The 72,089-nt window shown below is 38.7% G+C and overlaps 5 protein-coding genes across 9 annotated transcripts in view; 3 read left to right on the forward strand and 2 right to left on the reverse strand.

The window, feature by feature from the left end:
• LOC131436804 (multiple inositol polyphosphate phosphatase 1) overlaps window positions 1-16,601 on the forward strand; it is a 16,879-nt gene extending 278 nt beyond the window's left edge. Inside the window, exons 1-5 of one of the 2 annotated variants that reach the window (XM_058605726.1) lie at window positions 1-84; window positions 8,309-8,523; window positions 8,586-8,680; window positions 15,286-15,522; window positions 15,583-16,601. The exon at window positions 1-84 is cut by the window's left edge and continues 278 nt beyond it. In XM_058605726.1, the coding sequence (XP_058461709.1) occupies window positions 8,331-8,523; window positions 8,586-8,680; window positions 15,286-15,522; window positions 15,583-16,521 (1,464 nt within the window). In that variant the 5' untranslated portion in view covers window positions 1-84; window positions 8,309-8,330 and the 3' untranslated portion in view covers window positions 16,522-16,601. Of the gene's footprint in view, window positions 85-8,029; window positions 8,211-8,308; window positions 8,524-8,585; window positions 8,681-15,285; window positions 15,523-15,582 lie in introns of those variants that run through there. The other variant, XM_058605727.1, reaches the window with a different exon arrangement.
• On the forward strand, window positions 5,925-6,623 carry LOC131434177 (uncharacterized protein K02A2.6-like). The gene has a single exon (XM_058600831.1). It carries the CDS (start codon window positions 5,925-5,927, stop codon window positions 6,621-6,623), a length of 699 nt encoding a protein of 232 aa, XP_058456814.1.
• Window positions 16,602-21,436: 4,835 nt separating the features above from the next.
• On the reverse strand, window positions 21,437-23,228 carry LOC131437894 (mitochondrial carrier homolog 2). The gene is made up of 5 exons (XM_058607548.1): window positions 22,897-23,228; window positions 22,750-22,834; window positions 22,103-22,688; window positions 21,943-22,053; window positions 21,437-21,889 (listed from the first exon to the last, which is right to left on the reverse strand). Exons 1-5 carry the CDS (start codon window positions 23,023-23,025, stop codon window positions 21,814-21,816), a joined length of 987 nt encoding a protein of 328 aa, XP_058463531.1. The 5' UTR covers window positions 23,026-23,228; the 3' UTR covers window positions 21,437-21,813.
• An 8,287-nt stretch (window positions 23,229-31,515) lies between these two features.
• LOC131435242 (trafficking protein particle complex subunit 8) lies at window positions 31,516-47,199 on the reverse strand. Its single transcript, XM_058602917.1, has 8 exons — window positions 47,079-47,199; window positions 46,704-47,006; window positions 46,191-46,644; window positions 43,638-46,139; window positions 32,384-32,601; window positions 31,908-32,322; window positions 31,708-31,848; window positions 31,516-31,655 (listed from the first exon to the last, which is right to left on the reverse strand). Exons 2-8 carry the CDS (start codon window positions 46,867-46,869, stop codon window positions 31,589-31,591), a joined length of 3,963 nt encoding a protein of 1,320 aa, XP_058458900.1. The 5' UTR covers window positions 46,870-47,006; window positions 47,079-47,199; the 3' UTR covers window positions 31,516-31,588.
• Window positions 35,956-48,528, forward strand: LOC131435243 (uncharacterized). Of its 4 annotated transcripts, XM_058602919.1 has the most exons (3): window positions 35,957-36,793; window positions 47,242-47,484; window positions 47,548-48,528. In XM_058602919.1, the coding sequence occupies exon 3, from the start codon at window positions 47,550-47,552 to the stop codon at window positions 48,300-48,302; it is 753 nt and encodes a 250-aa protein (XP_058458902.1). In that variant the 5' UTR covers window positions 35,957-36,793; window positions 47,242-47,484; window positions 47,548-47,549; the 3' UTR covers window positions 48,303-48,528. The 4 variants fall into 4 exon arrangements, with proteins under 4 accessions (XP_058458905.1, XP_058458902.1, XP_058458904.1 ...); XM_058602922.1 differs by lacking the exon at window positions 47,242-47,484 and having other exon boundaries at window positions 35,956-36,793; XM_058602921.1 differs by lacking the exon at window positions 35,957-36,793 and having other exon boundaries at window positions 47,208-47,488.
• Window positions 48,529-72,089: the final 23,561 nt, after the last annotated feature.

The raw sequence follows: 72,089 nt of genomic DNA on the forward strand, positions 1-72,089 counted from the left end.
TATCAAAGTACAAAACCGATGAAAGCTTTGCTATAGAAAGGGTTTTTCTTTTAAAGTCATCAACTGTAAGCCTGACGATAGCAGGTAAGTGAAAAAAAAAATCAAGTGAATATTCTGGTTATTGAGCTGTGCGTGGAGTGATCGCCACTGTCGTAGATAAAACACTGCTCATGCCATGACAGAGAAACGTGCTGTGATTAGATCATCGAACTTACACAAATCAATAGGCACATGCTCATGATGGGCGCAATATTTCTCCATGTTCATGGGCGTTGTTGCACTACACTTTTGAAGACGATCATTTTTTGATGCCTTATCTGATCGATTTGAATGACTAATTTTCTGTTTATAAATAATTTGTATCTGAATTTGGTTCTAAATAAACTGAATTATTTAACAATATACAAAGTTAAACGTAGTATTGGCCCTACATTCCATGCGAAACTTGGCCTTCTCCATGATCAGTTTTCGTAACTGATTCCTTACTTGCACAGGAAATTTATAAATTGAATTCCACCTAAGACCAGCGTCATATATTATGAACTACTGACAAATATAAGCGTCAATCACTTCAAGTAGGGGATTATTAATAATCGAGTGTTCATGAGACATAGTATGTTTTATCAGTCGTAGATTTGTGTTTCAGCATGGGGCAGGCGTGCAACCTCAGTGGATAGATTTTTAAATTGAAGGAGTTATATAGCTTCCGGCTCGCGAAAAAAAAGCATATATCTTTTGATAAATGTTTTAAATTGTGAAAATGTTTTTGTTTCAATCAAAAAGTATCTGCTCTCCATCTAGCAGTGAGGTGATACCTTTTTTTTTTATCAATCAGCATGTGTTTTTTGCATGAATATTTTTCGGTGTTTCAGTTTTCATGACATTATTCTAATGTCAGTCGTTTTAAGTGGCAATTTGAGATTTTAATCACTCATTATTCTGTAAAATCGAAACTGCAAATCGGATCGAATTTGAATCTAAAAATGTAACAATCGATTAAACATTCCATGATAAGTCGAAGTAATTTTCACTTTAGAGTTTAGTGTAATTTAAGGTACTTCCAGAGCCGATATTCAGGAACCAGCATAACCCAAACCGATTCGTATGGCCATATGACGAATAAATTGCAATATTTTTGAGTCCAACTTTGAAGCTTTTCGGGATTGTCATCTTCTATATCGCTTTGAATTTTAAAAATTCATCCACCTACAATTCGAGAATCGGAAGTCAGAATTGGATTAAATTGGATTTATTTTAATTTGAACTTTTGTTTCTGAAATTCGATTAGGCTTTTTTTGAGAAAACGATTGAGCTTTGAGAAACGGAATTCTAAAATCGGTATGGCCGAAGTCAGATAAATTCACCTGAGTAGCTGTATAGTTTATATTTGTTTCAAAATGTTTGAAAATCAATGTAGACATCTTTGTGGAATCGTAGTGCGAATTAAATTTTTGGGTGCCTTCCGAAACGGAAACTGAACACAACCAAAAATGAAATAAGTTTATTTGGTTATCGACCATCCAAATCTGCTAACTCGATAAACCTGATTAGTTTATGTGAAATAGACATTTTTATACTAATCACCCTGTATCTCCAAAACCGGAAGTTGGATCTGACTGAAAAACATGATGTTTTATAGAATCTTAGAACTTTTCATTTGAATCTTAGATGATTCTTAGATTTCATTTGAATCTTAGATCGGTTCAGCCATCTACGATAAAAATGAGTTACACAGTTTTAATTTCGTTTCACATATCATCCTGTAGTTCCGAAAACAGAGGTCGGAACCAAACATAATTCAGGAACCTTGTTTGGGAGTATACGACTTTTCATATGAATCTGAGTGTGTAGAAAACGGTTGAGTCATCTCCGAAAAAAATTGAGTGAAATTATTTGTCATACACCCATTTACTTACCTTACCTAACAGCTATAGGCCAGGGGTGTCCTTTGCTGTATACGTCTCCACATAACTCGGTTCATGGCTGCTCGTCGCCAGCCACTCAAGGCACGGATGCTTCTGAGATCACCCTCCACTTAATCGATCCACCTTGCTCGCTGCGCTCCTCTTCTTCTTGTACCAGTCGGATTAGATTCAAGAACCATTTTCACTGGGCTGTCGTCCGACATCCTTATGACATGCCCAGCCCATCATAGACGTCCGATTTTAGCTGTCCGTACGATGGGTGGTTCTCCTAGCAGCTGTTGCAATTCGTGATTCATACGCCGTCTCCACGTTCCGTCTTCCATCTGCACTCCGCCATAGATCAGTACCTTTCTTTCGAAAGCACTGAGGGCGCGTTGGTCCTCTGCCAGCATAGTCCAGGTCTCGTGGTCATAGAGAACAACCGGTCTAATGAGCGTTTTGTAGATGGTCAATTTCGTGCGGTGGTGTACTTTTCTCGATCGGAGAGTTTTTCTGAGTCCAAAGTACGCAATATTCCCTGCCAAAATACGTCTATGAATTTCTCTGCTGGTGTCATTATCGGCGGTCACCAGTGAGCCCACATACACGAACTCGTCAACCATCTCGATATCGTCACCGTCTATCAATATTCGTGGGGGGAGGCGTAGTGTTTCTTCTCTAGAGCCTCTTCCTCTCATGTATTTTGTTTTCGACGCATTTATGGCCAATCCGATACGCCTAGCTTCAGCTTTCAGTCCAATGTAGGTTTCCGTCATCTTCTCAAGGTTACGTGTCAGAATATCAATATCGTCAGCGAAGCCAAAAAGTTGTACGGACTTTCGGAAGATCGTGCCACTCGTGTCGATCCTCGCTCTTCGAATCACACCTTCCAGGGCAATATTGAACAAAACGTAGCCGGGACTCGAGAGCGTCCCAGATACTCGGACGTAGCACATCACTCTATCCATCGTTGCTTTGACCAATCGCGTCAGTTTATGCGGGAAACCGTATTCGTGCATTATCTGCCATAGCTGTTCTCGATCGATTGTGTCGTATGTCGCTTTGAAGTCAATGAATAGGTGATGCGTGGGTACGTTGTATTCACGACACTTCTGGATTACTTGTCTTATCGCGAATATGTGATCCGTAGTGGTGCGGGCTCCAGTAAATCCCGCTTGGTACGGCCCTACGAATTCCTTGGTGATAGACGACGGCAAAGGATTTGGGAGAGTACCTTGTAGGCGACGTTCAGCAATGTGATTGCGCGGTAATTGCAACAGTCGATCTTATCGTCCTTTTTGTAGACGGGACATACCACTCCAGCCATCCATTCATACCACTCCATCCATCCATTCTCCTCCATGTTTGAGCAGCTCGCCTGGCAACTGGTCATTGCCCGCGGCTTTGTTGTTCCTCAGCTTGCCGATCTCCTCACTTATCTCCGACAGGGGCTGGGAATCTGTCGTCGGCTGAGCGTGCACCCAGATTGATTCCTGTACCTTTCTCTGTATCTTGTACTTCGCCATTCAAATGCTCGTCATAGTACTGCTTCCCCCTGTCGATTACCTCACGTTCGTTCATGAGAAGGTTACCACTGGTATCTTTGCACATTTCGGCCTGTGGCGTGTAGCCTCTACGTGAGCGGTTCACCTTCTCATAGAACTTCCGTGTGTCATTTGCGCGGTACAGCTGTATGATCGCTTCGCGATCATTGTCTTCCTGGTGGCGCCTTTTCTTCCGGAAAACCGTGTTCTGTTCCGCGCCTGTCTGTATCGTTCCTCGTTCGCTCTAGTGCGGTGTTGCAGCATCCTCGCCCTTGCTGCATTCTTCTCTTCGACCAACTACTGACATTCGCCGTCAAACCAGTCATTTCCTCGATTCGATAACCTCGTACCTACCCCGGTAACCAATAAGCACATACTAATGCCGCAATATGACAGCAAATAATCGCTAATTGGCATTTCAATCGCACTTGAGACTGAATTAAGGCCGACTTTGGCAAAATATACGGCTATTCATACATAATGCTTATTTATGGCTGGTGTGCATTCTGAAAGCTGAATTCTAATTGATTTACAACAGATGAGCTTTCAGATAGCAGATATAGAGCTTTAAGCATTTTTGGTGCCCATAAAAGGCTAATTTAATGCCATTATTAGTGCTTACTGGTTACCTGGGTAGTACGGTTGAAGCAGTGCTACTCACGGCGGATCTTATATTCCTCCAGCCGTCTTCAAGAGTCGCCGCGCCAAGCTGCTCTTCCGTTGGTAGCACTTGCTCCAGTTGTTGCGCGCATTCCTCTGCAGTACGGACGCTACGTAGCTGCTGGAGATTGAATCCCGGCGTTCCTGTGCGACGTATATTGTGCACCGTCGATAGTTTTGAGCGCATACAAACCGCGACAAGGTAGTGGTCAGAATCAATATTGGCACTGCGGTAAGTGCGGACATTGATGACGTCGGAGAAGAATCGCCCGTCGATGAGAATGTGGTCGATTTGGTTTTCCGTATGTTGATCAGGTGATCTCCAGGTGACTTTGTGGATATCTTTGCGGGGGAAGAAGGCGCTTCGAACTACCATTCCTCGGGAGGCTGCAAAGTTTACGCATCGTTGACCATTGTCGTTCGTAACCGCGTGCAGGCTCTCCAGCCCGATCACGGGCCTGTACAGGGTCCGGCACTCGAAGTGTAACCAAGTTCAGACCTTCGAGCCTGGCGTCAAGGTAAATGCGACATATTATCGGGAAAGTATTCTGGAGGTTGCTTTGAAGCCGTGGGCAGACAAACATTTCGGTGGCAGACCATGGACGTTTCATCAGGACTCGGCACCGTCTCACAAAGCTCGAGTGAACCAAGAATGGCTGAAAAACAACGTTCCGAACTTCATCACGTCCACACAATGGCTCTCGAACTCACCAGATGCGAATCCAATGGATTATTCTCTTTGGGCCATTTTGGAGAGCAAAGTCCGAACTAAAAGATACACCAGTCTCGAGGCGCTGAAAAAAGTTATTGTCCGCGAGTGGGCCAAAATACACCTGCAAGTCACATTCGGGCAGCTTGCGATTCGTTTTTTGACCGTCTCAAGGCCATAGTCAAGGCAAAAGGTGGTCATATCGAGTAAAAGTGAATTGATTCTGAATTTTGTATTATTTTTACACATTTTGTAATTTGAATTAAGTAAAAGTAATTTTCCAAACTGAATTTATGGCCTTTTTAATTGGTTACACTTCGAGTGCCGGACCCTGAACATTGCCTCTCGGCCTACCTGAGCATTCATGTCGCCGATGACGAGTTTTACATTCCGCCGTGGACAGCTGTCGTAGGTTTGTTCCAGCTGCGCGTAGAATGCTTCCTTCTCGTTATCGGGTCTCGTCTCATGTCACACTTCAAACTGCCTTCCTGCTCCAAGAATCTTTCCACTGCAGCTCAACCAACAGACGAGAATCGCTCAGCGTAGTTGACGGTTGTGTAACGTTTGGCGACAGAGTCATAGTTCCTGAGATGTTCCGACGAAGGATTCTGCAACAGTTTCATCGAGGTCATTCCGGAATGGTACGCATGAAGGCAATAGCTAGAAGCTTTGTTTATTGGCCCGGTATCGACAATGAGATTGAAGACTTCTTCAAACACTGCACGCCATGTTTATTAGCAGCCAAGACTCCTACAAAGACGACATTAGAGTCGTGGCCGATTCCTGCCAAACCCTGGTCCAGTGTCCAGGTCTCGTAGATGGTACCTATTTTTAATAATAGTTGATCCCTTCTCTAAGTGGCCTGGAATACATCCATCAAAATCGACGACAACACAAACCACCATCGAACTACTGATTCAAACTTTTGCAACATTCGGCAACCCAGAAGTAATAGTGTCCGACAATGGAACTCAATTTTCCAGCCACGATTTTCAAGATTTTTGTACAGCTCAAGGAATTCGTTATATTCGTATCGCTCCGTACCATCCGCAATCCAACGGTTTAGCCGAAAGATTGGTGGATACTTTGAAGAGAAGCCTTCGAAAAATGCGTACGGGAGGAGATTCATTCGAAGGAGCGCTGTACACCTTCTTGAATGTTTACCACTCTACTCCAACCAGTGACTTGAACGGCAAAGCTCCCGCTGAATTGATGTTCGGCAGACCAATACGTACCGTATCGTCATTGCTCAAACCGACTGAACGTTCCACTGACTCCACATTCAGAAACAGGAAGAATCAGAACAACTCATTCAACAAAAAGCACGGCACAGTCAAAAGGGCATTTCAGCACGGAGATACCGTCTACGTAAAGGTACATCGAGCGAATTCATGGCAGTGGCAACCTGTAACCGTGATCGAGAAAATCGGAACCGTGAACTACAATGTCTTCCTGGAGGATCAACATCGCCTGATACGGTCACATGCAAACCAACTCAACGCTCGAGTTCCTGAACCCAGTACAGTAGGTAATCCAACACCGCTTTCAGTATTTTTCGATGGTTTCGGATTAACGGCTCCAAAAGCTCTCAATGTTCCTGTTGACAACCCAGACCCACAGGTATTCGAAGAACCCGTGTTGGATGAGTCCAATGAAGCTAGCCTGACAAATGATTCTTCAGAAGATGAAGTTGTGGGGAATGAAGAATGCGAACCTGTACAATCAACAACACCAATCCTAGAGAGAGGTCGACGAATGATTCAACTTCCAGCCCGGTTCAAGCCCTACTGGATGATGAAACCTTGAAGAGGGAAATGTTGGATCATTGCAACCAACGATCATATAACAGCTGACATGAATCTTATTTTATTCATTCTTTGATTGACTTCCAATAAAGTAACAGCTAGAAGTATTCAATCCGAAGTTTCATTCCGGGAGTTTCCGGATACAACAATAACTATTACTAACCATATTACTCCACCACCACTATATTGCTGAATAAATTTTTTTTAAACATCATCGAGAAGAATGTTCGCTGGTGAACTTTTCACAACTGATTTTTCACAATGTGAGATCAGTTTCGCGTTTGCAAAAAAAATCAGTAGTGAACTTTTCTTCAGTGAGCTCTCTGATCGATGATTTTTTATTTGAAAATTACTTTTCAGTCGCGATTTTCAAAATTTTGATTGTTTTCCCAACAATTAATTAACATTTCGAGAAACCATATACATACGTACACTGGATTTTGCGTTCACTTTTCGGAATGATTTCTTAGTTCTTCTTTACAAGAAAAGCAAAACCGTAATGGGAATGAATAACATTGCACAGAGTATGCGGTAATACAGAATCAAAACAATAAGTGCGGTGCTCAAAGTGGCAGTATTTGGAAGTGCTAAAACAGCCATGCGATGATTATTTCTATGAGCGCACTTCTGAAAATAACATTATCAAACCGGTTTCTCGCGGTTTGGGTTGTCTATGAAAATAAAGAATGTGAACGACAACCGCCAGTCCGGATAGATCATATGTGGTGGAATTTTTCTCCAACTGATCGTTTTATGGTTCGAATGGCACGATTTCGTGACCCCAACTTTATAGAAGAAAGTACCAAAATTGTAGAGCAAATTGGTTAGGCAATGAAACTCTAATTGCCGATAGGGTAAATGTTCGAGAGAATAGAAGAGGCTATGGCATTGTTTGATGTTTAATTGAATGAAACCGTAATTGCCGCATGATTCGATTACTCTAGCGTATCTGGTATAAGAAAATTAATGCATTCACTGTTACTGGATGAACATGTGTAGATCTGTAACATAGAGAATGATATTTCCAAATTCAATCCATGATTCGCATTCATACATATTTTCAATTACAATTACAGTTCCAATCATCGAAAATTTTAAATTTTCAGTTTTTTTTCAGTAGAATTATTGCTTTTTATGTCGATAATATTTCACAGCTTTATCTGCGTTTGGTTCTTAGTTACGAGAAAGCCACATCTAAATCATTAGGTGGATAAAAAAACATTTAACTATCAACCTTTGCTGTTGATCTACGTCTCCTAGGTGATACCAGCACATTAAAACAGGTTGTTGGTTTGGGCGTGGAGCATTGATGAATGTATCGGAGTTTGAATAGAAAGATCTTTGCGTGTGTAGCGAAAGAGCCGGCAAACGATCGTGATGCTATATTACATCTGTATGCACTCGGCATGTTCAGTGTGAGTTTTGTCATCGTTGCGATCGTACTTTACGCGTTCCTCAGCTACGATAACAAAGTATTATATTGTATTTAACTAGTAATTAGCAAATGGGTTTATACTAATCATTGACGTGACTTGATTTCGCATTTTTTTTGACATCAAACCGAGTGCTAGCATAGTAGTTATTTGCGGTAGGTTAAAAGTTAACAAAAGAAAACATACAGCTTTAGGCAGAAAAAATATCTTACGTCCGATAATCTACTTTAAAATTTCTATATTCCTCCCTTAGATTGTAACCCAGCTCCCACGAAATGTCACGAAGGTACTGTGCTGTTGCATGGCTTATCCTGTGTGTCGTTTATCTAACCAAAGCGCAACAGAGATGCTGTGAAACTTACTGCTACAGTCAGGACAGCGATCGATCTCAATCGAAACATTTTGCGACGAAATCCGCGTACGAAGTAATCCGCGCACCAATATCCAGCCGGGAGCATATCGTACCAAGTAAGCGCAACCTAAATTATAGCAATACTGACAATACTTAATGAAATGTTTTTTTTTAACAGATTGCATCCCGTCCAAACTCTGGCAACTGAGTCGACATGGGACGAGACTGCCTGGCAAAAAGGATATCGAATTCATGTCACAAGCGTTGAACAGTGTAAGTAGGATCCGTTAATCGTTTTACTTCTGATTTTCCGAATCATTTAAATATGGTGCAAAATTTTCAACCAAATTTGTGAAATGGATAAGTTGTTCTTCACCTCGAACTCAAACATCATGTTTCCTTTGTCGCCACTTGGAAAATAGTTGAGTAATTTCGTTTCGTGGATGACGATATTCAGAAAAACTTTCTTATTGTCATTATCAGCCATTTTTACTCCGTTGTTCCTATGGGATTCTATAATTAGTTGATTTTTGAAGACTTACACACTTCAATTGGATTACTGATCTCAGCTGTTCATACATCGGTAGTTGATTTTTCAGTAAGAATAACATTTCATCAAATGTTTATTTACACTGATATATAAGTAGAATGATAATGTTCGGTGGTTCGGCTGTTCTAAACTCGTTAAAAGATGAAAAATTACCGAATGAAGTTTAGTGTGTACATCCACTCGACATTGATAATAAATTTATTTACATATCTCGATTGTGTAGTTATCTTTGGAAAGTTCAGAAGTTTGCTAGAATTTATGGGGGGCTTATCAAAAAAGTGATTTATAAGAAGCCGGCTTTCATGAACCTATATTCCCATAAAAGATAAGTTAGTTTGAGATGCTTGATCGTCATTGGCTGCTAAGTAATTTCACTATGATCAACAATTCAGTCTTGAAATTTCAAAACTAGGTTATATTGCCAATTTTTCATTTATATTACCTGGATTACCCGTGATATTCTCACAGGGCCGCAACACCGGACTGCTTCAGCACGGTTACACATTGAAAGCCTTACCGGAAGTGAGTAAAGGTATCGATTGTTCGTTTTCCACTACTCAATGCTTCAATTTTGTCTTGGGTCTCCTTTTCTAAATTTACCCTGTGGAAGAGGGTAGAACTTAATCGTAAATATTTCGAGTAGTACTTAACCCAACAACATAATTTTTTCTCCATGCTGTCGAAAATATGACCAGCATATTTAATTTATTTTCAGTATTATGAAACAATATAGTTTTCTAAAATGTTTAGTATCAACGTGTATCAAAGAGAAAAACGCATGACTTTTGCTTGTCTTTCTCGTACTCGGACGACATTGCATTTTCGTTTCACTTATTGAGTAAGTACACTGAAGTCTTTTTTTATGCGAGTTTACGTACCACATAAAAAACCGCATAACTGAAAATTCGCATAAAAAAACAGATATACAACTCAAACGATACAACCGTATCCACCAGGATTTTTCTACATTGAAATCTTTGACATTTTCAGCGAAGGTGAAAAGATGAAAACGCTCGGCTAACTACAGGCGACTTTGTTTTGTCAAATTGGATTCGACAACCGTCACTGAATCAATTTTGGTAGCCGTCTGGTGGCCATGGCCGCCCAGGTAGCCAAAACACTATGCGGGTAAATTGCGGGAGAAATTACGGGGTTAGCGTGTTTATCAATGTTCAGGAGAGATTGTGCGTAATCAGGGATGTCAGGTTCACAGATTAATCTGTGTTTCACAGATTTTGAGTTTTGTGCACAGATTTTAAAACTGACACAGATTTTCACAGATTTCTGAAAATGATCACAGATTTTCACAGATTCTTGAATAAATCACAGATTTTTACAGATTTTGGAAATAGAGTACAGTTTAGCACCAAAAAGTACAGAGCGGTTGAGGAAAAAGGTACAGAGCGTGCAGAGCGTGTTGGTAGTGAGACCTGTTTTTTTTTGCTCATCAAATTGATTTTGAACTGCTATTGGGGTACGGAAAACGGTCACAGATTTTCACAGACAGGTTTTGGGTTTCAACACAGATTTTTGAAAAAATGACCTGGCATCTCTGTACGTAATACGGTGAGATTATTTCGGATAAAATATTACTTTATTTGTCCGTGTTGATTCAGAGCTTAGAGAGATATTTACTTAACTAATATAATATATTACTGGTTTGTAAGAAATGATTTACCAATTATTGACACTAAAACGCATAGAAATACACGAAAATGTATAGAGGTCTGGTCAGACTCATCAGTCAGACCGAAAGTGTAAAAATGTCTGTTAGACGGAGGGTTTTTTTTATTCAATAATAAGCAATAATAATTTTAAGCACACTGCTTAAGCCAACCCATACACAACCTGACAGAAATGAGCCTGTTTCATATGTGTTCTACTGGATTCAGGACGGCGCTAGTGTACCTAAACAATACGGGTTCGATGAATTACGAAACAAAAAGTTTACAAGAGAAACCAATACTTCATTACGTTATTTACGGTTACTGTGTATGGTTCCAGCAATATAAAGGGTGATTTTTTAAGAGCTTGAGAACTTTTTTAAACAATAAAACGCATAAAATTTGCAAAATCTCATCGGTTCTTTATTTTAAACGTTAGATTGGTACATGACATTTACTTTTTGAAGATAATTTCATTTAAATGTTGACCACGGCTGCGTCTTAGGTGGTCCATTCGGAAAATCCGCTTTTTTATCGACAAATTTTGTTCAGCGATGAGGCTTATTTCTGGTTGAATGGCTACGTAAATAAGCAAAATTGCCGCATTTGGAGTGAAGAGCAACCCGAAGCCGTTCAAGAACTGCCCATGCATCCCGAAAAATGCACTGTTTGGTGTGGTTTGTACGCTGGTGGAATCATTGGACCGTATTTTTTCAAAGATGCTGTTGGACGCAACGTTACAGTGAATGGCGATCGCTATCGTTCGATGCTAACAAACTTTTTGTTGCCAAAAATGGAAGAACTGAACTTGGTTGACATGTGGTTTCAACAAGATGGCGCTACATGCCACACAGCTCGCGATTCTATGGCCATTTTGAGGGAAAACTTCGGAGAACAATTCATCTCAAGAAATGGACTGGTAAGTTGGCCACCAAGATCATGCGATTTGACGCCTTTAGACTATTTTTTGTGGGGCTACGTCAAGTCTAAAGTCTACAGAAATAAGCCAGTAACTATTCCAGCTTTGGAAGACAACATTTCCGAAGAAATTCGGGCTATTCCGGCCGAAATGCTCGAAAAAGTTGCCCAAAATTGGACTTTCCGAATGGACCACCTAAGACGCAGCCGCGGTCAACATTTAAATGAAATTATCTTCAAAAAGTAAATGTCATGTACCAATCTAACGTTTAAAATAAAGAACCGATGAGATTTTGCAAATTTTATGCGTTTTATTGTTTAAAAAAGTTCTCAAGCTCTTAAAAAATCACCCTTTATTTAAAAAGAGCGTAATTTTCATATTGTGACTCAGGCAAGAACTCATGAATGAAATTAAAATATTGCGTTTTCTGCTAACTACGCTGCATAGCAACAAAATCATCCATAACACCCGTCATAAATCTACAAACATGCGTATTTTGTATTTTTTCTATCTTTTAATTCACTCTGCCCAACGTTTTCTCTTTGTTCTGAAAAGATAACTATTAACAGTAACCGCAGATTGTCGAAAAACAGATACGTTATTTCCAAATGTTATTCCATTTACGACGCCATTGTGAAACCAGAGAACCAAAACTTTTACTTATATTCTCGATGTATGGGAGCTGTCAAGCTCAGGCTGGCTTAAGCTCTAAAATGCCAAGGGTATTTTCTAATCTTAATTAACGACTAATTTAAAACTAGAATAGTATCATTAGACGGTCCGTGTGGGTCCGCGGGAAACACCCCCAGGCTACGAAGGCCCGGCGGGTGGCCCGCATGCTGGTTTTCGACTGGTGCGGTCTTCCGTGGGCGTTGATGGTGATGTTACGGAAGAGAATGAAAAAAAAGTAAATATTGTGGAAACGGGGTAAAAAGGGGATGTGGGAACAAAATGTCTGAAAACTAATTAGTTGCCATCGAAATGGTGAAGAGACAAGGGAGGGGAAACGAAAAAGTTAGTGACAAAAAAAGATCTTGTTAGTTCCAATGAAGATGGTGGACAGAGACGGGGAAAAACGGAGGGTTAATATAAGTATTATCCTGAGATCTACGTCTCTATGTTCAGTACATACATAGAGACACACGCAGACAGTTGCTCAATTCGTCAAGCTGAAACGATTGGCATTCGATAGAGTAACAGAGGCATTTTGGCCACTGTGTATATACCCCCCAAACAAACTTTTTGGATTTAACCGTTGTTAAGTAACCCATGTGGCATCAATTTGAAGTTAATCAGATTAAATTACCCATTACGGATGGATTTTTCAAAGATATTACAACATTTGATAAATATTTTTTACAAAAAATAATTGATTAAAATATAGAAGTCAGTTGATATACCTTATGATAAAAAAAACCGGAATTTTCATTTTAAAATTCCTGCGCTTGTCCAATCGGTAAACTTTTATTCTCTCAACGTTGGCAACACTTTTATACACATTCTGTCAAATTTTGACGCATATCGTACGATTAGTTTTTGTTTGGCGTCTATACAAAGAAGTTGAAAAAATTCTCGTGTGGCGATTTTTAAAATGGATGAAAATTTAGAACAACGTGCGTGCATCGAATTTTGTGTTGCAAATGGATTTAAGTGTTCCGAAACGTGTCTAGGAAAAACACAGGCATACGAGTGGTATAAACGCTTCAAAGGTGGTCGTACAAGCTTGGATCATGATGAGCCTGGCCGCCCAACAACATCTGTTACTGAAAAAAAAATTGAATCGGCGAAGCAAATCGTGTTGCAAAATCGTTCTGTACCGATTAGAGAGATTGATGTGTTGTTGGGCATCTCTTATGGATCAGCCGAACACATTTTAACTGATGTTTTGGGTTTGAAACGTGGTGCCAAAAAAGCTGAATTTCATTCAAAAACAGCGTCGTGTTGGTGTGGCCAAAGAAATGATTTCCAACGCAGATGGTGACCCCAAATTCATCGAATGCATCATAACTGGTGATGAGGTGTGGATCTATGAATATGACGACAATCGACCGAATGACGCTTCGAAGGCTAGCCGTTGTTCTAAATTTTCATCCATTATAAAAATCGCCACACGAAAATTTTTCAACTTCTTTGTATAGACGATAAACAAAAACTAATCGTACGATATGCGTCAAAATTTGACAGAATGTGTATAAAAGTGATGCCAACGTTGAGAGAATAAAAGTTTACCGATTGGACAAGCGCGGGAATTTTAAAATGAAAATTCCGGTTCTTTTTTGATCATAAGGTATGTGGATGACGAAAAATTAAGAGGAGGATTTGATTATCGTAAACATTTTTCAAAAGATAAAAAACGACGTGTTTTGTGTATGTAATGTAGTGAGTCAATAATTACGATAGCGCTTGATCCAATCCTGGAAAACATTTTTTATATTCAGTTTTCGATATGGCCATCAGATCCATCTGCGATTTTTTCATAATCCCATCTCGGGTGCTGAAACGTGTTCCACGGAGCGGTTTCTTGAGTAGACCGAATAGGAAAAAGTCGTTATAGGGAGCAAGATCCACGAGTTGTTTGCCCACAAATCTGGTCTTTTTTGATGAATTGCTTCACGCAAACGTCTCATAACGTCCAAATACAACTCCTAATAGTCAGTTTGCGATCTACGGTCATACATTTTTTGATTTTGTTGATGTTTTCGTCGGTTTTCGATGTCGATGGCCTACCGCTTTTCTCTTCATCATTCACAGACTCACGGCCACTTTTGAAACGTTCGTTCCACTGATAAACGAATGTTTTCTTCAGAGTATTGTTGCCGAAACACATTTTTAACGTTGTACCGTTGAAACCGTTTTTAACGCAAAATTAAATGCAAACTCGTTGTTGCAAGTTCATGTTTTTTTGAAAATTGTACCACATTGAGGACACGCACAATCGCAGCTGTACTCAATACAGCGTAACTTTAACAAATGGTATCAAGCGGAAAATTTGGTAGAATATCAATGACAGATGTGGGGACATGAAAAAATCTAATCGGGTGACTGAGAGCGCCACATGGTGGTGATTCAGGGTAGTATGTGGGATCAAGGAATCAAGGATGTTTTTTGTGGTGTGATCCACAGCAGATTGCGTGGAACTTTAGCGTCTCTTAAACAATTTCTGTCTTTGGTTCCATCTCAACCTCAAACCTTTGGAACAATAGTATCTTGAATCTCAACTCTCCTTTAGACATCATGAGACTCATATAAAAGCTCGTCAAAGAGTTTAATGATCCGTACTGTTTACAATCATTTTACTATTCGCTAGTTCGGTCTATCCTCAAAACCTGAGTACATATTTGGTGCCCATATGCGAGGGGAAAATACAAATTATTAGTATTTGTAATCTAATGTATTTAACAGTGTGTACGATCATTTTGACTTCTCTGTTTGGAGTGTCGTTTTAAAAAATAGACTTAAAAGAATTGGATAGATAATAAACTTTTTATAGTTAACCATTTTTGAAACACTTGTATGTCATTATATTAGTCATGTTCAAGATTGTGAAAATGAATTTATATTAGCGTGTATGTTTGTGAAAAAGTAGAAAAAATTATGAGTTCTTACGCGCATTTGAAGATGGTTGATTTTCAAACGGGCTTTAACCATCCTACCAAAACTTCATGAAGTCCAACAGATGGCCAGATGAAAAATAAATAAACAAATGATAAAATTTCTACTATTTTTTGACATTCATCACTTACAGTTACGAGACTCAATTCTGGATAATTACGAATCTCGGCGGACAGCTCCCGATTCTGGACGAATGTGTTCCGATGATCTGGAATTGTTGCGGGAATGGCGTTGGGATAGTAATATCACTGTCAACTACGAATCCTTCTTGACGACGCAAGGATGGAATGAGCTCAAATTCTTAGCCAAACGAGAGCAAGACCGTTTCTACGAAGTGATGTCCAGTCAATATTCGAAGGAACATTATTTGGTAAGATATGAAGATATTTCGATCCATACGATTGACAATTGACCATCATTGACATTGCAGTTCCGTTACACAAAAACTCAACGAACAGAGGCCAGCTTCAAGGCGTTTGTGGAAGGTTTGTTCGGCGACAATGCGTACAGTAATATAAATGTTGAGCCATCACCGAACGACGACACCCTGCTGAAACCGTATGATTTTTGCCCGGCATACGATGCCAACAAGGACAAAAACAAGCAACCAGGTTCCGAATATAGCAAATTTCTCGAATCAAGTTTGTTCACGATAACCTTAGCTGACATTTCCACTCGTTTGGGATTCCGGTACAATCTCAGTGTTGACCAGGTGGAGGCGATGTGGGATGCCTGTAGGTACGAGCAAGCGTGGCATTTACAGCAGCTCAGTCCTTGGTGCAGTGTGTTCACCAAAGAACAGGTCAACGTGCTAGAGTACAAGGAAGATCTCAAGTACTACTATCAAAACAGCTACGGTTACAGTAAAAGCGCAGATTTGGCATGTTACGCAGTTTCCGATATGGTGAAACACTTAGGCCGAACGGACAACCCGCAGGTTGTGGCCTACTTTACGCATGAATCGGAAATTCAGATATTTCTCGCTGCATTGGGTGCTCTGAAAGATACGGATGCTCTGCGCGCGGACAATTACTACGCCTTGCGGAATCGACGGTTCCGGTCCAGTGTACTAACGCCTTTCGCAGCTAACGTAGTCGCTGTTAAATATCAATGTGCAGATCCAGTGGAACCTGTTAAGGCTATTTTCTTCCTGAACGAAAAAGCTCTTATGTTCGATTGGTGTAACGTTGGGCTGTGTAATTGGTCCGACGTGGTTCGACAGTTCAAGCGATACAGTGAGGGAGATTGTGCCAAACTTTATTGTGGAGGAAGTACAGCTTCGGACAAACATCTGCCATCGTTCACAGTGAGCATTATGGTGGCCGTGATCGTAGCGTTAGTAGCGAAACAACGAATAACTATTTTTTAAGACGAATTCAGATCTTTACTCTAGATATAGGTTATTGTACTGATGAGAAACAATAAAAGGCTATATTTTTCTTCACCAAATTATTTCACCCAAAAAAAGGCTGGAAAAAATCTTGTTTATGTACTTGGCAATGGCATAAATTAGAAGGAACAACAAACTGAGACACAAATGAGTTTCTATCCGGATGTGAGTTTCGGATTCAGAGTTATGAATCGATGCGTGTGAAAATAATCTCTCGAACAATGACGAAAACAACTTCATAATTACTTTACACGTAATCAACTCGATCCGCAAGTCTTCCCAGCCACATTGATTCCCTATAACTTGTTTAAAAAACCTCGATTGGCAATCACGTACCCAGAGGTATTTGCAGTCACGTGGCCCCTCAGAAACAGAAATGAAAAAAAAGTTTGACAAATATTATGGGACTGTTGATCCAGTAGATTACACCATGAGATAGAGGTTTCGAGAGTTACGGTAAAATAAATGAGAGTAATAATAATGCATAAAATACATAAAATAGCAATTTAGTTTTTGAAGCTATATACGAAGTTTTTTGAGGCCTATATGAGTCAACGCCTGAGTAAGGGTACTTGGAATTTTTTCCGATTATAGAGGTTTTAACCTTAAGGTCTGAGGACAGAGGACCACGTGTTGAGTTTTAAGTCAACCACGTGGCTCGCTCTATTCCCTTTGCGCATCGTATTTCTCTTGTACTCTCTCGTATATGAGCAAAGTGTACCGAATTGCCAGTATACATTTTATTATTTTGATGCGAAGTTTTATCATATTATTCTATCGTATGGGTTGGACATTACTAATGAACAATGAAAAAATATTCAACTTTCACAAAGATTGAATGTCTGTGTGTTTGGCAGCCTTGTCGAGCCAATATTATTTCTCTCTCCTTTTTCAGAATGCTATCAGGAAACCAAAGCGAAAAAAAGTGGTGGATGCATTGAAACTGACTTTGTTTCACAGAAAAATACAAGATTTTATTTTTATCGCGATAACATATATGTTTTTATGTATCAGGTGTGCAACTTTGCTTCCCCCGTTTTCCGATAGGTGGCTGTACCGGCTGAGGCTGGGTAAAATACATAGATTATAATGCCTTTAAAGTGAATTGCCTAACGAATTGTCATCGCCGTTTCAGTGACAGTTGTTCTTGTTTTCGTATTATTCACGCTTGAAAATGTCTGTTTATGTGCCCAATTCTCGCCATTTGCGGGAAGTTTTACTTTTCTGTTACAATTAAAAAAATGCAACTGAAGCGCATCGAATGCTCTCAGAAACTTACGACTGATCTGAGTAAAAGAACGTGTCGGGAGTGGTTTCAACGTTTTAAAAATGATGATTTCGATGTCGAAGACAAACATGATGGTGGAAGAGAAAAAACCTTCAAAGATGAATAACAATTTACTACGAGCTCTTAAAACCGGGTGAAACTATCACAGCAGATCGCTACCGAACGCAACTAATGCGCCTTAGTCGCGCGCTAAAAGAAAAGCGGCCAAGATCAAGAGCGACATGGAAAAATCATCCTCCAACACGACAATGCTCGGCCTCACGTCGCAAAAGTGGTCAAAAAGTACCTGGAAACGCTGAAATGGGAAGTCTTGCCCCACCCGCCGTATCACCCAGATGTCGCCCCTTCTGACTTCAACCTATTCCGTTCGATGGCATACGGCCTGGCAGATCAACATTTTCAATCCTTCGAAGAGTTGGAAAAATGGATTGCTTCATGGATAGCGTCAAAAAAGGACTCCTGTTTTCGAGCCGGGATCCGAAAATTTCCGGAAATATGGGAGAAAGTTGTCGCTAGCGACGGACAATACTTTGAATAATACATATGTAAGCACTTTTTCGCAATAAACCTTTAAATTTTGGAAAAAAAAACGGCGGAAGCAAAGTTGTACACCTAATACTAATCGCATCTAAACTAAATTATCTAGGCTTTGTCACGGTAGATTTATGATACAAGCCTTCAAAGCCGAGATATTCGATGAACAAGTAGAGTTATGCGTTTCCGAGCGTTCCAATTTTCAGCAGCTCTTCAGTCAGAAAAAAATACAACACGACCGCTAAACTCAATGAATCATTTTTGAAAATTTCACAGAATATTCTCAACTAAATTTCGAAAACATTGTCAGGTGGGTTTTTCTATATTCTGCACCGTTTCCAAGAAAATTTAATTTGAAACGGGAAAATAGCAAAAAACCTACCACTTTACGGTACTGTGCCTTTTCGGGCTAGAAAAACTTTTTGACCCTATGTGCGGGGTGGAGAATCAAATCGGGTGGGTTGAGTGAAAGGTGGTTATCGTTCCCAATATCGAAAAATGTTCCATTTAACGAAGCGTTTCACTCGATATTATCGTGAGATGAGAAGCGTTACGTTAAGTTAAAGAAGCTAGAAAGCGTTGCATACGATAATTTTCTTAATTTGATGGTGAGTTATTTTGTGGAAATTATGAATGTTAAATACCGAGTTACTATGCGTTGCATTGAGGAAGTAATGTAATGTCCGTTTTGTAAGTTATAGATGATACGAAACGTTACATGTGTTACTTTTTCGTGAGTTATAAGCGTTACTTTCGTGTAAGTTAAAGGCGTTACGAAGCTTTACATGTGTTATTTTTTTCTAAGTTATAGGCGTTACGGAGCGTTGCAAAGCGTTACTTTTTTGTAACTTTAAGGCTTTACGAAGCGTTACTTTTTTGTTAAAGTTGAAGGCGTTGGGAAGCGTTACTTTTTTGTAAGGTACAGGCGTTACGAAGTGTTACATGCGTTACATTTTTGTAAGTTAAAGGTGCTACGAAGCGTTACATGCTTTATTTTTCTGTAAGTTACAGGCGCAGCGGAGCGTTAAAAAGTGTTACTTATTTGAAAGTTAAAGGCGTTACATGTGTTACCTTTTTGTATGTTATAGGCGTTACGAAGCATTACTTTTTTGTGAGTTATGACGTTACGAAGTGTTACTTTTTTGTGAGTTATAGGCGTTACGGAGTGTTACAAGCCTTACTTTTCTGTAAGTTATAGGCGTTACGAAGCGTTACAAAGCGTTACTTTTTTGTACATTAAAGGCGAAAGAGTAAACAAAAAATTAACATTACACAAGGGGTGTACCGATAGTAAATAGTTTGCGCAGTTCAATATACGTGGAACTAGTGCCCCACGAAAATTTATTTTTAGAAGAATTTACTGATAGTGTCATGTCTGTAAGTTTGTGGTTATACTCCCCTAGAGTAGCATTTCGGAAGCGTCTACTACCATCACCGAACTCATGACTGGTCAGAGATGTCTATCTCCTCTGTGTGACGAAGAGCAAGCAAAATTTCTCCCCTCGCACTGACAACTTCAACGAGAGCTCTTCTCTTTCACATTTATACACCACTGTTGTATAAAGTGTGCATGCATCATGAGTGCGTTTGTTTGTTTCCCCTTAACCTCTTCCACTGAATCGCACCAAAGTGCTAGAGCATTAGCTAATAAATTCTCTGAGGTGGATGCAGATACTTTCACAGAGGTGTACACGCCGGTGAGCACTCTGCTGTATGGTTTGCGTAGAAAAAGCGTGGACACGCAAAATCAGCAAAATAAAACAATTTATCGTAAAATTTTCGGTTTTCCTTGCAAATTTTTCATAGCAAGGCCAGATCTACAGCTGCTTTAACCACAAGCACACACTCAAATGCTGTCTATTCGACACTGAGAAGAAGTGCGCTTTCCTCTTTGTGCGGTGCTTCGTTTTTTGCATCCTCGGTGTGGACAAGAATCCTGCTCCAGCGTGTATCACTCTGGTGAAATGCCATCTCTGTGACTGGTACAATAACGACGGTGGATGTCAGCGAAGAGTGATTGGGAGGATTAGGAGGAGTGGTAGGAAGACTTTCTTAGAGCTCCGGATCCTCCGGCCTGAGTATTCCGGATCCGAGACTGCTGCAACGATGGTTGAGGAGTGTCACTGTCTAAAGGGATACACCTTTCGATAGATGCTAAGTACACCTTTTTCCGAAGAATGTTCTCCAAAATTTCCAACGAATTCTCTGAAAAAATCTTCTGGTCACATTAAAGCGTCGAACGTTTGTCCCTTCCGTTTGTTAGGATCTTGTTCAATTCGAGATGTGTCATTTTTGACACATCCGCCTCCTTTGGAACTAAGCGTACCACATCAATAGCATTAGTCACGTTTATACAACGAGCCACAATTTTCTTACATGCTTAACAATTCCCAATGGTTTAAAACTTGATAAACAAAGCCAGAATTTCCTTAACGAAGGAAGAGTGAAGCGAGCTGATGTTACTTAAATCGATAGACTGTTCCATATTCGGCGGCTACTTGCACAGCTTGCCTCTGTACTGAAATTTCGGTCGGTTCTTTACATCGCATTTGGGGTTGTACCGGGAAGATTAAAATTCTTGTTTGCCGATAAGTTTACGAAGAAGACCAAGATTTGGCAAGCGGTTTGCAGTTATGGCCCGAGAGAAAAAACATTGGTCACATTCTCGAAGATGGCATATTAAGTTTGCAACGCAAAATGCTCAAATAGCATGTACTGGAGTGGTATGCTGCTCGGGATTTCGACCATTCAAGAACATCCTGCAAATTTGGACAAAATGGAATAAATTTACGCAGATTCGATCCATTAGGAGGAAGGACTGCGAAGGTTAAAATGCTGTAATACTGAACTTTTATTAAAAGTACTGAGAAGAAACTATTAGTGGACTTTCTAAATCTTCTGAATTACGAATTACAGGTCTTTTTGTGCATACCACTAATAAAGGTAGTCAGTTTCTATGCGCAAGGTTGCGAGGTTGAAATGCTAGCAGGCTGCATGGAATGATGCTTATGTATTCCTAGACATTGACCATTAAGCCAACGATATTTGTACAAAATGATTTAAATAAAGTCCTTTATAATTTTGCAAATTTCTATATTTACATGTGACAAATGCAGAGAACAATCACAACACCGTTGATGGCAAAAAAATAATTATGAGGTTTTATTCGTCGGAACAAGAAGCAAAATAGAACGAAAACTCCGCTCTTTAACGAACGTTTCCAAAAGTTGGGCTTAGCCGAAATTCATCGTATTTCTTTAGTTCGCACACGTTTCTGTGTTCTAGGTAAATAGTTTTTTAGATGATTTCGTTCGTACTAATCACGTCTTATTTTGGTCATTTCTATATAGATTATAACAAGTGAATGAATAAAACAATAATTACATAACAGACTTGCGGAACGGCAAAATTGTCGAAGCTTCCTTCTCGAACTATATAGGCTTGACGTTTTAATATATTTTCAATGTTGGATATGGTGCAAATGAGTCATTGGATGATGAAAGCTTCGATGGGCGCGATGCATATCTGGAACAAAAACGTGATGTCGAAATACGGCTCATAACAATTTGAAAACATACCTAAAGAAAAGTGAATTTCCTCGCTTATGATCACCAGAAGCCCTTAGCTTAGCGTAGCAATCACGCCAGTCACGGTACGGTTCCATGTTCGGGAAATTACCAGCCTTCAGTCTGAAATAAAGATGCTTAGACTATATCGACTCATTCAGACTTTTATTACCTTGAACCATTGACTATCATGCAAGTTGAAACGACATGGTACGGGTAGAACATGCTCGAAGCGACGAACTGCGAGATCGTTGAAAAATAAACGCGCCCTTCCTGTTCTCGAATTATGTACCTGCTTGCTAGATAAGTTGCTGAGCTCGAAATGATGAGACAGCCCAGATCGCAAAGCAGCCTTGGTATGAACCCGGCAAAAAATCCAAATAGTCCATCTTGGGACCAGATTTCTTTGATTGATTGCCACAAGCCAGAATATACTTTTTCGCGACCAACGAACTGTGCCATCATACGGATGGAAATCACATGGAACGGTTGTGATATTACAACACCGGCCGTATGTACTACAAGATTGCGCCTTAGTTGTATTTTAAATTGTTCGTCTAGTTGTTCGGCATCATTCTCCTGACTGACGGATCCTTCATTTTTGTTCTTATGTTTACTGTCGGGATTTTTATATGATTCCAGTCCTAGCTGATCTGCTACTATTTCACTGTAGTGTGCGCTAAGTAAATTGCCTAGAATTTTGGCACTCAGCCCCCGAAAACAACCGAAGAAGCCATCTACGTGTTTAATATGAGCAGCTGTAAATGATCATAGTTATAAAGCCATCAGGCAGCTTAGACTTTAACCAGCAGCAATTACCGTATTGAAACACATTGGGAAGAATCAGTGTTGGCTTGCCAAACAAAGTCCGTCCGGGTACAGCAGCAATCGGTTCAAATCCAATCTGGAAACCAGTGACAATGTTTTGTGTACATACCGGAAAACATAGTACCAAAGTAATTCTACCTGAATCAACACCTTTGAGTATTCGAACGGATGAAGTGCCGTTGTCACTCCAAGCCGCAATCCGAATCGGACCCACTCGCCTACTTCATACTCATTACCGTTGTCATCTCGTTCTAACATTGTCGGCATTTTACTTTTAGGAATAATTTCACTACCAGCACGCAAAATCCTGCTATTTCAATGAACAAAAATTGCAGTTATCAACAATTATTCTGAAAGTGTGAAACTATATATTCGGCAACTTATTCCCAAAATTTTCATCAGGCGATCACTGCGATATCAGTCCAGCTTTTTCAGTTTAATCTGTCGATTTTCTGCTGTCAAATGTGTATGTGATAAAAAAAATACACAGTTTGATAAAATGAACCAAAGTAAAGTATTGTGCAACAATTTTTGTGCGTTAAAAATGTAGTGAAAAAGTGGAGATTCCGTTATGTATATTTAGAAACAATAATCAAATTGTCATGATATACCATTTGTGATCTATGAATTGATCGATAGTGTGTGTTTTATCAGTCAAATATTAACTTTGAATTGGAAGTTCGGATGATTCGCTGATTACGTTTAGAGTTATTCATATCACGCGAAAAAGTTTTCTTATTATCTGGGGTTAAAATTAATACACGATTAGGCATAGTTCACTTTTGACCATTGAATCATCCGGTATTCATTTTCAAAGTAGATTCAGACAAACAGCTTATTAGTTGTTATCACAAAACGTGAGAAACAATTTGTTTATTTTTTTGTTTTACTATTAAAAGTAAAAAATAACCCAAAACTGGGTTGTTTTAGTTTGCTACATATATATATATATTTTTTGCGGATTCCTATCAATACTCCACAAGTAAATACATCAACAGGCGGGATTAATTCCCAGTCTTAAAAATTACGGAGGTTGTTTAGAGCAAATTCAGCAGCTGCAAGATTCATATGGGTGGTCTATAATGTGAATGAAACTGAAACAAACGTATCCCCAGCAATCCGTTTTAGTTTTATTTATTCGACCAGTTCTAGTGTCAAATTTAAAACTGGTATACATTGCCGTTCTATTTTTTCTATATTTGAAACACAGATAAAACGCTGCTGGGGCTGCCAGTTTATTTTGTTATAATTTCTAGATTTAAATTTTAAAACTGACATAAATTATGCATCTAGAACTAGAACACTCCTGAATATGCCCTTAGCGTTTTAATAATTTCCAATTAAAATAGCTGTCAACATACACTTAAAAGTGAAATTATTGCGACCAATAAGCCATCTATCAACATTCATTTCGAAGACAAATTATGAAAAATTCGGTAATCGCCTAGAGTTAGTCGAAACAGTACACGAAAAATTAAACTTTTATCTATCATCTGGTGTAAACTGTGAACTTTTAGTATAGTGGTTCGCTTGCTAGTCTTCTTCAAAATGAACTATGAAAAGAGGCTTAATAGTCGTTATCATAAAAATGCAGCAATTCTCGCATTTTTTATGATTCCAGCCAATAGACCACGGAACATTTTAACGTCGGGTACGTGAGCAATATTCGGCTAATAATATTGATAAATTAATCTTGACGTCGACCGAAGTTGATTGATCGTCTGAATCGAGTTTAATGCATGCGTTTCTTGATGAAAACAAACCAATCTCAATTGCATTTGTGGTTGTAAGTGAGCTGACAGAATACTCAATTCATGTTATGTCCGCGTAATTACACACCTATTTTTGTTCTTTGTTATGAATAACTCTCATAGAGCAACGATTTCATCCGTAATTTTTCTTCAGTGCCGATTTTGACAAATGTATGAAACACAAGCGGCGAAATTTTAATCGGAATTCATTGTTGAACATGAATTCACGTTCATTGAGAATTGTGCCTGAAATTCCAAGTATACTTTTGTCGTGAATACGACTTACTTTACCATGGGGTGCCTTTTCAAAATTAGCCATATGGAAGAATGGGCAGAACTTAATCGTGAATATCTCGACTTGGCAGCAACATAATTATTTCATCAACATAATTATTTCATCATTTCATCAAAAATATGATCAGGAATTTAGGATAAGTTAGTTTTCTGAAAATTTAAAAACAACGCTGAAAACTCTTTACTTTTGCTTGGGTTTTTCGCGCAAGGACGACGATTTTGAGGTAGTCAGGCACATATCTTCAACTGAACGTTATAAAAGGGAAACCGTGGTCGAAAATCGATCAGTATTCGTCATCTAACACTCGATGTGGATAGACGAATAACCTACTACGATTAATTTCGATTTTGTTTTATTTTTTATTCGCAGTTGTCTACCTACCCAAGCTATGGGTAAAAACCGCCATAGATCCGAGAAGGATCCAAAGGATGCTAAGCGTCCGAAGCCAAGTGATGTACAGGTAAACGACCGTTTGCTGAGTAAAAACCAATATGCTGATCTGCCAGTAGATGTCGAAGAGGAACTGCAGAAGAAGGAAAAAATGCCGCCTTTCTACCTGAAGGGCTTCCCACCAACTCTACGCTCGGATTTCAACACACTGATCAGCAAAGGACTACAGGCAACAATCCGTTTATGTACTGAAGGCTACAAAATAACTGTTCCGGCTTTGAACCACTACAAAGGAGTGGAATGCTATCTGAAGCAGACAAAAGCGGAATACTTCACACACGATATTGCCGCCAACAAACCTATGAAGGTTGTACTTCGAGGACTACCCGACATGATGGAAGCCGAACTAAAGCAGGCACTGTCGGAGGCTGGACTAAAGCCTTTGATGGTATTTAAAATGAAGCGACATAATACGGACAAAAAGTTTAGAGATCAACTGTACCTGATTCATCTGGAGAAGGGCTCCATCACCATGAGTCAACTGAAAACGATTAAATCGTTATTTCACATAATCATCGAATGGCAAAAATATAAACCGGTACATCGGGATGTCACACAGTGCACGAACTGTTTGAACTACGGCCATGGAGCGAGGAATTGCCACATGAAAAGTCGGTGCGGGAAATGTGCCGAACCACACAATACCAACGATTGCCTACTAGATGACATCGCTGTCAAATGTGTGAACTGTGATGGCGACCATCCATCTACTAGCAAATCGTGTCCCAAACGTGCTGAGTTCACAAAAATTCGACAACAGGCGTCCCGCAAACAATCAACGCGCAAGAATGTTCCACAGAAGGATGAAATTAATTTCCCACGGCTCCCACCGAAGAGGGATATTCCGAATTTGCCGCCACTTCCTCGCAGCAATCCAAAAGATTCAGCCGCTGGATCACAAAAAGAATCTTCCTCAAAAATCCCTCCTGGATGGGGCAATAATCAACCACAAGCAAAGGATGACTCTGGTGATTTATTTTCTGCTGAACAACTGATCGTCATTTTTGAAACAATGACAACAAAACTACGAAACTGCAGAACGCGGTTAGATCAAATCAATGCCTTAGGCAAATTCATCATCGAATATGCAATATAATGAGTTGGTTATAGTAAATTGGAATGCTTGCTCACTCAGGAGCAAAACTGCTGAATTGTCCGACTTTCTTCAAGAGAAGAATGCCGATATTGCTATTTTAACTGAAACTCATCTTAAACCTGAAATTTCTATTTTTATTTCCAATTACAGGATTCACAGGCTCGACAGGGCAACTACCAGAGGAGGGGGAGTTGCCATTGCCATTAAACGATACATTCAGCACAGGCTTCTGTCAGCCTTTAAATTGCAACTCATAGAAGCCATCGGAATTGAGATTACAACGACGATGGGACCCATCATCATCATTGCAGCGTACTGCCCCAAACAAACCAATCTTCGAGATGGTACGTGTGCATCATTGAAGCGAGATCTGGCTATGCTCACTCGACGACAGAACAAATTCATCATTGCTGGGGACCTGAACGCACGGCACGAGCTGTGGGGAAACAGAAAACAGAATCGAAACGGATTCGTACTTGCCGAAGATTACGAAGCTGGACAATACAACATCTTCGCTCCGGATCAACCAACGCGACTTTCCAGATCGGGAGTTCATTCCATTTTGGATATATTCATCAGCAACATCGCCATAGACAGCTCTCCGGTTGTCTTCTACGAGCTCTCTTCTGACCACTTTCCAGTAATATTGACGTTGGGATCTTCACCAGAAACAGTGCCTATTCAACCACGGAGGAACTATTATCGCACCGATTGGGTCCAATTTCAACAAATCACCGACCAACTTATTAATATCAATGTTCCACTAGATTCCCCGATGGAAATCGATGCGGCCCTATCTTCCTTCCAGCATTCAATCACAGTCGCTCGTGATAGGACGGTTCCAGTACAACATATGCCGAGTTCCTCTCTTCAAATCGACAGTGTCACCAAGAAACTCATCCGACTTCGGAATATCTACCGGAGGCAGTATCAACGAACTGGCATCCTAGATAGGAAGACTACTTATAACAACTTAACTAGGATAATCCAGGAAAGGATATCTGAGCTTCGCAACAGGAACTTCCAGCAAAAGCTTCGAGAAATTCTCCCACATTCAAAGCCCTTTTGGTCCTTAACGAAGGTGCTTAAGAAAAAACCGAAGCCTATTCCTCCTTTGCTGCCACCCCAGGACGCAGCTGAAGGAATACCTTTAATCACACCAGTAGAGAAGGCAAATGCGCTAGGCCAGCAGTTTGTGTGTTCTCACAATTTAGGACTCAACATTGTTAGTCCATATGAAAGAGCCGTTGCTGATAGCGTAGCTGAGGTTGACCAATCAGACAGCTTGGTTCCTGAGGAAAGTAGAGTCACTGCGAATGAGCTGATGGCTTTTGTGAAAAAATCCAAAAATATGAAGGCCCCAGGTTTCGACAACTCATTCAACATTGAGCTGAAACATTTGAGTATTCGCTCATTTGTCTTCTTAGCTAAACTTTTTAACAAGTGCTGGGAGCTTGGTTACTTCCCTTCAATGTGGAAGTTAGCTAAAGTTATCCCAGTTTTGAAACCGGGGAAAGATCCTTCCTTTTCCAAGAGCTATCGGTCCATCAGCTTACTCTCTGCCCTATCCAAGCTGTTTGAAAAGTCAATACAAAGGCGAATTCTTGCTTTTGCAGATGAACAGGATATATTTCTGGAAGAACAGTTTGGGTTCCGGAAAGGAAGATCCACCATCCACCAGCTCACAAGGGTTAACAACGTCATCCAGCAAAACAAATCAGTGTCCAAAACGACTGCCATGGCAATATTGGATATTGAAAAGGCATTCGATAATGTGTGGCACGATGGACTGGTGTTTAAACTGCATCGGTATAATTTTCCCATGTATCTTATTAAAATTATCAAAAATTATCTTGCAGATAGAGCATTCCAGGTTTCTCTGAATAATGCACTTTCAGAAAGATTTACTATTCCTGCTGGTGTACCTCAGGGAAGTATCCTAGGTCCCATTCTATACAACATTTTCACATCAGACATCCCACCTCTTCCAGGTGGTGGTGTTCTGTCACAATTTGCTGATGATACTGCCATTCTTTACAAAGGCCGTGTCATTAATGCTCTGAAAAATAAACTACAGACAGGTCTGGACGCTTTAACGGAATATTTTACAAGCTGGAAAATTGTGATCAATTCAGCAAAAACTCAGGTCATCTTGTTTCCACATTCAAGATCTCCAAAACCTATTCCATCAGACGAATGCAGAATACGATTCGGTGATGAGGTCATTCAATGGTCCGATGAAGTTATCTATCTAGGACTCACCTTTGACAGACATCTGATATTCAGGTCACATGTTGACAAAATCGTTCAAAAATGCAGCATACTTATTAGGTCTCTGTATCCGCTGATTTGTAGAACATCTAAACTATGCCTGAAGAATCAGATGGCTGTCTATAAACAAATCATCTACCCCGCAATTGAATACGCAGTCCCTGTTTGGCGGGGTTGTGCACGAACACACAAACTTAGGCTTCAACGCATTCAAAGTAAGATCTTAAAGATGATTCTAAATCTACCCCCTTGGACAAGGACTAGTGAAGTACATGAGATTGCTTCACTGGATATACTAGAACAAAAATTCGAACAATACTGCACGAAATTTGAAGAGAGGTGCTCAATCTCTGAAATACAAATAATTCAAAATTTGTACGTATTAGGTTAGGGATAGTTATAAGTAGGTAGACATTTTATAAATAATTAAAATAAATATTATGATTAAACATTAGTATGTAAAACAAGAGTAACTAAAACACCTAATATTAATAACGAATCGTATGAACAACAAAGATGAAAGGCCAAAGGGTCAAAACACTTGTACTGTAAAATGTTGATGTAATACACAAAAATAAGATTAATAAACAGATATTTATGCAAAAAAAAAAATGAAAATCGATCAGTTCTTCTTGTGTGTTGAATGGAAGCAGTTGTCAGGGCGAGAAGACGCATTCAAACAGCGGCTTCGGAGAGCGCACCTTCTGCGTGATTAAAAACCTCAAACGCTCAGGTCGTAGTTCTCATTTGCCTTCCGGTCGTCAAGACGAGAAGACGCATTAAACCAGTTTCGGATCATTTGGCACTGCGTGCGGATGTGTCGGTTTGTACGCAAAGCTAGTTTCAATTCAAGCAAGAACGATTGCATCAGCTGCTGGTGCTTTGCATTGGAAAGAAAGAAAACAAGAAACGAAAAGTGGACATTATATAAATACAGTCGTTCTAATGGCTCTAAATGTTATCTAAAGAACTATTAAGATTACTTCTTTGAAATTCGAAGGTAGAAATCATCAGTTTAGTGAAAATCCAAAATAATTTGATTTGGTTCGTGCACTTTTCGCTGTGCGAAAATCGTTCGAGATAAATGTTCCGAACTGTACTAAATATCGTAGAGAATTCCACAATTTGGTCCTTCTAAAAGTCAGAAATGAATCCTGTACAGCATCTTGATAGTTTCTTTCAATGAAATATGCAAATCCGAAATGAAATAATCGACGTCAAAAATCGTTGAAAGTTTTAGTAGTGAAAAAGGGGAAAGTTTTGCAATTCACACAATCGATCAACTATCAATTCGAATTCGAAAGTGTAAAGAAATCGTGTCAGTTTTATTCGTATTCACAACATCCAGTTATGTCTCTGACATTACACAACCGTACTTTTTTATCCCATTTTGGTTATATTCGGAATCCATTCAGAACTGATCATGTAGTTGTGAGAATGCAGTGAGGAATACGTACGATGGGTGAATGAAATATAAGACTATTTCTTTTATTTATTTGTTCGATATGACATGGCACCGTGAACATAGTTTCAACTAGACATAATCACTTTCATTCGTGTTTATGTCCGTATCGACCATACGACGAACGGATACTTTCGAACGAATACGAATAAACCATTCTTGTTTTCACTCGAATGAATTCGAACGCGACTCGTTTGCCAAAAAAAATATTTAGATTTCAGAAAACTTCTTCAAATAAATGCCATGATGAAATCACTCCAATTCTTGTAATTAACCATATGCGAAACGCTAGAATGTATGCCAATTTAGTTTTGAACGATACGTGTATTCGAACATTCACCCCTATTCTGTACGTCGATCGATTCGAAATATTCCGATCGAATGTGCAATTTCCATTCTGCATTGCGTTCTAGTTGGGTCATTCGTTCGAGTTGTTCAATTTTTTACTCGATCGACTTGCGTACGTTCTAATTTGTTTATGCAAGTGTGACGGTTTCGTTTACTAAGAAATGAATAATATAAAAAGAAAAAGAACGTGTAAGTAGTGTTGACAGCTTTGAAGGGTAGTGTTTCAAGTGTTCCCGAACGAGGGTCGATCGAATCATATAAGTCGAACGGAATAAAGAATGCAATATTCGAACTCGAACGAAAGTGTAGATTCGTTCGTATCACAAATCCGTCGGATTGCATAATCGGGGTGATTATTCGTACGAACAAAAAGTCCCATTCTCGTTAACAGACGAATAGACGAAATGCCGTGGTTTGGATTCGTCGGTTTAATGTTGCGAATCCATTGAAAACAGTTTAAACGATTTCCAACATATTTTGTTTCGAATGTAAAGATGACTTGTAATCAAATGATAATTTTTTTTAAATTAAACATTTAGAAAGCATAGCAGTCATAGTAAAAAGCTTGTTTTTTTTCTGGTGAGCTTTCGAATATATGCGCGGTTCCAAGTTTCACGCTTTATGGAAAATATGCCATGGGTAAACATGCTTTATTTTATTTTGAATGCCTGATTTCACCAATGTAATAAATATGTTAACTATCGAAAACATGACATGAAAAAATATTTTTCGCAAATTCTACTAATCGAAATTCATCGTTTTTTTTTTACTTTGCTTTTTTACTTATGTTTAATTTGAGAATTTCATTTAACGACTTGAAAAAAATTGATCCTGAGTACGATATTTATTTATTATGTAGCGTTCGTCATGTTGATGTTTGGTATTTTCCTTTAAAAATACTACCTGTGCTGCCGATTCTTCTTTTGTACAGAAATCGCGTTCATACACATTCAAGTGAAAACAAGAATGAAATAGCGGCAACGAAAATTTGCGAAATTTCCCAAAAACGAGTGCACGCGTGAGAAGTCGTGAGGTATGAATGAATTGTCCAGAAACAAAAAGAAGAAAAAAAACTATTTCAAGCTTGAAATTTTTACCATAACTATTTTATTTTAGGAGATAAAATAAAGATACAACATAAGCTAACAACTTAAATCCTATGCTTTTATTACTTGCTCAATTGAATGCACATTCTCCTCCAGGAAGCATCGCTGCGCTACAAAACTGCAAAAAATATTAGACTAAAATAAATCTGAAAAATGTCTTACTAGCTTACTTGTTGTTGAAGGCCCATCCATCATCCTTCTCAGGATCCGGCTTCGGAAAAATTTGATCCAAATTATCGTAGATACTATAAACGACTTCATTGTGTGTAAAGGTAACTTGTTGATGTTTCTCAGAAGGCGGACAAAAAACACTGTAAAATGAAAAATAGTTACAAAATAGTGTTAACGCAACACACTTCGGTAAAATTACGAATCGTATAAAATTCTCAATTGCACAAAGTGCTGTCCATAAGCCAGTCGGGACGATCCGTTATCGTTGATCTGAGCACTCCAGTTCACACACACTGTCATGTGTCGATCCAAATTGGAAATGATTTGGTTGAACTCCTCGTTGTTGGTGCTTTCATACACTCTTATATATTTAGTCTCGTTTTTCATTAAAAAGCTTCCTGTCGAATAAAAACTCGGCAAGCACTGAATCATTTCCTCGCTCGGGGCACGTATCGAAATAGTAGACAGTTTGTCGCTTATGTACTCTCGCACATCGCCCACAAATTTGACTTCGTCTGGTCGTTTCTGCAGGTTGCACCGAAGACTAAGCGTTTCGTTCGTTTTCAGCCCAACGTTTTCTATGAGGTGCTTCTGGTAGCCACGATTTTTTATATCTGAAAACAAAACCAACTTTCAGCTTTTAACTATTGAACTATTAATGCTAATATGCCATACAAATAATTTTCCGTGGATTCAACTGATATCTGGAACAGAATAGGACGATTTCGTTGATCGATATCTCGGTCATAAGCGCATGGTGAACTTGATTTAAATTTTTCACGTTTAGATCGATTCCCAACTCATTGGTTATAGGATTACTGATGTTACAGTTAGCATCCAATAACAGTGACTCGTTGACATTAAAATTCCATGTATGCCTCACTAAGCGATGCCTGTGAATGAATAATTTTTAAAGAGAAAATAAGACATATTAAATAATTATTCACATTTTTTGGACAGAGCGTAATGGTTATTAGCAAAATGAAATGTAAATGAATAAGAATCGGGCTTCGATAGAATAACTCATTTTAGATATCTGAACCGTTCAATGATGATATGAAACACCCCAAACTCCATTATTAATGAACTAGATTTTGCTCAATTCAGAATGAGTGGGAACTCACAGAAAAAGTTTTTCGGAAAAAAGATACGCTCAGAGGCAGGACTCGAATCTGCGTTCTAATGCATTCCGTACATACGCATTCTACCATTTCCGTTGCCCTGGTATTATATTTGTTTTGTGGAATTTGACCCTTTGTTTCAACAAATTTTGCAGCCAATTCTAAGCGTACAGAACCAGTACAATCCTACTGACATTTTCGCTTGAGAAAACTAAAACTGACCCAGAGTAGTTTCATCAAACAAATACTTTTCACGAGACTGTGTTGGTTTCGCACTTAGCAACGGGGAGTTGAGCAAACCTTATATAAAAACCAGGTTCGAAACTGATTCGATTTTCAGTTCAACCTAGGACAGGACCTGACTATTGTTAATCCACTTTTATGTAGCATTTACACTTCTGCTGGCTGCCAGTATGCTGGTGTCAGTGTACTGCTCTCTTAGGAAAAAAACGTTCAACGGTGGCCCTTCGTTGGTCCAATACGTTCAATCATTGGACCACCGTTGAACGTTTTTTCCTAAGGCAGTACACTGACACCAGCATGCTGGCAGCCAGCAGAAGTGTAAACGGGCCATTAGGACCAATTTCGGACCAGCTCGTGATTGGTTGAAATTGACATAAGCAAGTACAAGTTGTTGAAATCAATATTACTGCAGGGTGGTAAAAAAAGTGTTGTCAGTATCGTCGGTAACAATGTAGCTTGATATTGGATATTTTATTTTTCGGGTCATCTTTTCAAAATTATTAATTTCAATAGGATTTAAGTTCAATTTGATTTTAATTCCTGTCAATGCGGAAAGTATACGAGTACATTTAACAATCACTGGATGATACAAAGAGAAAGCCTGAAATCACGAAGTGTGATATGGACGAGAATATTGATTATGTTGGTTGAGAATAGCACCGAATCTTTGGATACTTCTGTATGTTATTATTTTTCTCAAATAGAATATGTCGAATACTTTAGTTAATAAAGCTGCAAAAATTAATTACCCAAAATTGAGTGTTTTAGAAAAATTTTATCAAGCTGTTTCAACTAAACGTTTTCTTCAAAACAAACATCTGATCAAAATGAATCCAGAGCTATATTTTTGACCGATATAACATTTGTCTAAGTGTTTTCAAATGATAAATAATTGCATGTTATAAGGGGTGAAAGGGGGCATTTATTATTTACAGCAGGGAGCAACCAGAATAAGAAGAGAATTTTTCTGGAAAAAGAAGCCAGTTGTCTGGTCCTGTCCTAGAGTTCAACAACGTTGAAACTAGATTCGAAACTAGCTGCAAACAAACGGTTTGACAGCAGTTAGGGTGGAAACTTGGTTAGGTTTGGCATCAAGCGAAAACGACATAAGAATCCTTTCAGGTCGGGTCTCGAACACATGACAACTGGCTTCCTTGTAATGTTTAGTAAGTTTAGTTTAGGCTGGGTGTGAATCATCTGTCATTGCTTCGTTTGTAACGAAGAAAAGCCATCGGCATATGGCATCAAACGTTCTGTGATAAAAATCGATCGGTAACTCATCATATCCCGAGGCGAGGTTTTGTTTCTGGACGTACGATTGACGGTTTTAATTTCCATTGGATTCATCTGTTTAGAATATCCTTATCTTGCATTAGAAACCTTCTCCTACAACCTGCCTTGGTGCTTCTGTCGTATATAGGTTCTGTTTGACGGTTTCTCACGGCAGTCTTGCTTTTGATTGCTTAGCTCGCCCTTTTTGGTCTGGTTAATACGGATGAAATTTCGTGCATGTTTTCTCTGCATTGTAAGAATTTTTACTTTGACACGACTGATTGTCACCAACAAAGCTGGATTTTATAAATGTGCACGATAAGCGCCGCGTGGTTGAGTCTCAAGAAGTTGGTCGTTGGGCATTGAATATCCGTAAAGCAGTAAATATTAATGATTTGTTTTCGCGCATCTCGCTGACTATTCCATCCAGCCAGAAAAGCAGTACTGGACACCGCGTTTGGAATTCCTCTATGGTATCTGAAGTGCGGTCATAGTGACCAGTAACCTGATCTAATTATTACTTATAATTTTATCATGTGTTTATTACTCTGGGTAGCCGGCTGCAGATAATTCGTTGCAATTATATATCGTTTTGTATTAATGTGTGCTCCCTACTAGAATACGAAATTTCTTCCGCAACTCGTAAAACTCCGTACATTTTTTCCTGTGGTATCCTGAATTATGTGATATCCATCATTGAGTATGATTGGATGAGCATGTAGCAGGGAGTGAGTGCGGAATGACGGTGGCATGCGTTGTGTCAGAGGCCGCGAACGAGTGTATAGAATATAAGTGGATATCTGCGGAAAGGAGAATATCACATTGGCGATCCTGCTATGATAAACTGAACTGGGGAATCTTTAATTCATTTTCATCGTAAGTATGATTAAGACGATTTACAGACGACAAGAAAGCCGAAAAAAAGAAAGAACGATGGTAAGCTTTTTTTTTCGAGTGTTGCCAGAAGTGCGCAATGAGTGAGCCTAGTTCAGCTCATGGAAAATAAAAAAAAAATAATCAGCAAAAAAAAATAAAAACGATAAGAGATGTACCGGGTTAAGCAAATAGCCAACATGGAGTACATTGCACCGAGTAAAGCTCATGGTCAATGTTGAATAGTAAACAAAAAAAACAGATTGTTGCGTCGGGTTAAGTCCATGGCCAACACGAAGCACATTGCACCGAGTTAAGCTCATGGTCAATGTTTGGAAATTAATAGAATCATAGTTGCGTCGGGTTAAGCCCATGACCAACATAAAGTTCACTGAACCGAGTTTAGCTCATGGTCAATATTAAAAGTAAAAAAAAGAAAGCAAGAATAACTGTTGCGTCGGGTTAAGCCCATGACCAACATGAAGTATATTGCACCGAGTTAAGCTCATGGTCAATATTGAATAATTATAAGAGAAACTGTTGCGTCGGGTAGAGCCCATGGCCAACATGCAGTTCATTGCACCGAGTTAAGCTCATGGTCAATATTGGAAAATTCAAATCACAAAGAATTGAGTTCAGCTCATAGTTCAGAAACATGCGAAACAGAACAAAAGCAAAAAAAACTGTCAACACTGCTTTGTAAAACATATGGTTGATTGAATGTGAACGAGATATAAATAGTAGCAGCTGATGTCCTATGGATAACTTTCAGTACCGAAAAACACAGATGTTTATTCCGTATACAAAGAAAGTAGTATAAACTGCTTCCGTATACGTTACATACACGTAAAATTTATAAATTGATTAGAATATGACAACATGTGGCATTTTGTGCAAGAGTGATTTGGTTTTCGAATCATGGCCGTGCTAGTGTTCAGTTATGTGAGTGTCTAGCGTTATAGAGTGCCACAGATCGCAGATTATTTTATTCATGTGAAGAGTTTGCAATTTACTACAGAGAGCGTACGCAAGAATGAATATAATTTGGGTGTCGAGTTTTCTACATACATTTTTGGATTGTCTTTTTTTCTGGTAAAGTAGAAAGGAGTTGAAGGATTGAAGTATAAATGGAGGCAGATGTTGAAGACTAGCCTTGACAGTTTATAAGACAGATAACCGCGGTTAGCCTCAATCAAAACCACGCTCAGATCCCTGTAGGTAGACTGCAAATATATCTCGGTAATTACAATTGTTGACTCGTAACCGAATTTTCGAAGTGAGCACACGCGTTTTTTTAACAATCGACATCGGTAAGACGAAGGTGCCTATCACAGCAGAGGCTGTAGTATAGGCATTAAATAAAAGTGATAAAAGTAGCATCCCCGCAAGTGAGTTCTGTCTGTGCACCGGTTTTGTATCGGTATCGACAGTAGACGCTATTGTGCTATCCTCGGGCAGCAGTTATTTCTATTGTTTGCTACCCGCATCGCAGCAGCCAAATCCTGAGTCAAGGTCACGCTGAAGCACAACGAAGGAGTGAAGGAGCAACTCACCTAACAGCTTACCGTGACATACTGTTAAGTATTTTCTCAAACTTTTTCTTTCAACTTTTACTATTCATATATTTTCTTTTCATTTTATTTCTTTCTTTCTCATTTCAAGTGCGGGAGACTTCTTTACTCCCGCACTTTAAATATGAATATTGATGACAGTGGGGGTGTCTCGGAGGAGGGCGAAGCTGAACGAATGAACGAAGAACATTTAGAGGCTGAGTTTGCTTCCGAGATGCCATCTACCCCTCCTATACCATCTCCCCCTCCGATACCATCTCCCCCTCCGATACCATCTCCCTCTCCGATGCCATCTCCCTCTCCGATGCCTCCATCTCCCTCTAAGATATTGCCTGCTCGCCAAAAAGTTTACCAAGACGATGGCTCGGGGGGTCCGTGGGTGGTATACTTCCGGCCCAAATTAAAGTCTCTCAGAGTTTTAAATATTGCTCGGGACCTGGAAAAACATTACTCGACAATAAAAACAATAGATAAGGTTTCGCCAAACAAGTTACGCGTTGTTGTGTCCGACCTGAAGCAAGCAAACGAGATTGCTACCAGCGAGTTGTTCACGAAGGAGTACCGCGTGTACGTCCCGTCTCATGTGGTGGAGATCGACGGTGTGGTCCGTGACGAAAGTCTGACAATCGAAGATCTGATGAAGGACGGGGTAGGCCGTTTCAAAAACCCCGACCTTCAACCAGTGAAAATTTTGAAGTGCAAGCAATTGCACTCCAAATCGATAGATGGTAAATTTTACCAATCGGACTCATTTCGCGTGACTTTTGCCGGATCTGCACTTCCAAATTATTTGGTAGTGAGTGGAGTTCGTCTACCTGTTCGGCTGTATGTACCGCGGGTAATGCATTGTACAAGTTGCAAACAGCTAGGTCATACGGCAACCTATTGTTGCAACAAACTGCGATGCGGCAAATGCGGAGAGGCCCATGAGGACGATCTCTGCAGAAGAGCAGTGGAAAAGTGTTGCTACTGCGGGGAGAATCCTCATGATCTTTCGGTGTGCCCTACGTACATACAGCGTGCGGAGAAATTGAAGCGATCCGTGAAAGAACGTTCCAAACGTTCTTATGCGGAAATCTTAAAAAGAACCACTCTATCGACCCCTGAGAACCCGTTTGCAATCTTGCCAGTTGAAGAGGATACCTCTGACGACCCAGACGAAGGACCTTCCTACACACAGGTTGAAGGAAGCAGGAAAAGACAAAATCTGGCTTCTCCCAAGCTTCCTCGTTAAGGCCTCAGACTGTCCTCTTCGTCACAAAAGAACCAAACGGAAACAAAAAGTGCTGACTCAAAACCGAAGCAAACACCTCCTGGGTTCAAAAAACTTAGGGATGATAAGGAGTACCCAGCACTTCCTGGGGCATCAAAAAACCCGAATGACCCCAAAGCACAACCAGAAAATCCAACAAACGCTGGATTATTGAGATTTTCTGATATCGTGGACTGGATATTAACAGCCTTCAATATTACTGATCCTCTGAAAAGCTTCCTAACTGCTCTACTGCCAACAGTAAGGACATTTTTAAAACAGTTGACTGAACAATGGCCCCTCCTTGCAGCGATCGTATCTTTTGATGGATAATTTACCACTGAGAATCGAAGATATGATCATTGTGCTTCAGTGGAATTGCAGAAGTATCATCCCAAAACTTGATTCTTTCAAACACTTAATACATACTCATAATTGCGATGTATTCTCCTTGAGTGAAACTTGGCTTACTTCTAACATCAACCTCGACTTCCATAATTTTAACATAATCCGCTTGGACCGAGAAGACTCTTATGGAGGGGTACTTTTAGGGATTAAAAAGTGCTATTCATTTTATCGTATTAACCTCCCCTCGACACCGGGAATTGAAGTTGTTGCTTGCCAAATTAATATTAAAGGCAAAGATCTATGTATAGCTTCTATCTACATTCCTCCCAGAGTCTCGATAGGACATCGTCGGCTTGCAGACATCATAGAACTTCTTCCTTCACCGCGGCTGGTTTTAGGGGACTTTAACTCGCATGGTACAGGATGGGGCTGCTTATATGATGATAATCGTTCTTCGTTAATCCAAGATCTGTGTGACAACTTCAATTTGACAATTCTAAACACGGGAGAAATGACACGGAACCCTAGACCGCCAGCACAACCAAGTGCGCTGGATTTATCCCTTTGCTCGACTTCGCTACAGTTAGATTGCAAGTGGAAGGTAATCTGTGATCCTCACGGCAGCGATCACTTGCCGATCATAGTTTCTATCACCAACCGTGGAAGACCATCGGAAACAATCAATGTTTCGTACGATTTCACACGAAACATTGATTGGAAACGTTACGCGAGCTCGATATCTGAGAAACTAGAAACATCACAGGAGCTTCCTCCGGAGGAAGAGTATACATTTTTGGCTGGCTTGATTCTTGACACCGCAATTCAAGCTCAGACGAAACGAGTACCTAGCGCGCAAACTAGTATGCGTTCTCCCAACCCATGGTGGGACAAAGAGTGCTCAGAGCTGAAAACGAAAAAAGCTTCAGCCTTCATCTCGTTTAGAAGGAACGGAACTCCAGATAATTATCGGAAATACGCGGCGTTAGAATTTCAAATGAAAAGTCTGATTAAAGCTAAGAAACGCGGTTACTGGCGAAGGTTTGTTGACGGATTAACGAGAGAAACAGCAATGAGCACTCTTTGGAATACGGCCCGTCGCATGCGCAATCGAAATCACGCGAACGAAAGCGAGGAATATTCTAACCGCTGGATATTTGATTTCGCTAAGAAAGTATGTCCTGATTCTGTTCCGGAACAGAAGATATCCCGCGTCGCGACATTGAATACAAACGAAACACCGTTTTCGATGGTAGAGTTCTCACTTGCGCTCTTGTCGTGTAACAATAGAGCCCCGGGGTTAGACAGAATTAAATTCAACTTGTTGAAAAATCTGCCAAAAGGCGCTTGTTGAATTTATTCAACAAGTTCCTCGAGGGTAATATTGTCCCACACGAATGGAGAGAAGTGAGAGTTATTACTATTCAAAAACCTGGAAAACCAGCCTCCGATCACAATTCGTATCGGCCGATTGCTATGCTTTCCTGTATTCGGAAATTGTTGGAGAAAATGATTCTCTTCCGTCTAGACAATTAGGTTGAAACAAATGGATTGCTTTCATGTACACAATTTGGGTTCCGCAGGGGCAAAGGAACGAACGATTGTCTAGCGTTGCTCTCAACCGAAATTCAAATGGCATTTGCTCGTAAAGAACAAATGGCATCAGTTTTCCTCGACATCAAGGGGGCATTCGATTCAGTTTCCATTAACGTTCTATCTGAGAAGTTGCATCAGCATGGTCTTTCACCAGTTTTGAACAACTTTTTATATAATCTATTGTCCGAGAAACACATGCATTTTGAGCATGGTGATTTGACGACAAAGCGATTCAGTTACATGGGTCTTCCTCAGGGCTCATGCTTAAGCCCCCTTTTATACAACTTTTACGTAAATAACATTGATGAATGTATCAACACATCTTGCACGCTAAGACAACTTGCCGACGACAGTGTTGTGTCTATTATAGGACCCAAAGCTGCCGATCTCCAAGGACCATTGCAAGATACCCTCGACAACTTGTCGACATGGGCTTTTCAAATGGGTATCGAGTTCTCTACGGAGAAAACTGAGCTGGTTGTATTTTCAAGGAAGCGAGAACCTGCGCAATTACAGCTTCAACTAGGGGGTGAAACCATAGCTCAGGTTTTCACATTTAAATATCTCGGGGTCTGGTTCGATTCCAAAGGTACCTGGGGATGTCACATTAGGTATTTGAAACGAAAATGCCTACAGAGAATCAATTTCCTTCGTACAATAACCGGAACTTGGTGGGGCTCTCACCCAGGAGACCTGATCAGGTTGTACAAAACGACGATATTGTCAGTAATGGAATATGGATGTTTCTGTTTCCGCTCCGCTACGAATATTCATTTCACTAAACTGGAAAGAATTCAGTATCGTTGTTTACGTATTGCCTTGGGTTGCATGCAATCAACCCATACGATGAGTCTTGAAGTGCTGGCGGGCGTCTTACCGTTGAAAAACAGGTTCTGGGATCTCTCATATCGACTGCTAATCCGATGCGACAGTCTCAGTTCCATTGAGGCTCTCCGTTCAGTGAAGCCTGGAAAGCACTCACCGTATTTCCTGGGGAAAATACGGGAACAATTGAGTGCTTTATCTGCAAAATCATACCAGATTACCTTGGTTTGGGTCCCCTCACATTGTTCCATACGGGGCAATGAGAGGGCGGACTCGTTAGCCAAGGTGGGCGCACTAGAAGGTGATATCTATGAAAGACCAATCTGCTTCAATGAATTTTTCAGTTGCTGTCGTCAGAAAACTCTAGCTAGCTGGCAGAATACATGGAATAGTGGAACTCTGGGACGATGGGTACACTCAATAATCCCACAGGTATCGACGAAAGCTTGGTTCCGGGGGTTAGACGTGAGCCGAGACTTTATTCGTGTAATGTCAAGGCTCATGTCTAATCATTATATGATCAGCGCGCATCTCCGTCGTGTGGGGCTCGCTGAGAGTGGTGTCTGCGTTTGCGGTGAGGGTTATCATGACATCGAACATGTTGTTTGGACATGTGTCGAGTATTGTGATGCCAGGTCCCAACTCATAGGTTCCCTTCGGGCCCGAGGTATACCACCCTTCGTACCAGTCCGCGACGTCTTGGCAATTCGAAATCTTCCTTATATGACTCTCATCTATAACTTCTTGAAAACTATCAATGCTCAAATTTAGTGCTCTCCCTATCTCTTTCTCGTCTACAGCTCTACCGCACTCTTCTTTACGTTGCTGGAAGTATGGCCTGTGTAAACGATGCTTCGGAGCATGCACCTGCCTTGAACTGACTGAGTTGCTGGAAGCTACCCAAAAACGTCACATCAACGTCAGAACACACCAACGAAGCATCCCAATCCAGAATAATCTCTTCATTGCTACAAGCTGAAAAACATGAAGATTCATCGAACGCAAAATGTGTCTAAAAGATGTATGCCACAAACCAATGATGTATTCAAATTTCAATTCAATACTGTGTAGGTCCCACCCTCCCTATGTCCCCTTACTAACTGGGGAGTATGCCGCCCCGTAATACGGTATCCCTCTCTCTCTCCCTAACAACAAGACAATCGGCCACGTTAAGCTAAAGCAAATGAGCCAAATAAAAATTTTATTTGGAAAAAAAATTACAATTGTTAATAACTGGTATTTATTATTACTGTTGTTGATGGGGAGGATGTGGTATCCTGAATTATGTGATATCCATCATTGAGTATGATTGGATGAGCGTGTAGCAGGGAGTGAGTGCGGAATGACGGTGTCATGCGTTGTGTCAGAGGCCGCGAACGAGTGTATAGAATATAAGTGGATATTTGCGGAAAGGAGAATATCACATTTCCCACTCTAATTGTTCATTTAGATCTTGTATCCGATGGACACAATATTAGTAAATAATTAAATAAATAAATACATTTAATTCATTGTGTTCTGCTTTTTTGTAACAGACAGCCGTAATACTAGAAAGATATCACTTGATCATCATCAATCGAACAACAACGCCTTACGCGTTACGAAAAAATGTCAATATCTACTCTCTAACCTAAACCATCAAAATACCAAATGGATTCTCCTCGCAGTCTAAACTATATTTACATCCGTCCTAGTGAGCACTGTCGCAAAAAAATATCTGCACGGTTATAAACTTCACGCAAGCATCTTAAACTTAGCGTTTAATCCGAAGAAAAAAAGATCAAACGTTCCTCGAATAATCGACGGAGTTCACGGACGGAGTATAGCCCGATTTTTAGTAAGGAGAAATATAAAAAGATTGTAAATAAGAAAAAAATATCTCTAAGGAACGATCTCGCCAGTATCCTGTTTCTTTTATTCGCGTTGTTGTCAGCAACGCCAGATGCACATCACTACGGAAAAAATAAAATAAAATAAATATTCCTGGATGGTTTCGCTGTAGACCAATTTTAGTTTGAATCACACGATTGACTTGTAAATTTTCACACATTCCATACAAATCTGATAACATAAATCTTATAACACCGACAATGATATGCTGATGGCGCTTCGATCGATTGCCATTTAATTTTTGGCGGTAAATTCGCATCGTTGATATCATTCAATTTTGAGTAGTAAATTTACAGTTTCCATCGCTGGAATAATTTTTATTTTTGCGAATCACCAATGTGATGCCAATTCTCTCTTTGAATGGCAAGGGTAACGTAGCGCCATCATGACATATACGAGTATTGTCCCAACTAAAGGTATATTCGAAATGATCGTTAAAATGATTAAAGAATTCAATTTTAGATTCCTGTCTGTTAGTATATGTGCAGATGTCGAGGGGTACAACTTCAAACGCAGATCGAGAAGCTGTAGCTATTGCATAATGATCAGGAAAGCCTGACTCAAATTTGATCCAGAAGGATACCAAGTCTGTTCAGTTCGGAAATGGACAGTCACTATATGAATAAATAATATTTAACAACTAATTTACGAATAAAGAAAGCTGAACAATTTAGTGAAACACTATAAATGATAGCATTGTTGGCAAATCGCCATATAAGAACATGTGCTGAGGGACGAATTGAGCTCACCACCACCATCTGACAGAATGCTTTGTATGAACTACGGTGAAACTTGATGGACGTGGGCAATGCGCTCTGAACTAACTTGATATAAATTTTTGGATTTTTTATTCAGTCAGTTGAAAATGAGACACGATGAGAAAATAATATAGCTTAAATGAAGATTTTTATAAAAAGATAATATCGAAAAATTGCACTTACTTCAGCTTCGGATAATCCGCTGGTAGTCCATAGTAGATCAGCAACTTTACATTTTTCTGTCCCTTAGTGTACGGAGCTTGCAACCAGATCGTGCTAATTTTAGTCTCTTTCGGATTGATGCAGTCACCGTCGGATTCCTTGAAAGCCTTGAATACGTACTGCTTGCGGGCTTCCTTTTCCTTGCCTAAGTTCTCGTTGTTCAGATTACGCAGATCTCGTAAAATGGATAGCGGAACATCCGTTTCCGCCAGATTCACCAGAACGTACCGAGGATTCTCGATGCAAATGTAGATATCACTGAGTACACTAACACCTGCATTTGTCATGTGGACCTTAATAGGAATCACTTCACCAGCAAGCACCTCCAAAGGACTTTGCGAAAAACTAACATGTAACGCCGGTGCAGGTGGAAGAACTTCAATTTCGAGCTTACGATCAAACTGTGCCGGACGATTGTCTTTTGCATTCATACGAATCGGTAATGCTTCGAAGAGTTGCTTCCCCCATAGATTCGGAGCGTCAGTAACACCGGTAGCAGTTGAGGAGATTTTACCTACCACACCGAGAATTCGTAGCTGTCCGGTACTTCTCGGTGTCAACTTAAGGGAAACGGTTTTGATTTCATACTCTCCAAAAGACACTAAGCTCACGGAAGTTGTTGTTACGACATTATCAATTTCTTTACGGTCTTCAGGCGTAAACTCACTCATAAACAGAGGTTTGTTGGAGTAAATATCCTGGCTGTCCTTGCGAAACTCCCACAGAACATTGACGTCCTCGAACACAATCGGTGGTTTGATAGTATTTTCCAGGTTGAACGCAATTTCAATCGGTTCACCGTGAACACTCCGAGGATTGTCGATGGTCGGTGATTCTTGAGTAAACAATGCTCTACTGGGTTTGAAAATCATAATCGATTTTTTAGAAGCACTTTGCACTAACATTTCTTCCATTTTATTCCAAACATTTTCGTCGATCAAACTTGAAGAAATGTTCAGATTTGTAGCCGGAATGAACAAGGGATTGGCTACCGGTGGTTGCGAAGTTACCAATACTCGGGTCATAGGCTGGACTATTTTGGGAAGTGAAATCGTAAGAATATCGTTGATATCGCCTTTGGCTAGAAAAGCTTTTTGTGTCGCGAGGAAATCTTTCAGGAAGAAAGCTTGTTGGGCGGCACTTTGCAAACTAGACGGCCTAAGTAGATGAGCGAGGCAATTGCTGGCTTCGTTCAGTTTCTTCAAATTGATAGCCTGTCTGCCGATTGTGTATTGGATATGATCTTCGGCTAAACTCCAACCGCGATTTTCGAACAATTGATATGCCTGCTTGTATGTTCGAAAAGAATGCTTTCTCTGGCCGGCTTTGGAAAAACGATGACCTGCTAGAACCGAATGAAATGCATATTTTCTATACTGAGGTGGAGTAGCCAACAGGTAACAGTATGCTGCCTGTTCCAACAAAAGGGCTGATCGAAGGTCCGAATCCTCACTGGTCATTCGAATTAATTGCTTGGCAGCTTCGTTGTACAATTTTGCCGCTTTGAGGCATTCCATCGAAAGTAGCGTGGCACGAGTTGCAAACTGTGGCATCTTGCAACTGTTCAAGTAGGTGACGATCGCTTCTTCCATGTAGTCATAAGTTTTCCGGTTTGCGGCACCTTGCATGTACGCGGCTAGTGCTGCCATTTCCAACGCTCCCGCGTAATATTGCCAAGCCGAATCAGCATTAAAGTCCCGTTTTGCTTGATGGTAAGCTTGAAACGCTAACGCGTAATGCCCAAACATGAAATACAAATCTCCAAGTTTTCTTGTTTGGAGTTCAGTAGATTCGTTAGTATATACAACGGCATTTTGATTAGTGTTCATTCCTGGTTTGTTTGTTACAAACCATCTCTTGGTGGCACTCAAAAGTGAACGACTAACTCCCTTTTTGTTAGAGATTGAATCATTCAGCACCCCCACCATTTTTTCCACATACGGTATCAAAGCTCTGACGGCAAAATCCTGCACGAAATGTTTTAAGTTTTCAAGATCTCCAGCTGTAAGGAAAGTTCCATGTGCAATATCAACGTCACTTTCAACTGTCCAAACATTGGGATTGATCGTTTGTTGCGATAAACTGTCGATGCTGGACGTCAAGCTTGCAGTTTCCTGTATTTCTATTCCTGTTTCCTGAACGGGGCTTAGCGGGTGTGCAATAACTTCACCACTGACGATACCCGTACCGGAAAGTGTATCGGAAGTGGTGCTACTACCTCCAGGTGTAATCGACAAGGTGTGTAAAGTGGTTGGCATTGAAGTAACTAAACCCATATCTTGGGGTGTTTTGGGGGCACTATCAATATCGACAGTTGACGTTTCCGATCGTTGATGCTTTTTTAGATAGCGTAACCACGGATCAGGACACTCCATCGGAGGTCCCTGGTGAGAGTTGATTTGCAAAAGAAAACATTTGTGATCCCCATAAGTTGATTTAAGTCCTTCAAAAGCTTGCTGGGCCCTAAAACAGAAACCAGTCAATAGAAACATCGGTTTGCTTTACAATACTTACTTTCCGATGTCTCCAGAACAGCCATCGTGAAGCATAACATAACAGTTTAACGAATCGGTTGAAAACCATTTCGGTAATCGAGGAGGTGTAATGCTTTGCATCATTTGAATTTTTTTCGTTAGCTGAGCGGCCACTTCAAGTGGATTAGCGTCAATGCTGGAAACCACAATAAGTGAACAAAGCAAATGCCTTGTAAACTCGTGATCCGAAGGGAATTGAACGGTGAGAAACGTTTCTCGCCATTGCTCGAACCATGGTTCTGCTACGGGGATATCCACAAACGCTCCATCTTCCAGTTTTATGGCTTTAGTTTTTTCACCGAAAGCCGAAGTGACGGAATCGTTAAGCATCTTTTTCGCAAGAACCGTTTGCGGTGGTCTCCAATTGACGTCAATCACGTTTACACGGAGACCCTTGATTGACACGCTGGTGCCTGCTGTATCCCGGAAGTGCGCTAAATCATTGATACATAATAGAATATAAAACTCTAATCATATTCTCATAGGTACCTACCATCGGAGGATAAACGTAGAAAAGGTTGTAGCATCTCCACAAACGAGAGGTTATTTTTCTGACATAATTCCTCCGCTTGGGCCGAAATTATTGTGCCAACGATAGGAGAAAAAATGTTTTGGATAACCTCTTTCGAGGATAGGTTTTGGCCAGTTAGATGGATCATTTCGTTGGATTTATATATTTATTCTAGCGGATTATTTCGTTGATTTCTGTCTAATGAAAAAATTATTAAGAAGCACCAACGTTTCATAAAACTCAATCGATTGTAAAAGTTTTATGTTTTGTTCAATTTACTTTTTTCTTTAATTTTAACCAATTTAATTGGATGTTGCATATTAGAATAGCGGTGTAATTAGAATATGGACAGCTTACCTTGCGTAAATTCCGAAAATAGAAATAATACATAGTCTTGTTATTCATAAAATAAAGAAACCAGTGAAAGTGGGTCTGATTTCATTTCATTTTCGTATAAAATGCTACAAAAACATTACAGCTCATCGTATACTTACCAAAACAATTTTTTTTATTTTGACAGATCTCGAATGCAGTTTTCTCTGTCTTGCACATTTCGTCGGATATCTCGATTAGATCAACTAAATTTGAAGCCCGCCTTTTCAATTCATTTTCGTTTTCCTCATTCTTTTTCTAAATAAACGAAATAAACCGACTACAGCGCAACAAGAAACGTCATTGAGTGTATTTTTAAAATAATGTTTTCGAAATTTTATTCTTTCTCAAACAATTTATAACAGAAAAGCATAAAATTATTTGAATCGTAGTAGGTATAATGATTAAATCACGCTTGCCATTTCATAATATTTTTTTTATGTTTCACTTCCAGACATGACTACGGTATCCAGTAGATATTCACCAACAACAAAACTATACATTAACGTTAGCATCTTATCGATCGCGTTGAATGCAACATATTTTGCATTTCTAATTCAGTCGAACAAACTATACGACATCGGTAAATGTTGGTCTTCATACGTGATCCTACTGTTGCCGGTGATCGAGCTACTCAAGCATTACTACGTTGGAAAAGTTTTACAGTTGGCAGGCTGGAACATCGTATTTGACCTGCAATCAAATGCATCAACATCACAGAAGTCCGGAAGTAAACATCAATCGAAAAAATTATCGCCATTTTCAGGAGTTGGTGGTCTCTTGTTCATCCTAATTCTGTCCATGCTCTTTTATGGCTTTATTTGTCTCATTCTGGGAGCTCCACTCGATCAATACGAAGAAACTACTTCCCTGGCGGCTGCTTTAACTACTTTAACTATCCTTCCCATAACGTTATTTATTGGCCACTCAGGCACAATACGTTTGTTGTTTTCAGAAGCATTCGAATTACGATCTCCCATTGCTAATTCGTATTTGACATTACTCAAAAACAATTGCATCGGAGTAATTTTGGGTGCATGGGGTGCTTCGGTGGTTGCTCCATTGGACTGGGATCGTCCTTGGCAAGTGTACCCGGTTCCAAATGTAGTTGGTGCGATAGGAGGCTCTTTTGGTATGAATGTTTTTACACTACTCAGCACATTGTACTTTATACTTTGCAAAAGTAATCACAGAAAAGGAATTGTATAAATTTTTCGTGATTTACCAATAAACAGTATACCTTTCGGTCTAGTCAAAATGTCTGTTTTATTATTACACACTAATATTTTCGTATATTTAGTGAATGTTTCTGTGAATGTTTTTACACTACTCAGCACATTGTACTTTATACTTTGCAAAAGTAATCACAGAAAAGGAATTGTATAAATTTTTCGTGATTTACCAATAAACAGTATACCTTTCGGTCTAGTCAAAATGTCTGTTTTATTATTACACACTAATATTTTCGTATATTTAGTGAATGTTTCTTAGGTTATTTGTTTGGAGTTACGATAGCGTAAATTGTAACTATTATTCATTATCCGAAACTCTCATATCAATCTCATTATATACTTTTTAACCCTATCATTACATAAATTAGTATATTGCTTCAATCAGTCGTTCACTATATCCTTAATTGGTGAGTATTCATGATAAGTATACTGTTCACTTCTTGGAATGTTACTTTGAAATTTTCACCTCAAGCGCCAATAAAATATTAAAATTCCGAGCTTCTTTTGACTCCGCACGCAGAGAAATATATTGTAAATGTAACTAAATTTGGGTTATACGCAACGATTTATTTTATTGAAAGTAACAGAAGAAACATTGGTTTAATATAGCAAATATTGTTGATTGAAACTACAAAACTAGATATTTGTTTTTTTCTCAGTGTAGTTCGTCTCAATGAATAACGGGTGGCATCTAAAATTTTGGAATTTCTTTCTCAAGCTGTCAAAAAAGGCAAACATACTTGAAGATGATCTGATTGATTGAAATTAAACATACATTGTCCATTGTTGAAAAAAAAATTAGTGAACATTTGAAAACGGTCCGTAATCAGATGTTCGGCGAAGCTTCCGTTTGATGTCGGAACAGGAGCGTTGTACGGCCTTCATGTCATGTTTTCGAAAGCATCTCTTGATTCTTTCAATCAACTGTTTGCAATTCGTGGCTCTCCAGTTATTTTTGTACACCAAGGAGCTCAAAACCCCGAAGAAATATTCGATTGGGCGACACTGAGGCAGATTTGTCGGGTTGTGGTTTTTGGGTACAAATGAGATCGAATGGGTATTTAGGAACGATTGTGTTTTTTGGCGTAATGCGATGACGCTTTATCTGGCCAAAACACGGTTTGTCCATCAGCAAGATGTTTTTGAAGAAACGGGATCAAAATTTTCTGCAAACATTCGTTCTAGTACACATCTTGATTGATTGCCAAACCAGAGGGCTTGAACCATGGCTTAGAAATACCTTTCTCGGAAATGGCAATGTACAGCATCACTTTCTGTTCAAACTTATTTTTAAACTTATATTTTATGTTCGGAGGTGCAATAGAACAATCCGTTGAATAGTATCGATCGTTTCCGGGAATCTACGTCTTCGAAAGAGGAAAATGACCTCCGTCGTCCAAAACAAAACTTTTTCCGGAATAATTTTCAATCAACCAGCGGCATTGGGACTTCAGCGTTGAAATCTGTGCGTCAGTATATTCCGGGGCTCGTGTCTTCTTCCGGCACTTTATTCCGACTCTTCTCAACGTTTTGCAGATGTACTGGTGAGAACAGTAGAATTTGTTCAACGGCATCCCGTTGGCTCAGTGAATCCTTGTTGTTGAAGGCACGAGAAAGAGAACGAAGTCCTTTTGCGTCCATAATTTTGGCTGCTCTTCCACTACCTTGCTTGCGAGCAGTTGTTGGGGATTTAAGGATATGATATGTCGAAGCCGCAACATTTTCGCTTTTAAAATGCTGTACCGTATACTTTTTGACGAGATTTCTGTGCAGTTTGTAGAACTGTACAACGCGCTCGCAAAATACTTCTTGTTTCGACGACATTTTGAGCAAAACTGAGCAAGCATAAACCAAACAGAAAATACTAGCAGAAAGAGGAGAGAGAGACAGCTAACACATACACACTCTTATTTTTCTCTGAGCTCGTTTGTTGCTAAACGGCCTCGAAAAATTTGTTTGTTGCTAAACGGCCTCGAAAAATTCCGAAATTTTAGTTGCCACCCGTTATTTTGATAAAAATAACAAATATTTTACTTGTGTAAATTTAACTTGCAAAATCAGTTTAAAATTTACTAACATTAGATAAAGGTAATATTATTAGTGCTTCGAATTTATAAACTTTGCAGTTGAAATAAATGGTAAGATACAAATCTAAAATGATTAGCATTTTAACATACCTTATGATCAAAAAAGAACCGGAATTTTCATTTTAAAAAAGCCAAAAAAGCTGAATTTCATTCAAAAACAGCGTCGTGTTGATGTGACCAAAGAAATGATTTCCAACGCAGATAGTGACCCCACATTCATCGAATGCATTATAACTGGTGATGAGGTGTGGATCTATGAATATGACGTCGAAACCGCACAACAATCGACCGAATGGCGCTTCGAAGGTGAGCCGTTGTTCTAAATTTTCATCCATTATAAAAATCGCCACACGAAAATTTTTCAACTTCTTTGTATAGACGCCAAACAAAAACTTATCGTACGATATGCGTTAAAATTTAACAGAATGTGTATAAAAGTGTTGCCAACGTTGAGAGAATAAAAGTTTACCGATTGGACAAGCGCGGGAATTTTAAAATGAAAATTCCGGTTCTTTTTTTATTATAAGGTATGCTTTGGTTCGTTAAAATCATACATTTTTGTTCATCATTGAAAAAAGATTTCTTTCGAACTAATTTTTCACATGTCACAATCAAGCCCCTAGTGTATTAATTTTTATTGTATCCGTGCTATGAATAATAATATTAATCGGTGCTCCACTAGTCCGGTCAAGATATAGATTCTGCATCAAATATTTTCTATAAAAAACGTGTTACGTAATGTTATGCAGGTTTAGTAATATTTTGAATTATCCATACATACATTTGAATTGTTGACAAGCTCCAAAGAAACGAAAGAAACACATACATTTTCCTTCCAAAACACGTGCAACCTGTTTTGAGTATATCAACATTATTCTGTAATTGCGATTTGGAAGAACTTATTCTTGCATAAATTAGACCAATATATTTAGAACCTTTAGCGAAAAACGTCGCGTTTGAATGATCATATGAATTCAAGAAAACTACGTTCTACACGGCAGACTATTTTTAATATTATCGACGACGAATTCATATGCTGAACCTGGCCCGTACCCAGGATTTCGTTTCAGGAGGGGCCCAAAGATAAAAAAAATAATGTTACTGAAGATTGATGATGTACTTAATTCTCGGTGTGGGTGTTTTTAATAGACACTTTAAACTTTTCCACTGGAACTGTTATTGTATTACATTTCTTTACGTTTACTATCTTGTTATTTCTGTAACACATGTCTGAGACCTTCTAAATAATTATATATTTGTTTTTGATTTCGGGAGGGGCCCGGGCCCCTCGACCACTTCCCCCTCCTCCCCCCCCTCTGGGTACGTGACTGTGCTCACTGACCATCACTGTTGACAAAAGGAAAAAAAAAGAATATTTTCCTTACACTTTGTCTACGATTCTTCTGTGCTTAGCAGTTCAAATTAAATTACACATCAGTTCCACTTGAACCACAAACAGACCCCAAACTCTTTTCTGTGTGCACCAAAGTGCAATGTGCTTTACTAACATATCGGACCCATTTTAGTTGATGGAAAAGCCGATGATCCGAGAACGAAGAAAGTTATCTGTCGATGAATTAAAGCAGTCATTTTTTTAACTTAAAGGAAATAATACTTACCAGAAAACTTAATTTTATACTGGTAAGCCATATTACAACTGTTTCGCAAAACATTACAACGGACAGCAAAAATGCGAGATTAATATTGAAAAAAAGGAGAACAGACAAATTGCTATCGCTTACCAACCCACTGGTACAAGTACAACAAATTCAGCAACTGATTGCTCCAATGATAAATTTATTAGACCAATGATTGAAGAATAAGACCTTTGAACTCTTGGTGGAGCAAAGAGCGTTCAGATGCAAAAAGAAAACAAAATTTTTTATAGCCTTTTTGAAACCTAGCGAACGTGAGAATTTGAAAAAATATTGTCTTCAGAAAACAAATACAAGAGCGTACTTCGTTTCGAAAAGTATAGCTATTGGAGACAGTTTTTCAAGATTCTATCCCTTTGCAGAATAATAACCGGGAGACTCCTCCTAATGATGATTCTATTGATTCTCCCCTGCATTTAATAACCTGTTAAATTTCCTAAGCAAACCATCAGCAATCAGTATCCAATTACAATTCAACCCATCACCTTAAAGGTTGTGTGGCTAACTAAGAAAAATACATGTTTTATTTTGACCAAAAATCGTTTTTGTTGAACAATGTCCTTTTCGATGCCACGTTTGTAGGAGAATTTGTCTTTTGCTTCAAAATAGGCTTCACATTCAGCGATTGCTTCTTCATTTGAATTGAATTTTTTTCACGGTGAGCATTTTTTTTAGATCAGCAAATAGCCACTAGGCACTGGGGGTCAGATCTGGACTATACGGTGGATGAGGAAGCAATTCGAAGTGTAGTTCGTTTAATTTACCCATTGTTGGCATCAACTTATGAATCGGTACATTGCATTGTCTTGGTTACATTGTGATTTTTTCTTCGACATATGAGGTCATTTTTCCTTGATTTTTGCGTACAAACGATCAAATAAAGCTATGTAGTATTCGTTATCGATCGTTTATCCTTTCTCAGGATATTCAATGAAAATTATATCATGAACTCCCCGAAATACTGAGGCCATAACCTTCCCAGCTGACTGTTGTGCCTTTGGTACATCGGGAATGGTTTACTAGCTGAAGTCCACTCAGATGGTGATCGTTTTGATTCCAGAGTAAAGTGATGGATTCATGTTTCTTCCATTGTCACATATCGACGCCAAAAATTGATTTATTACTTGTGAACATGGTCTAATAATAATATGATTTATCAACACGTTGTTGCTTTTGATCGACTGTGAGTAAACGCGGCATTCAATATGAAAACAGTTTTCTCGTGGTCATGCCTGTTGTAAACAAAATGAATTTTTTTCATCGAGAAGTAATTAGAAATTTCCGCTCGAAATTGTTTTAAATCCCTTGTTTTGAAAATAACCCAGGTAGCACCACTTAAACAGAAATGTCATGAAATTTCACACATAGTCCTTTGAAAGTTGGTATTTCATAAACGTCATATCGATTTAACAATAGTAGTGCCGGTATGAACGGTATGAAAAGTCGATAAATGAGACTAATTCGATCGATGTAATCGATTTCGATTTCGAAAATGCCATAAAAGCTTCATGAGAAATGTGTAAAATGTTGGTTTTGTCTAATAGTTAGTACGAGTAAAGGCATTTCTGATTATAACTCGATGATTAACGCTTGTTATTCAATTCTTTTGTGTGTTCCTAACGAATACAAAATGTGTTTTTTATAGGTTAAAGCCGGGTATGAATTAACGATATAAAAAACAGGTGTTTTAGTCACAACAATCTTTATTAAAAAGTAACAATATGGTTTCGGATTTTTATGTTTGTTCAAACAATAAATCTTTTCTAAGTTAAAAACATCGGTCAACAATTTTTCGCAATCGATTTTCAATGGCACTTAAGAATTTTTTCGTGCAGTCATAAAGTGCTGGCACATGCACCAAAATGCAATATAAAATTGTTATAGTTGTATAACTAGTCAATTATGCATCCATGTTTACGCAACACATAAATGATATTTGAAAAAAAAACACTGACATGGCGAAAATGGCACTCAAAGAGCTCTATGAACCATCTCATTTAACCAAGGAATAACAATTTTTTCAACTTGTGCCATCTGATGAAGGCTTGAGGATCTTGAGGATTGATGATTTCCGCTTGGTGAACGACGATTGGATCATTGAAGAGAGACTCGTCTTGAACAGCAGGCAGAGCGGACACGAATGCTGCCACTAGCACTAATAAGGCGGCAATCTGAAAGAAAAAATATAATTTCACCAATTAGTATAGTTCGTTGGTAAACTTGAAGACGAGTCCACATTCATAAACGGGTGTGTTGATGGTGAATTGACAAATTACATTTTAAAGATATATCAAACCGTATCTCAAACTGATATACCCTGGTGCTTTATTTTAACAGCATTTAAAAGTCACTTGGAGCAAGTTAAGGAATTCTGCAGATGGATAATTTGATGACAGTTATAAAAGTCCATGATTGACAGTTTGATGCGTATGGCGATGGTCTTACAAGCAAGTTGTCGTATGTTCGAGCCCCGATCTGAGAAGGTTCTAGTGTCAGTAGGATCGTCAAACTAGCTATACAGGGGAACGGATATAGCGTGATGGATAAGTCAACTCCCAACCACATAGGGTCAAAAAAAAAATTTCTGGTCGGAAGAGGTTAATGACCACAATGTTAAAACCGAAAAACAAATATAGAAATCGAAACAAAACAAAACTAGCCGTACAATGGTTTTGTTCGCAAAAAATCGACTTCGAAGAGTAAAGAAAAATAAGGACGCAAATATATGATACTAAGGCATTTCTAAACAATTTCAATTTAGAAATTATAACAAAATGAACATAGAGCAAATTCAGTAGGAAATTTTATATGGGAGAATTGAAACTGCAACAAACGTGTCCCCAGCAAGCCGTTGTAGACTTATTTATTCGAATATTTCTACTGCTAAATTTTAAACCGGTATACGGCCGTATTTTTTTTTCTATATTATCCAGCAAAAAAAGGCGAGTCGGTAATGTTAGAGACATAACTGAATGTCGGGAATACGAACACAACTGGCAGGTCCCTAACACTTCCGAATATCAATTAGTTGATCAATTGTATAAATTATTCAAGCATTCCCCTTTTTACTACTAGAATTTGAAACGATGCACCTAAACTAAAGTTCAATTAGTTACATTAAACATTCTGAAATACAATTAAATATTATGAAATAACCATAGATTTATGGATTTTTATAATAAAAATACAGATTAATCTGTATACGACACCCATTCTAGTACAAAAATTTGTTCTATATCAACACTTTCATTTTTGCATTGCGTGATTCGTACGGGATTCATCCCTGCCTTTCAGAAGGACCAAATTGTGGAACTCACTACGAAATTAAGCACTGTTCGGAACATTTTTCTCGAACGATTTGTTGTACAGCGGCAGATATTTTGTTCTCTTCCTCAGAACGCGTTCTGATTGGCTGGTGTTGACATGGATCTAATGAGACAGGTTTTTCAATAGTGTACTATTGAAATACTTCAATGCTGTTGCTATACACGTTTAAGTTGAAAAATTTCGATTCTATTCGCGTCTTATGAATTATCCTCTTTGATGCTCGTTTGTACCAAACATTTCAGAAAAGTTTAATTTTGAATTATTTGAGATTATTTCACACAACTGAAAATTTTATCATAGAATTGTGATCATATTTCCGATGGTATGTAACAAAAATTATGTAGAGGGTAAATTTTGAAAAGGCGCCCCATAGTAAAGTAAGTCGTATTAACGACAAAATAATTGTAATAATTGCGATGTGATTATCAATTGATATGAACAAAAATTAGACATACTGAACACCAAATGCAATAATTTTCTGTTTTCAAAATATAAGGGGCAGAAAAATCACACGTTATCACATCGAAACAACGTATTGAGTACATTACATCACCTTTACTGAATACTGTATATGATTTTGGTATGAAATTCTGCATCTTTTCATGTAATATTACAACCTTTAGAACGACACAGAGATTGTTGTGATATTATATCGTAATCGCTGCAAATCAGTACTGAGTAGTGATGTGCAGTAATTTTTATGTAATATCACAAATCAGCTGTTTTTCAAAAAAGGGCGAATCTAACATTGACAGCAAATGGAGAAAAACAACGATGAATATTTCGGCTATGGTTTCAAATCCTATTTGGAAATCATCGTATATTCTCAGATCATTTTTTGATTAGTCGATGAACTGTTGGTTTATCTTTAAAAGGCATGCAAATTTTACCACTTTCCTTGTATGTCTACTGAATAAATTAACATAAAAAGAGTTTCGTCTTTTTTCGATTTGTTTACTTTTATGCTTCCTGTGTGAATTGTGAAGTTACACCCTTGCGCAGGTTCGTGAACCATCTACAATAAATAAAATAAATAGCTCTTCCTTACTAACCCGGGTTGGCGGTTCAACGCATAGGACGCTGGTCTTACAAGCCAGTTGTCGTATGTTCAACCCCCGACCTGGAAGGATTCTTAGTGTCAGTAGAATCCATAGTACTAGCCATGCAATGATTCTGTACACTAAGAATCGGCTGCGAAGTCTGTTGAAACAGAAAGGCCAAATTCCACCAAAGGAAAGTAATGCCAAGACTTTGCTTACTAACAATTGAAGTATCGCCCTATTTGTTGGCATGGAACACGGAGGATGAAACTTACGTAAACAAATGGAATGACAGTTTCGCCCATTATAGTTCTTTGTATTACTAAGATTGAGATTTTTATAGAATCCGAATTTTTAGGAAAAATTGTTGCATTTTGAAGCATTTTTTGGTAAGCGAGAGAAACTCGATTTGTTTACCTTTGTAAGATTCGCCCTACTTTGAAAAACAGCTGAAATGTGTTGGAGCCCGCATACGCATGGCTGACTAAACGCTGCCAGCTGGAAAATATGGCTGGCTGACATTCTGGTGACCGACTGTCTCACCGCTGCCAGATATACAACTCAAACGATGCAACCGTATCCACCAGGATTTTCCACATTGAAATTTTTTACATTTTCAGCGAAGGTGAGAAGATGAAAACGCTCGGCTAACTTAGATACAGGCGATTTTGTTTTGTCAAATTGGATTTGACAACCGTCACTGAATCAATTTTGGTAGCCGTCTGGTGGCCATGGCTGCCCAGGTAGCCAAAACGCTATGCGGGTGTCGTTCTAAAGGTTGTAATATTACACGAAAAGATACATAATTTCGTATCAGAAACGTCTAAGTATTCAGTTAAGCTAATGTAATCTACTCAATACGTTGTTTCGATGCAATAACGTATGATTTGTTTGTAATATTTCTCGTAAAAAGAAAATTATTGCATTTAATGTTCAGGACGTTTAATTTTTTTTCACCTCCATTGATAATCACATTGACATTGTTACAATTTATGTTTAGCTATGTAGAAACACGGATAAAACGCTGCAGGCGTTGCCAGACATAAATTATGCACTCTTGAACTTGTCCTTAGCAACCCCAGCAGCGTTTTACGTGCAACTTGATCGGCTAGCGTTTTTTGAAATATTAATTTTTCTAGGCATAATTCCATATAAGATTTTGAGCTGTTGAAAATGGATTTTCTGCTTTATAGCGTGGATTACTCTGGTTTTGCACTTTCGAGTAGAATGAAATACCATCGAAAAATTGCACTTCTGTTCGAAAGTTCAAAACCTGAGCAATCCACACCAGTAGTGTTTTTCAATGAAAAACGCCATCAATTTCAGGAATAGTGTGAGAGTGTTAATGGGGTCATAAACTGGAAAACAATAAGTTTTTCACATTTAGAACTAAAAGATTACAGGAAATAAAAATCCATCAAAATAGAACACCTGATAAAAAATTTGCAGGAGTTGACCGAAACACGCTTTATTATTTTCAGTTCCGAAAGTTTCATAATTTTTGCGCATAGAACTGAAATTTTGTGAACATGATTTTAAGAACATGTTCAGGAGTGTTCTAGTTCCAGTTGAATAATCTACGATAATGGATGCAAAATTTAGACTGAAAAAGAAAATAGACTACTCTAGCAGCATTTTATTCATGTTTTATATCATCTTAATATAATATATCGTATATCAGTTCTTAATTTAACGGAGATTATAAAACAAAACTGAGTAAATCACAGTCTGGGTCGTCGAGGGAAGAGGCGAAAAGGGAGGAATCCACCCGGGCCCGGACTTTTGCAGAGGGCCGGAAATTGCACAATTTTTTTTCATTCTTCATAACAAAACAAAACATCACAAATCGAAACAAATTTGGCTTGCGAATTATTTTGTTAAAATAATGTGTTTAACAATCTCTTGATTCGATGATATTCCTATGCTCACAATGTTTTTAATTCTCATGCTTAGCGTATACCTGCTTAAAATTCTAAGTTCATAAGAGCAAATTCAGCAGCTTGAAGTTATATATGAGAGATCTATATCTATCTCCAGCAAGCCGTTCTAGTTTTATTTATACGAATAGTTCTACTGTATTTAAAACTGGTATACACTGCCGTTCCATTTTTTGTATTTTTGAAACACGAGTGTAACGCTGCTGGGGCTGCCAGTTTATCTTGTTATAATTTCTAGATTTAAATATAAAAACTGTCATAAATTAGGCATCTAGAACTAGAACACTTCTGAATATGCCCTAACTGGAACTGAAACAAATGTGTCTCCAGCATGCCGCATTAGTTTTATTCATATGAACAGGTCTAATGTCAAATTTTGAATTGGCATACGTTGCATTCTTTTTTTCCAAGTGTGAAACACGAGTAAAACACCGTTGGGGTTACCGGTTTCTTTTGTTATAATTTAGAGATATATATTTCAAAACTGTCATAAATCTACATGCATCAGGAATTAGAACACTCCTGAACATGCTCTAAGGAGAGTTTCAGTTCCAGATGCATATTTTTTGACAATTTCTAAATTTCTGTAAATGTACACCGAAAAAGTATTAGCTGCGTTTCACTTTCATTTTAAATATAAAAAAAACAAAATAGAACAGTAGCGTATACCAATTTCAAATTTCACATAATAATAAATATTACAAAACCGAAACAGTTTGCTGATGGTGTGCTTGTTTCAATTTCAATTTTATTATGCTTTTATCCCATATAATTTGTTGAACATGTTCTAATGCCAGTGTTTCCTCTATTACTGGATTATTTTGTAAAATATTGTTCAGCTTCAAGAAATAAATTTACTTCATTTTTAAAACTTCTCTCTTACAACATTTTGAGCTTTCATATTGTAGCTATACTCTCAGTAACGTTATATATAACTGATGTTCATTGAACAAAAAACCCCATCGCTTCTCATAACGGCTTAAAAACTATAGCACAAAACATTGTAGTGTATTTCACAGTAAAATCAGCTTAGTTTTCAAGTTGAAACTATTGAATTGAAGCCACCTAAGTGTTCGAGTTGATAGAAATATTTATTTATCACTTTTAAATCGTAGCCGTTTCTATTGAATTCTAGAGTTTCACTTTCTTCTTTATTCATTTCATGTGCTAAACTATGTTTATTAATTTTGTTCTACAATTTTGTTCAATTATTCAAACTTTTCATGAACGGATTACAACCACAGTATTTTCATTCGCTTCATTATCTTCGCATACATAATACGCCTTCACTTCATTTTAGAACACTTGGGGCACAGCATTTTTCGCCAAGAAATTACAGGGTAATAAAACATACCACTATAACGTATTTCATCCTTTCGTCTGGCAAAAACGGTATCTTTGGAATTTTTCTAGACTGTCGTCGGATAACTGGCTCACTTTGGGCTACTCGAGTCACTTTTTATAACATGAGAAATATCTAGATTGTGTCCTCCCCGGATACTTAATGAGCTTATGCCATTGGGAAACGGCCAGCTTAAACACAGCGACTTTCTTCTGAGGGGGAGAAATGATTATCACCCGTTGCGTTTTATGCAGATGGTATCACAGTGTAACTTACCTCAGACCAGTAGAAATCCGGTGAGTTGTGTAGCGTTGGCGTACCGCCATAGTCACCGATGAAAAATCTGAGTCACGTCACGTTGCCCTGATTGTGAAGCCGAAAAAAATCGTGCTGAAACGCATAAAAATTGCGACAGTCGGCAAAATATTCAGTTTTACGGACTGCAAAACTTACGTGATATGTTAATTTGTCAATCCAGCCGCTTGAAAAATTACTGGATTAGGCGGCTACTAAAAAACTGAGCCAGATCGGCATCATCAGCAGTACAGCAAGTTAGAGAGGAACAGACATTTGCCATTCTTCACATAATTGTCCTATAACTACCAATTTGCCAAATTCAAAACAACAGTTAATATGGAGTCGTTTATTTGTTCTATTGTTAGAATTGTGTGGACCCTCATCAATCAATTAATTATTTAAAAAAATGTTTAGTGTAGCGATGTTATCGGAGCTGATATCGTTCCTTCGACTATAAGAAAAAATATTACTGTCAACCAGCGGAAAGTCAGTTATGGAGACGAAATTTCCTAGCAAATACACAACTTGCCTTCCGAAAGTACACTAAGGTCTCTTTTTACACGGTATTTTTTCGCACGGTTTTTTTATACACGGCTTTTTTACACGGATTTCGGAATTAACACGGTTTTTATTTACGCGGTTTTCGCAATTAACACGGTTTCTGGTGAGAGTTTAAAAACCACTGTCATTATTTTTTGAAAAATTTTTTTAAAAGGGAACAGGTTGTCTGTAAGAAAACGATTATGAGAGCTAATTTAAAGTTTAAAAGTTAACTAAAATCATTCACTCAATAATTCACGAGATCATTGACTGTCGTTCCATAAAATGCTTAATCAGTCTTCAGATCTTCAGTCCCTGTTGTAAATTACACGACAACGTCTCTGTTGTGGTGTATGATGTCAGCATCGTCATTGATATGATCGAGAATTTCGTAGCGTTGAAGAAATAGTCGGATTTACTAATCTCTTCAACTCTTCATCATATCGAGCACTACAGTATTTTATACCCATTTGAAAAATATAACTCTAGTAGTATTATGATTTACGCCGATGAAATGAGTTGCTTCAGCATGACACATAGTAATACCTTTTCTAATTTGATTCATATTCATCTCTATGAATTCTTCCCCTTTAATTCTGTCGCTGCGTGCATAGATCTTCATCCAATACCCATGTCTTCCCACTCAGTTTAATTAAAAAAATTACTATTAAGATCTTTAGTGTTTACTACACATCGCAACTTCGGAATTGAAAAGAACTTATTCTCAAGCTTTATTTGCAGTCAAAGTGTTTATGGGTGGTATTATTAGTACTTCTTTAGTCGAACGTTCTAAATTGTACGTATTATCGTTCTTTTGAAAACCGAATTCATTAAACATGAGGCATGAGCTATTTAGATTATTTTGATTATCGTACAGCGTGTTTCCTGAGTGTTTCTAATTTTAATTTGTCATTCAATGTGTATATATCAAGGGAACGTGCCATTTGAGCCAATTTGTTCTGAACCTCAGGCTGGTTTTTAGATTTCCGTTTTTATTGTGACAGTTACATTTTATCAAAAACAAAACAAACAAATACTCAAATCTACGGTTTTTGGAATTATTACGTCAAATGTTCCAAGCGGTTTTTTTTGCACGGTTTCCGCAATTAACACGGTTTTATTTTACACGGATTTTTTAACACGGTACGTAACCCCCGTGTAAAAAGAGACCTTAGTGTAATTTAAATACATTCAAATTTACATATTTTACATTTTATGTACAGCAGTATTTATTTTCTCTCGATGCCCTTTTCTTCGAGGAAGAGACAATCTTCTTGCTATTCAGTGCCGCTAAGAGGCTATTAGTTAACTAGTCACGCCCTCGTCTAAAGATTCGTCATCGCTGTTGCAGCCTTTGTTGTTGTTATTGTCGAAAGTATCGTTTTAAGTTTTTTGTTTTGTTTTCGGGTTCTTTGTTTGTTTTTTTTTTTAGATTGTTGATGTCGTTGTTAGCCGTAGCAAACGTACCTTGTTGTAGTGATTGATTGTTACCAATTTTTGCATCAGAAACACTGAGGTGGCTTCGAGCCGGTATAAAATAGTTTTCGGTATTCTTGGGTATAGATACTCTTGCAAATAGGTAAATGAATCTAAATTGATTAATAACGTCGGTTATTTTATGTGTCCAAAGATCAACGGCAGAATTACAGTCACGATTTGATAGTAAATAGTTCCAATCCAGTTCCATCATAAATCTATTCATTTCATTGAAATTACCATTTCTGTAGTCAAAGAAAGTTGATTCGGAGACGTCATTGAAAACAACAGACGGAGAATCACGAATGCAATGTCAAGTGGGGGATGATGTTGGCAAGATTTAACGAGCGTGGAGGGGCGGGGGTTGTTAAGCAAGTATTTATGACTTCAAGACTAACAAAGCAGATATCAAGCAGGCGATTGTTACTATTATTTTGATCGTTAAACTGTACTAGTCTTGCAGTACTATAGCTAGCAAGAAGTTTCAGGGAAGCAGGTGTTTTAGACGAGCTTGCAATATCGGGAAATAAATAATTAGACGAAGAGCGAGACCATTTAATGCCGGGGAAATTATAGTCGCCTATAATAATCACCTTATCGTCTAAAGCCATTTGATTTTCAATTTGTGAGAGCGAGTTCAAATGCTGAAATGCTGATCAAACAGGGACATATCATTGATGCGATCAGGCGGGATATTAAGAACACAAATATAGAGCGTGTAATCTGAGAACATGAGAGCAACCCAAAGCTGCTTGACACCGGTGCAGTTCAATAGAGACAACTGTTGAGATTTGAATTTTGAGCGACAGGCGAGTAATACACCACCGCCGCTTCATAATACTTTCCCCTACTTGGAAGCACTTGGAAATGGAGAAAGACCTGCTAAACGCAGACGATAGCAATGGCTTCCTGTCATACTAACATGAATGTCATGTCATGAACTTTCTATTGAAGATTTACCTATTTTATACTGATTAAGATTTCAGCCCTCCATTGATGTTCTTTCAGACAAGCTCCACCAACATGGACTTCCAGCGGTTATAAATAATTATTTGCACAACCTTTTGTCAGAGAAGTGCATGTATTTTTCACATGGCGATTTGGCAACATTCAGAATTAGCTACATGGGTCTCCCGCAAGGCTCATGCCTCAGTCCGCTCCTCTATAATTTTTACGTGAATGACATTGACAGCTGTCTAGTAACCCCATGTACACTAAGACAATTGGCAGATGATGGCGTGGTTTCAGTTACTGGACCCAAAGCTATTGATCTGCATAAACCATTGCAAGATACCTTAGATAACTTGTCCGTTTGGGCTGTTCATCTTGGTATCGAATTCTCTGCGGAGAAAACAGAGTTAGTCGTCTTTTCAAGAAAGCATGATCCCGCGCAGCTTCAGCTCCATATGATGGGAAGAATGATCCAACAGGTTTTAACTTTTAAATACCTCGGGGTGTGGTTCGATTCCAAATGCACGTGGGGAGGACACATTAGGTATCTGATAACGAAATGCCAACAAAGAGTAAATTTTCTTCGAACAATAACAGGATCTTGGTGGGGTTCTCATCCGCAAGATCTAATAAAATTGTATCAAACAACGATACTTTCAGTGATGGAATATGGATGCGTTTGTTTTCGTTCCGCTGCAAACTCTCATATTATCAAACTTGAGCGAATTCAGTACCGTTGTTTGCGAATTGCCTTAGGCTGCATGCATTCGACACATACAATGAGTCTTGAAGTTCTGGCGGGAGTTCTTCCATTAAAAGATCGATTTTGGGAGCTTTCATCACGCCTGCTAATAAGATGTGAGGTGCTGAATCCCATGGTAATTAATAATTTCGAACGACTAGTCGAGCTTCGATCTCAAACAAAATTTATGACAGTATATTTTAACCATATGTCACAGGAAATCAATCCTTCAAGATATATTCCTATCCGTGTCAGCATCCTAAGTGCCCCTGACTCAACTTAATTTTTCGATACATCCATGCAGCGTGAAGTGCGTGGAATCCCGGATCATCTACGCTCGACGGAAATCCCAAAAATATTTTCAAGTAAGTTCAGGCATATTGACTCTTAGAAAATGTTTTATACGGACGGATCGCGAATTGAAGAAGCGACAGGGTTTGGTATGTTCAACAATAATGTTTCGGCCTCATTTAGGCTTCAAGAACCTGCATCTGTTTATATAGCAGAGCTAGCAGCAGTTCATTATAGTTTGAGTGTAATCGTCACATTATCTCCAAACCATTATTTCCTCTTCACAGATAGTCTGAGTGCAATTGAAGCCATTCGCTCAAACGCTGCTGGCAAAAATGAACCGTTTTTCCTGGGCAAAATAAAACAGTGCCTGAACGACATATTGAACAATAATTATCTAATCACTATAGTCTGGGTCCCGGCTCATTGCTCCATTCCTGGCAATGAAAGAGCCGATATTTTAGCCAAACGTGGTGCTATTGAGGGTGAAATTTATGAGCGACCGATTGCTTTCAACGAATTCTATAGCTCGTCTCGCCAAAGAACACTTGCCAGCTGGCAAGCATCTTGGGATAGAGATGATCTGGGTCGGTGGATGCACTCAATTATTCCGAAAATATCGACAAAGGCATGGTTCAGGGGACTGGATGTGAGTAGGGATTTCATTCGTGTGATGTCCAGACTCATGTCCAATCACTACACGTTAGATGCACATCTCCTTCGAATTGGGCTCTCCGAGACTAATCATTGTGCTTGCGGAGAAGGTTATCGGGATATTGATCATGTCGTTTGGACATGTGTGGAGTATCGTGATGTCAGATCTCAACTAATAAATTCTTTGCGTACCCAAGGTAGACTATCCAATATCCCAGTTCGAGACATTCTTGCTTGTCGTGACCTTCCATACATGAAACTTATTTATCATTTCATAAAGAAAATTGGAGTTTCAATTTAATAAAGGCCCCTTTTAAGACTTAGTTCTGATCCCAGCTGCGTCCATGAGTTCAACCAATAGCTAAATTAGAATAAAAATTGTGTAATGATACAAACAAACTCGAAACAGTTTATGAAATTATCAACAAAATGTCTGAAAATAACAGCTTATTTTATAATTTATAGAAGTTAATCGTTTGGTTCAAATAATATTTCCGAGTAGATTTCACAATTAATGACGAGTTACCTAAGATGATATTTAAGCTATAAGAGAATATGTTTTAATAAATTCAAAACGTTGTGACTATGTTAGAATTAAATTAGGATAAGAATATTATGTAAAAGTGATGCTACGGCGAAGAAAAACTTATGTAAACTGCCTTAAGAAATAAACGTATTTATGGAAAAAAAAAAGATTTCAGCCCGAAAACGTCACATAAAGCGGTGAAGCACAAAACCTTGAAAACAATGTTAATATGCATTCGGCAATTTCCAAGTATTAAACAACTTGCATGTTAGGCAACGTATTTTTCCAAGGCATTTTGCATCAAAAGAACATTTAGCAACCTCAATTAATGACAAAGTACACACTTAAAACAGATTCTCGAGCTCGGCATATTGAAATGTCGAACTACATCGACCAAACGTAATTTTACTGATTCATATGCTCTTTTCTGAATTTTGTGAAAGTAATATTCTGATATTGCGGTAAAGCGCCTTTTTTACCGTAGTTTGGCATAGTATTATGCTGAGCTTGTCAGCAAACAACAAATATACCGAGATCAGCAAAACCGTTTGCCGAGATTTCGAACAATGTGTTAGCTTTTACTGAAACTCGGTAAGACACTTGTCATCTAATGTGTCCTGTCGGTTTCGCAAAGCGCCACGGCACCATTGTTCGTGGAGTTTGAAGGTGGAAAACATATAAATTGAATAAAGGAGAAAGATTTTTATATTTAATGAAAAGGTAAGTGAAGCAAAAAACTATCCCTTTTCATATAACACATGGACCAATAAGTCCCGAGACTAAAGCAGAAATGGCGCTCGTAGTAAACCAGTAACCACGTCTTTCTAGAGTACTAACCTTTGCTAGAAACGGGTCAAAATTTTAAGTCGATCCGACCAGAAACAGCTGAGTTATCGAGGTTGGAGTAAAGTCGTTTTGTAGTTTGTTTAAAAAATGGAGAAAACCGAGTTTCGTGTTTTGATAAAACATTGTTTTTAATGGGTAAAAACACCGTGCAAGCGAAACAATGGATTGAAAAATGTTATCCGGACTCTTGTCCATCAAAAGCAATGATTTGTCGGTGGTTCGCCGAGTTTAAACGTGGTCGTACCGACACAAATGACGCGGAACGCTTGGGTAGACCTGTGGAAGCCGTTACACCGGAAAATGTGAGTGAAGTGACAAAAATTATAATGAAAGATCGTAAAGTGAAGCTCCGTGAGATTGCTGAGATGACACAGATATCATATGGAAGTGTATTTACTATCCTTCATGAAAAATTGAGCATGAAAAAGGTTTTTTCCAAGTGGGTGCCGCGATTGCTTTCGATGGAACAAAATCAGCAACGAGTCGATGATTCAGAAAGCAGTTTATCGCTATTTACTCGCAACAAAAAAGATTTCTTGCGTCGTTACGTGACCATGGACGAAACATGGATACATCACTACACTCCAGAGTCGAAGCGGCGCACAGCTGGCGAAAGCCGTCCGAAGCGTCCGAAAACGCAGCAGTCAGCTGGCAAAGTCATGGCGTCAGTTTTTTGGGATACGCATGGCGTGATTTTCATTGACTACCTCGAAAAAGGTAAATCGATTAACAGTGATTGTTATATTGACTTACTCGTGCGTTTGAAGGAGGAAATCGCAAAAAAACGACCGCACATGCAGAGAAAAAAAATCCTTTTTCATCAAGACAATGCACCCTGCCACAAGTCGATGAAAACAATGGCGAAATTGAACGAATTGGGCTTTGATCTGCTTCCCCACCCCCCATACTCGCCAGATTTAGCCCCCAGTGATTACTGGCTCTTTGTTGATCTTAAAAAAAAGCTCCAGGGAAAAAGATTTGGCTCAAATGAGGAGGTCATCGCTGAAACTGAAGCTTATTTTGAAGCGAAAGATAAATTTTTTTATAAACATGGTATTGAAAAATTGGAAAAACGTTGGAACCATTGTATCATCCTAAAAGGTGATTATGTTGATGAATTAAAAAAAATTTGCAAAAAAATGTTGTTTTCATTGTTAGTCTCGGGACTTCTTGATCCATGTGTTATACTCACAAATATCTGCTTGTTTCCAGGTATAGCCGATGAGAAGTACTTGAAATAATGGTCTTTAGCCGTCATGTTTTTTTTTGTATGCTGAATTTAGATAAACATTATAAAACAGAAAAATCCTAATCGCCTATGCCTAACTAACAGATTTCTGAGATTCTCAGTAATTATACATTTTTCCAAGACGATTACCAAACACTCTGCTTTTAAGTGTGCAAGAACACAAGGATTGATATGCTAATACATATAATCCATATTGGATTTCAGCATGTACCTGATGCGAATGATGAAATCAAAAGCAATAACTTTAAGTAATTAAACGATGTATTTCATTTTCTGCGATAGTTTGAAACTTGAATGTTTTTAATGAAGATAGGAAAAGGAGTGTAAATGAGATTTGATCGATTTCGAATACAGAACTATAAAGGTTTGAGAATTGAACGATTTGGTAATGTGCGAGACGATTTGAAACTTACTTAAAAACGTAACACAAAGCTATAAATGATATCATAATAGTAGCGATGTCGCCGGTTTAAGTGACGAATCGTTCGAAATTGACGGCCCAGAAATCACCCAAGTTGCGCCGTTCCCATAGGTCAAATCATGCCTTCGAGCAATGCCGCAGAAATTATTATGCCAAAAATCCAGTTTTTCGATTATGGGACGTTTATCACTTTTTACCTAACTCGATTCGAATCGACCTGTGTGTCGAATTTTCAGGGCCATTGGCTGAAGAGAAATTACCTCATATATAAGATAAAAAAGCTTCCCATCCATATGTAATCATCGCCGCATCGTGACGATCATTATCGCACTTGACTGCTAATACATTTGTGGCAGTCCCACGCTGTCCCTTTGGCTGATCAAAGAGACACGATCTACGATAATATGGCAGCAAGAAGGATCCATCCAACAGTCATACAGAAGCTTTGACATGACACTTTCCGTGCGAACGATAAAAAAGGTATATAATATTGCTGCAAACATTTTCTTATCCGAAAATAATTTGACTGGTGAAGACTTTTGAAGCCATTTCGTCAATATATCTGTACAGACACTGATTTTCTCTAATAATGCAAAGCAAATCGATACTGTTCCACCAGCACGCAACCATAAGCGACGGTTCCGCCAGATTCGTATTCGTGGTCACATATACGGCTCATTGCATCATCGATGACGTCCCAGATCTCGGTCGGAATGCAACCCGCGACAATTGCAGCAAAGTAAATACAAACAAACCAACTACGATAAAACGAACTGGATACCTGCAAAAGAAATGTAGGTTGTACGAACAAAAGGCGGTTCGAAGATTCCGCTGAGGGTGTGTTGATACCACGTTTCTTTTGCAATGTTGTGTTTTAATTTTTATGTATATATCAGATACCTACATGTCGGTCACGCGATAAACTGCGCACCTTGCTTTGCTATTCTTTGTTAATTGACAGTCGTTTTTTAGAAAAACTTTTTTTGGAATAGGAATAGGAATATTAGGAATTTTTCGGAAGGTTTCTGCGTTGTACATTCGAAGGAAATCATCAATATTGTGGAGCATAAAAAATGAGCAACAATGGAGTATCTCTAACTTATTCTTACAATGAAACTAACGCGTGTTATCTGTCGTAACACATGCAGTAGTTTGTAACGCCTATCGCTTACAAAATGTAACGGATGTAACGCATAAAATTTACTAAAACATAACGCATGTAACGCTTCGTAACACTGTAACATTAGAAATGTAGCGCCAATAATTTTACGCCCATTACATAAAAAAAATAATGAAGCGCTTATAATTTCCAACAAAATAACGCATGTAACGTTTCATAACACCTCACAACGCCTTTACCTTAAAAAAGTAACACAGGCAACACCTTCAATTTACAAAATAGTAACGCATTACGTTTCGTAATACCTATAACTCACGGAAATGTAACGCATTTAACGTTTACGAAAAAGTAACGTATGTAGCAGTTCGTAATACCTATAACGTATAGAAAGTAACTCATGAAACTCTTATAATTTACACCAAAGTAAAGCCAAACAAAGCCTTGGTATTACATACCTGTAGTGGAATTTGACTTTCTGTTTCAATATACTTCGCAGTCGATTCAGAGTTTACAGAACCATTGCATGGCTGGTGCTACGATCCTACTGACATTACGAATCCTTCCAGATTGGGGCTCGAACATACGACAACTGGTTTGTAAGACCAGTGCCCTATGCATTGAACCGACAACCCGGGTCGATAATAATTTACACCAAAAATCTTGTAAATCAGAAACCTAAAACATAAAAAAGTAACGCTTATAGTTTACAAAAAAGTAACGCATGTAACGCTTCGTAACACTTATAATTTACAATAAAGTAACGCATGTAACGCCTTTAATTTACAAAAATGCAACGCATGTAACGCTTTGTAACGTCTATAACTTACAAAAAAGTAACGCATGTAACGTCTCTTAACAGCTTAGCTTTAAAAGAGTAACCACAGACTAACAGACATGACAGTATGAGTAAATTCTTATAAAAATAATTTTTCGTGATGCACTAGTTCCACCTGTATTGTACTGCGCGAACTATTTACTATCGGTACACCCCTTGTGTTACGTAAAAGTTTTTTTTACTAGTTGGTTTCCCCTCGTTTGTCAACACCGATCAGCTACGTTGATAATATATTTAACTTTTTTAGCGATGTTGGAAGATCACCATTTATTTTTCTCAACGTTGTTCATCTAGACTATTTTTGAATGTGTTGGTAATTTTCACCCGAAATAAAGTGGCGGCAGACCAGAAGCAAGTAAATATTATAACAAAACGGGTTCGATTTTGTATTGCGTTGGAGGATGAGAAGTAGCCACAATTCTGTATGTAGTTTTGGGAATATGTATTAAATCTGTATCCTGCATGAAATTCGCATGGACGTATACAAATCAATACATTACAGATAGTTCTGCATTAAAGGCAACTCTGTTGGTAAATGAAAAAAATAAACACAGTCTAGATAACAGACAGGATGTTTTTGATAGGGTAACGTGGTGTCATCATGACATATGCGAGTACTGTCCCAACTAAAGGAATATTGCTGCTGGTCCCGATTCCTTCGTCTTGAGTTACCCGTTAGCAATGCTATTCAATCTTTCGGTTCAACAAAGTGAGTTTCCCACGTGTTGGAAGTCGTCCTTTATGTTTCCGGTTCACAAAAAAGGCGACAAGTGCAATGTTGCTAATTACCGAGGAATTACTTGCTTGTGCGCATGTTCAAAACTGTTTGAGATCATTGTCAACGACATCCTGTTCGTCTGCTGCAGAAATTACATTGACACCCAGCAGCACGGATTTTTCCCTAATTGTTCCGTGTCGACGAATCTCTTACAGTTCACTTCGAACTGTATACGGAACATGGACCGTGGCCTGCAGACTGATGCGGTTTATATTGACCTTAAAGCGGCATTTGACCGGGTTGATCACGGAATTCTCCTAAAAAAATTAGATATACTTGGAATCTCTACACGAGGAGTTGCATGGTTTAAGTCTTACTTGACGAATCGCTTTGTTCGGATTAAAATTGGATCTTCGACTTCGGAGACCTTCACGAATCTTTCGGGAGTGCCTCAAGGTAGTATCCTTGGTCCGTTACTGTTCTCTATCTTCATTAATGATGTATCAACGCTGTTACCGCCGGAATGCCGTTTGTTCTATGCTGACGACACGAAACTTTTCAAAATTATTGAAAGTCTGTTAAATTGCCTGGAGTTGCAAAAAATGCTTGATACATTTCAAATATGGTGTACCAAGAATTTTTTGAAATTGAGTATCGAAAAATGCAGTGTTATATCTTTTCATCGAAAAAGTGCACCAATAGTATTCGATTACAAAATCGCTGGACACACGCTAACGCGAACAGAACATGTGAAAGATCTCGGTGTGATTCTTGATCGCGAAATAACCTTCAAACTTCACTATGAAAATACTATTTGCAAAGCAAATCGGCAATTGGGATTCATATTTAAAATTTCCTCCGAGTTTCGCGATCCTTTGTGCATACGATCATTATACTGCTCGCTGGTACGGTCAGTGCTTGAGTCGAACGCGATTGTCTGGTGTCCATATCATTCAAATTGGATATTGAGGATTGAAGCAGTGCAACGCAAATTTGTGAGATACGCATTGAGACTTTTACCCTGGAACAACCCCATACAGCTACCGTCATATGAGGATCGTTGCCGTCTCTTAAGCATTGAACCCCTGGAATTAAGAAGGACATATGCTCAAGCTACATTCGCAGCGAAATTGCTTCTTGGTGCTGTTGATTGTCCCGCATTACTCGAACGTCTGAATATGTATGCTCCAGAAAGATCTCTTCGACAGCGTAATTTCTTGCTCCTTGAAACACAGTATACTGTATACGGACAACATGAGCCATTTAGATCCATATGTCGACAATTCAACGAGTTCGCTGAGTTTTTTGATTTTAATTTGTCGTCCAATTTGTTTTATCGTAAGCTACTTGACCTTTTTCGTGTTGTGTTTCATGATAATTTAGCCTAAGTTGAATGATTTTTAGTTTAGTTTACTTTATTCATTAAGACACCTATTGTCAGATGGATTATATAGCAACAAATAAACAAATAAACAAATAAACACCTAAACCTTAAATAGGTAACGCATGTAACGCTTCGTAACACCTATAACTTATGAAAAAGTAATGCATGTACTGGTTCGTAAAACCAATGACTTGCAAAAAAGTAACATGTATAATGCCTCAACCATTCAATTTAAAAAATAACGCTTGCAATGCCTATAACTTACAAAAAAGTAACGCATCGTTACACTAATTATTTTGAAAAAAGTAACGCATTTGACCATTCGC

The sequence above is a fragment of the Malaya genurostris genome, chromosome 3 (assembly GCF_030247185.1).
Source record: "Malaya genurostris strain Urasoe2022 chromosome 3, Malgen_1.1, whole genome shotgun sequence".
Classification (NCBI taxonomy): domain Eukaryota; kingdom Metazoa; phylum Arthropoda; class Insecta; order Diptera; family Culicidae; genus Malaya; species Malaya genurostris.

Coding starts and splice junctions, on each gene's coding strand:
- LOC131434177 (XM_058600831.1), top strand. CDS start 5,925: ATGCGTACGGGAGGAGATTCATTCGAAGGAGCGCTGTACACCTTCTTG.
- LOC131437894 (XM_058607548.1), bottom strand. CDS start 23,025: ATGCCGACAATGTTAGAACGAGATGACAACGGTAATGAGTATGAAGTA. Junction 22,054..22,102: donor ATGATAGTCAATGGTTCAAG/GTAATAAAAGTC, acceptor TCTTTATTTCAG/ACTGAAGGCTGGTAATTTCC. Junction 21,890..21,942: donor GGAAATTCACTTTTCTTTAG/GTATGTTTTCAA, acceptor TTTTTGTTCCAG/ATATGCATCGCGCCCATCGA.
- LOC131435242 (XM_058602917.1), bottom strand. CDS start 46,869: ATGATCCATCTAACTGGCCAAAACCTATCCTCGAAAGAGGTTATCCAA. Junction 46,140..46,190: donor TGTTCTGGAGACATCGGAAA/GTAAGTATTGTA, acceptor TTTCTGTTTTAG/GGCCCAGCAAGCTTTTGAAG. Junction 31,656..31,707: donor GGATGGGCCTTCAACAACAA/GTAAGCTAGTAA, acceptor TATTTTTTGCAG/TTTTGTAGCGCAGCGATGCT.
- LOC131435243 (XM_058602922.1), top strand. CDS start 47,550: ATGACTACGGTATCCAGTAGATATTCACCAACAACAAAACTATACATT.